The sequence below is a fragment of the Elephas maximus genome, chromosome 4 (assembly GCF_024166365.1).
Source record: "Elephas maximus indicus isolate mEleMax1 chromosome 4, mEleMax1 primary haplotype, whole genome shotgun sequence".
NCBI classification, from domain to species: domain Eukaryota; kingdom Metazoa; phylum Chordata; class Mammalia; order Proboscidea; family Elephantidae; genus Elephas; species Elephas maximus.
Genome location: NC_064822.1, coordinates 183,259,966 through 183,317,222, shown reverse-complemented (window position 1 = coordinate 183,317,222; position 57,257 = coordinate 183,259,966). Strand labels below are relative to the sequence as shown.

The 57,257-nt window shown below is 50.2% G+C and overlaps 1 protein-coding gene across 2 annotated transcripts; it reads right to left on the bottom strand.

Moving 5' to 3' along the window:
* Positions 1–2,753: 2,753 nt before the first annotated feature.
* On the bottom strand, positions 2,754–34,432 carry SYNGR1 (synaptogyrin 1). Of its 2 annotated transcripts, none has more exons than XM_049885211.1 (4): positions 33,865–34,432; positions 13,916–14,162; positions 12,094–12,239; positions 2,754–7,320 (listed from the first exon to the last, which is right to left on the bottom strand). In XM_049885211.1, exons 1-4 carry the CDS (start codon positions 33,961–33,963, stop codon positions 7,099–7,101), a joined length of 714 nt encoding a protein of 237 aa, XP_049741168.1. In that variant the 5' UTR covers positions 33,964–34,432; the 3' UTR covers positions 2,754–7,098. The 2 variants fall into 2 exon arrangements, with proteins under 2 accessions (XP_049741168.1, XP_049741169.1); XM_049885212.1 differs by lacking the exon at positions 2,754–7,320 and adding an exon at positions 7,328–10,694 and having other exon boundaries at positions 33,865–34,420.
* Between the last annotated feature and the right edge of the window lie 22,825 nt (positions 34,433–57,257).

The following is a 57,257-nucleotide window of genomic DNA, read 5'->3' as shown; positions in this document are numbered from 1 at the left end:
TTCTGAGCATGGTAGATGGGAGATGTCAATAGCTCAGTGTCGAGGTAGGTGGACATGTAAGTGGTCCAAGCTGGGGATGTACATGTGGGAACTGTTAGTGTACAGTGAGTATTTGGAGTCTTGAAACCAGATGGAGAAGACACCCAAGAATAGGCCTGGGATCCGCCATGTTGAGAAAGTGGGACACCGAGGCTCACCTGATGCCACAGCCCAAGGAATGTAATTGTTGAAAGCCTGCAGACTGTTGAAAAAGTTTGAGTGAAAAGACTTTCAGTTTTGTCCACCAGCTCTCAAATGTTTTAAGTCACATTTCTAGGACACATAATTGGGACAGAGCTTGGGAAGACACCAGAGGACAGAGAGGCAGATCTAGAAACATGCAGAGCTGGGGGAATTTCACGTTAAGAAATACAGGCTTTAAGGACATAAAAGTTACTGAAAATGTCTAAAAATAATTTAACAAAAGGCAGCAAAGTGGATGAGAGCAAGGGTTTTGAAGCTAGACACACTGTAAGCCGATTTAGGCTCTGCCATTGGGTGAGTCCAGCTGTACACTTCTCTGGCTCAGCTCCTCATCTGTGAAATGGAAGGATTGCAGGGCCCTATCACAGGTGACTGAAAGACGTGAAATAAATGATGCCTGTGACATGCTAGCATAACTCTGGCCCACAGCCAAGAGTAGGTATCTAATTGACAGGGAGATTATTAAAAAAGACAAGAAAAAAGATTCCGAATAGAACAAAGGGGAAACGGAGAGGGGGCTGGAATCAGCATTCGGAGCAGGACCAACTAATGGGTGTGCACTTGGGGGCCCCGATCTCAGGAGGGGCCTTGCACTGGTTTAATGTTCTGCTGTGCCCAACTTGAAATCCTTGAGTAATTTTATTTTGCTTTTTGTTATTCTTTTTGTTTGTCTGTTTTATATGCAAAATAATACAAGTGTTTTGTAAGTGAAGTCCCCTTGGACAATGAAGCATGTACGAAGATACACCAGGCAGCAATGAGTAGGTTCAGGCCAGGAGGCACAGCGAGCAGTGGCTGCATGGGTGCTGAGCAGTCGACCTGGTCGCCTGGGATGGTCCAAGGTGCTGTGGGGCTGCAACGGCGTGGCCAGGCCAGGATCTGGGGCCAGACTGGCAGTGGTGACTGTGGCAGCAGCAGCGACAGAAGCAGTAGTGGCGGTGGCGGCAGCTGGGCCTCCACATGGGGCAGCGTGGGGGCCCTGATGCCAGGTCAGCTTGCCTGTCCAGGCTGAGAGCTCTTGCCTGCAGTGGCTGCACAAATACGAAGTCTCCAGCCAAGTGTCAGGACAGGAGCTGCCAGCGCTGAGGCTGTCAGCTTTGTCAGTAAAGTATTACAAAACGAAAGCATACACATAGATGCTGCCATGGACCAAGGCTATCGGAATTCTTCAAGCAGTTTGGAATCTCTGGTTTTGAAAACTGCTGCAACACTGGAAAACAAATATCCACAGGCTTAGAGATAGAAAAGAAATTTAAAGATTGTCGCACTCTACAGAGAAAAATAGCATTTCCATGTGAAGTTTCATTATTAACAAGGATGACAAATTTTAAAATTAATTTTCCCTTGTGATTGAAGACACAGGGATAAAACGTATAAACAGGTGCTTTGAATTATATAGAAATTATGCAGTCACTTTCGGTTTCTTGTATGACCTCCACAAAGTACAGGGAATATCAGAGAAAACATTAAAATGTCACTGTATAAACTTATATTTAACATTAAATTCAGACTTAAGCAAAACTGACCTGTACGAAGAGTTAAATCTTTTTAGAAAAAGTGTTCCACGAGTATCCTCAGCTCTAGATGTGCTACTTGTATTTGGAAAGCATTTATCAGAAATTTCTCTGCATGTCTTGACAGCCTATAAAATATTCTTACCACCTCCCGTAACAGTTCCATCAGCAGAATGATCCTTTTCAAAATAAAAAATTACAGAAAAAAAAAATTAGTTGCAATTTTGCATTGGCCGACCCAGGTAGGTGACCTGACGTGGGGTTGATCCCGGAGCCCACCGCATAGCAGGAGTCTCCCATGTGGTGGGCGGCAGCCACAGCTTTGAGGCTTCCAGCCTGAGAGCTCTGAGTTGAGGGTGGGATCTCTTGATTGCAAGGAATCGCAGCCAATCCCTCTGCCCTATTCTGGAGGGACGCGACCTGATTGGCTTAGCTATCATTCTCTTCCGAGTGGGTAACAGTTTTGACGCCAAGACATTGGGACTCCACCAGCCTATAGAGGGCCAGGTTTTGGTTAAGGCGTTCACCTCTGTGCAATCAGAGGCCTAGTGGCCCTTCCCCTGGCTGGGCCTGGGGCAGGACTTTCAGACGGAACCGAGGTGGAAGAGAAAGCATGGTGACTGAGAGGTCCATACAGAGGCCTGAGCTCAAGCGTTCTTCCACCCGAGTCATTCTCACACCTACCTCACCCCCTTTATTCAGTCCATCAGCGAATCCAGTAGGCTTTCTTCAAATGTATCTTGGCTCTGTTCACTCATCATTGCCATGGTGAGCATCCTGTCGGAGCAATGAGCAGCAGCTTTTTAACTGCCACGTGGTCCACCAGTGGTCTATTTGAAGCAGGTGTCAGGATGGCATCCCTTCTTCAGTGGTTTCCCACATCCCTTAGAATGAACCCAAACTCCTTACAGGGTGCGACCAGACTGTCCTCTAGCCTGTTCCTCACTCTCCTCTCCCCCTAAGCCTCCACCACCCCTTGCCACTCCCAAGCTCCTCCCTGTCCAGGGACCTGTGTTCCTGCTCCTGTCCAGGACGTTCACCAGTGCACCCCTTGCTGCCTAACCCCTGCTTGATCTGAGGGTCTCGCCAGGCTCTGAGCCCACAGTCTAAATCTTGTCTTCTGACATTCTCTTACCCTACCCCAGCAGTTATCACAACTTCTATTTTTACTTGCAAGTTTCTTTAAGATCCACCTTCCCCACTAGGCAAGGGCAGGGACTGTGTCCATCTTGTTCGATATTGAACTTCCAGGGCCTAGCAGTATCTGACATTTAAAGGCTCTGGATAAATACGTCAGCCTAGAGTCACCAGCTTTAAGAACAGGTGCTGTACACATATGTGTGTAAAAACATGGAAATGGCCTGGAAGGAAACAGGCCAAGCTCCTAAACCTCGTTACCTCTGGGAATCCAGGAACATCCCAGGCCAGGGAATGGTGATTGTGTCAGTGTGTGTGTTGGGGGTTTTGGCTTCAAATGTATTGACTTTCTAAGAGTATATTTATAGGTTTTTTTTGTGTAATTAAAAACTTATTAAACAATGAGCAAATAAAATATGGTCCAGGTTACGGGAGACACTGGGGTGGGCAGTTCCATGCCACACTCACCAAGAACAGAGACACACCAGGACACACTTGCAATCCCCTGGTGGGTTTTGAGTCTTCACTTTATTACTGTGTCACCAGAAGTCACCACCTTCACTTGGTTCACCACAAATGGACAGATGTCATAAATAAGGGTGCCATGGGGCCACTGGATTCACTCTTGAGAGACTGCACTAGGTGGTGGGGGAGTCTAGAGTGGGGGTCCGGGGGGGGGACCGCCCTTCACCGCGCACACACACACACACACACACACACACACACAGATATATTTGTGGAGACTTATATTATACATCTTATATATAGAAAATATATATATTTATACTATACACAGGCAGTAACGCTGCAGGAGGGGCCAGGGCACCTGCGGATGGGGTGTCAAGTCAGGGGCATCGCTGGGAGATGGCTGGACCAGTCCATCCCCCCATAAACTCTTCGGAGGGGTGTTTCCCCTTCGTGTTCCTTGGAATCAAAGGGGTCTTGGGTCAGGGTTGGGAGGATTCCCAAGGAGTAACAAGCGGGGGCTCTTGGTTACATGGGGGAAGCCTGGAGCCCCCATGGGTCTTTGAAGATCAAGATTCACCAGGGAAGGATGGAATGGGTAACTGATACTGGTCCCCTGGGAATTAGTCCCTCAGTGGTTACACTCCCACCTGGAGCTGGACAGGGGCCACACAGGCAACACAGCCTGTGACTGAATGAGAAGAATGACAACTCGGGAGGCAGGAGACCTGGCTCCCAAACCTCCAGCTCTGTATCATGACCTTGGACAAGTCACTGTCCTCCACCCCAGACTCCACAGTCTCTAAGGGTCCTTTTTGTGTGGAACCCAGGTGTCCCAGGCCCTCTCTTGTGCTTGGTGTTGGAGGGGGTGGGACCCAAACTCTGCAGGGCCAGGGTGCAAGGGCCCTTCTCCAAGGAAAGGCTTGGGAGCAAGACAGTGGCAGGGAGGATAGTGGGAGGGAAGAGGGGATACCACTGCCCTTGAGTGTAGGCTCTGAGCTTGAGGCTCTGCGGGGTGTCCTCCATTAACCTCCCAGGACAGGAGTCAGGAACCCTGGAGCCCATCCAAACCCTGCCCTCACCTGCTGCACGCCCTCGTACATCTCTCACCCTCTCTGTGTGCTTTCACCTCCACCACAAGGCTGGGCCCTGGCAGGAGGAAGGAGGTCTTATAGACTTTTCCAGTCTGGAGGGAGGCAGGCAGAAGGGTCTGTAATATACACTCAGGGGCTGAGTGAAGTTTAACAGGTACCTGCCTCCGGCCCCATTACATCATTACCCCATTACACGGGAGAAGCAACTGAGGCCTATAGAGGGCGTGATCCACATGCAGCTGGCTGGTGCCCCAGGAGCAACAGGTGGGCAGCACGCTGGGGTCTCCTCACACCCATGGGCAGGGAAGGTTTGTGGTGGGGAGTGCGCAAGGGGGACTTGCACAGCCTCCTGTGGGTGGGCACAGACTCTCACCCTCTCAGAAACATTCATGCCCACCCACACCATCACCGGCTTCAGAAACCTCTGGTCTGGTTCAGATACCATCTGAGTCCCTTCAGGCCACTGGGGGATGGAGAACCAGGGACAGAGCTCCTTCCCCAGACTTAGGAAATGGCAGTCAGCAACAACCAGAGGTCACTCAGCTGTCTGAGGTCCTGTTCTGTCCCTGCTGTCCTTGGGCCTCCAACAGTCCTGGGTTCAGACACAAGCTCCACCGCTAACTCACGTATGCCCCCTCAGCTTCGGTTTCCCCTTCTGGGAAATGGCGACGCCGTGCTACTTCTCTGTCCAGGGTGTCCCTCCTCCCCTCACTGCTGTGTTAACTCCTGCCCACCCCTGGGGCCCTGTCCTCAAGGAAGACTTGGGACCCTGGCTAGCACATGCACCTGCAATGGACTCTTCGTATAGCTGTTTAGTGCTCATCTTCCCTCACAGACTGCAAGCTCCGTGAGGGCAGAGACCACGCCCAGCACCCAGCGCCCTGCACAGATGCCCGATAACTGTCTGCTGAACCAATAAGCAGGTATTACCTGCCTTTCAGGGTTCTTGGGCAGGGAGGACAGGGAGTGGTGGTGGAAACAGCAGCACCGTGCCCGACCCACAATCCCTTGTGATCTCCTCACAGGGAGGGCTCTGAAGAGAGGTGTGGACGCTGGGCAGACAGGATGGACCACAAGCCTCTCCTGGACCTGGTTACACTACTCCATCCCCCGCCCCTGTGCACCTGTTCCAGGTCTCCCTGCCCCCTAAGGCTCAGCTAAGTGCCCACCTGTGCAAGAATCCGTCCCATCCCTGGGGCCCCACAGTCCTCTGTGTGCCTTTGGGGACACCTGCTGCCTTCTCCCCTGCATCCATGGCCTCCCCCAAGCCTACTATGCACAGGGGCTCTCATCCATGTCATCCCAGGGGCCATGCACCCCACAGCAGCAGCTCACGCATGGGGACATAGAGGCCCGTGCCAGCCTGGCTGGTCCAAAGCCCCAGTGCTGTTCACTCTGCCCCCACCAGGAGCCGGCCCCAGAGATGGCACAGCGTCCCAGATCAGGTTCCGTTTCCTGGGCGGTCACGAAGGTGGAGAATTGGGTCACCTGCTGGGGGTGGGGCTGGGCCTCACTTGCTGTGCCCTTGGGCCAGCCCCGCCCTCCTTCTGGGCCTCCTCAGCCACCTAGGCCCTGGGCAAGCACTCAGAACGCCAGCCCAGATGCAGGGACAGTGCTCAGTCCTTCAAATGCCACAAAGTGGGGTGGGTCTCCTGAGCTCCCGGGAACGAGCTTCCATGAACACACAGAGCAAGGAGCAACACACAGGAAAAGGAGCCACGGGGCTGGCGGGGGGGCGGGGGGCGTCTCAGTTCCACCACCTCCAGAGGAAGGCCAAGGGCTGGAATGGGCTGCTGGATGTGCGACGGGGGCCCAGAGGCAGGACTGCCCCAGCTGGGGTGGAACAGGCCCCTGCTTGCAGCAGTCAGGGTGTCCTATGGGGCTGAGGCCCCCAAGGGCTCCCAGAATGACAGTAACACCGAGCTCCAGGCCGGCGAGGGGGTGGGGGTGGCGGGGTCGGCAGGGAGAGCAGGCACTCTGCAGTCCTCGGCCTGGGGTGGGCCTCGCTCCCCACTGGCTGCTGAGTGGCCCTAGGCGCGTGCCCCTGACCTCCCGGGCCTCAGTTTCCTCCCCATCATAGGGTGGGGAAGCCCCAACTCTCCTAGTAGGACTGTTGAGAATGGAGAAGGCTCTGCAGGTGACAGCCCATGTCCCGTGAGTATTTACACTTGCCCTATGGCCGAGCCAAACCTTCCCAGCATGCCTCCCCAGCCCTCCCAGGTCTATTGTTCCCCTCATTCTCATCTCTGGTGCCCACGGCCCCTCTTCCTCATCTCATTTTTCCCCATCTGGGACCACTTCTGGCTCCTTCACCACCTGTGCCAAGCACCGGCCTGACACACAGTAGGCACCCAATAAATGCTCAATGACGCAATGAATGAATGCAAGCACCCCTAGTCACCACCCTCCAGGCCCGTGCTGGGCACATGCCCTTGGACGTACTTGCACACACACGTGGACAGCCCCCCAACAGCTTGCTGCCTACATCCCACCCCAAGCCTCCCTGGAACTCAGTGGGACAACTCCGAGGCTAAAGAGGCACTGGGCAGGGTGGCCTGGGAGGGAGCAGGGGGCTGGGTGTGGAGGAAGGGGCATAGATAGGGTCGGTGGGGCAGGGGCGGGCAGGGGGAGGCGGTCACTGTGGCTCAGTAGCCCTGTGACTGGTAGCCCTGGGGCTCGGCATCGAAGGCGTTGGCCGGCTGCTGGTAGGTGCCGCCCATGCCAGTAGGATCTGGCCCAGCGGTGGGCTCCACGTAGGGGGCGTAAGGCATGCTGGAGTCCTGGCTGGGGTCCATGTAGTCCTGGGAGAACAGGGCCGAGTCGGCGCCAATCTGGTACCGCTTGAAGGCCAGCACTGCCTGGCCCACCTGGGGAAGGCCAGCAGGGACAAGGATAGGCAGGTAGGGATGGTTAGGGGAGAGACAAGAGAGACAGACAAGAGCACTGGGTTAGTGACAGTTAGTTCACAGGACAGAGGCAATAAGAGGTTAAAGGTCCTTTAGAACCAAAGAGGAAACCTAGCTGGACCAAAGGCAAGGAAGACCATCCTCACAGCACCCCCCAGGGCCCCAGACACATTGACCAGCTAGAAAGAAGCTCATCAGTCACCCCTTGATTCCCCCCAATCTCAGTAGCCACTCTGGGCCTCCACTGTTGAATGTTAAAGTGGCCCAAGAGCCTACAGTATCCTTCTTAAGCTATGTTCTCAGGGGTGTTACGTGGAATGGGGAAAAAGAATTTCTTGGTGGGGCAGAAAACTGTTGGCATCTCCTAAAAGCCACTCTTCTTCGTCTCTCTTGTAGCTAGGCATGGTCATGTGACTATGTTCTGGCCAATGGGGCATCCATGTTCTTCATTTCATCCTTCAACCTGATGCCTGGAATGTGGATGTGATGGCTGGAGCTCTAGTTGCCATACTGGACCATGAGGACACAGGGCAAATTGTAGAGATGGAGGAGGCCTGGGTCACAAAGGACTTCTGGAGCTGGTATGTCAGCCCTGGGCTGCCTCCCCAGACCAAGGCCTGGCTGAAGTCACTGTGATTTGGGATTTCCATCAATTGTGACTAAATCTAATTCTAACCAAAACATTTGGTCAAAGAAGTTTGCGAAGTTGAGTTAAACAGAGTGAAATAGCTTACAGAACCATAGGACTTGTCAGAGCCTTTGCTACTTAGTGCACGCCGGGAGTCTCCAAGGGAGAAACTATGGCAAGCAACATTCGCCAAGCCTCTGCAACCAACCGCAGATACCCTTTTTTCATAGAACTCAGTTTAGGGAAGACTCGTCTCTAGCATCCATGCATAATTAGGAAATTCTTTTTTGATAAAAGCAATTACACTGTTATTAAAGACAATGGCACTGGCCACACTGAGCTAGGGAGTAAATGACCTTCGTCAATAAGAATGATTACAGAGTTTACAGGTTCACAGTCACAGCCTTCCCCAGGAAGCGTTCCAGCCCAAGGAAACCTGCCTGTGATGAGAAAATGCTAATGCCCTACCTACGCCATTTTGGGGCTGGGGAGATTGAGGCCTAGAGAAGGCTGAGGCCTGTGGCAGTCGGGTCCAGAGTCCAGACCTGGATGTGGGGGTCCTGCTCCTTCCCAGGCCAGGGTTCTCTCTGTCTCCCTCCCTTTGATCAATCTCCTGACAAGGCACTGAGTTAACCAGGAACTCGTGGGGGTCCTGCTCCTTCCCAGGCCAGGGTTCTCTCTGTCTCCCTCCCTTTGATCAGTCTCCTGACAAGGCACTGAGTTAACCAGGAACTCCAAAGGGTCACCTGGTGAAAGCTAGGGAGAGAAGTGCGCTTGGCATTTTATTTCAGAAAGTTCCAGAAGCCCAGTGACTAGGCATTAGTTTCTGATTTGTGCTGATTTCAGAAAGAGCTGGGGGGAGGATTCCTGGGAAGTGGCTGTTTAAGGCCAAGTGCTAGGGTCTGGGAAAAGGAGACCAGGCCTAAAGAAGTTGGGCTGTGGGAAATTAGTGTGGCCCCCTTCAGTTTTTCCACTATGTTGGTATGAGGCAAACCCTGGTGGCATAGTGGTTAAGAGTTTGGTTGCTAACCAAAAGTTCGGCAGTTCGAATCCACCAGGTGCTCCTTGGAAGCCCTATGGGGCAGTTCTACACTGTCCTATAGGATCACTATGAGTCGGAATGGGGTTTGGTTTTTTTGGTTGGTATGAGGTCCTGGCTGCTAAGCGCTCAGACGCTGGAGCCTCGAGAAGCGGCGGGGGCAGTGAACTGCCCTGGGCAGGGGTCAGGTCTTAGGCAGCCTAGGCTGTTGGCAAGTCCACAACAGCAGTTAGGGAATGAATGAAAGGTCTGCAGACTCGCTTTTCCCAGAGCTCCCTGGCTTCACTGTCCAGGCTGGTTTCCTGAGGAGGCAGACCTCTGTGGACCCTTCCAGGGAAAGGCCTCTGGCTACCAGCACCTAGTGCTGTCCCTGCCATCACTCCTCTGCCTCCGCCGAATCAAGGTCCACCTTGGCCAACTAGCTCAAGGGGCCACCAGACAGGAGCAAAGGAGGAACATGGGCCCCTGGTGGGCTGGGGTGCCAAGGGAAGGCTGGGCATTCTGCTCAGAGCCCAGCAACCTGGTGGGCCCCTGGTCCTGCTTCCCACAGAGTAGGTATACTCTGCAGCATCTCCACCGTGCAGCAAGCAGCCTGCACTTGTATGCTCCCAATGCCGGGAAGCTCACTGCCTGTGCGCTCAGCCCCTAGCATGGCTGAGGAGTTGCTTGGGGGGCCTGTTGCTGCTCTACTACCTCCTCAACTCCTGCAGAGAGTGGAGGGATGGGTAGGTTCCTGCTCAGGCAGCTGATGGTCCCAAGAAAGAAACCAGTGGAGAACTGGGGGCCAGAGTCCTCTGGAAGAACAAAGATTCCCCACATGAAAATCACTCCGGAAGTAGAGATTATGGAGGCGCCCCTGACTCCCTGGAGAGAATGAATAAATGAATGAAGGAACATGAGTTTACATTTATTGAGCATTCCTGTGCCAAGCCCTGTCCTGGGCTTTCTTTCATCCTCACCATCATCACCATTATCACCCCCTCCAGGATGTGGACTGAGCCTCAGAGAGGTGCAGGGGTTTGCCCAGGGCCACACAGCCCGTGAGAGCAGAGTGGGGCCAGGGGCCCTCTGACGTCCTAAGCCAGGCCTTCCTCGGCAGCCAGTCTCCCTGGGGACTGTGAAGACCATCCTTCACGCTACCATCATGGGATGGGTGGTCAGTTTTCACAGCTCAGCACCTCGAACCTTCGACACCCCTGGCAACCCATGTGTGGAGCCACCTCCAGCCCCTTAACAGCCCATGGCAGTCCATTTTGGGAGACTTAGCACCCCAGTCTTGCCCCTCCCCAGACTGTGGGCTCCTCGGTCAGGGACCCTGTCTGATTCACCACTAGGCACAAGCCAGCTGCTCAATAAATGTTTACTAAGTGAATGAACACACGGAGAACACACAAAGGAGGTGATGAATGAATGAGTGAGTGGTCACTCCGAACTGGCTCCTCAAGCCAGCCCTCCAGCCCTGGTGTTCTGGTTGTTCGGCCCTCTGGGGATAAATGCATTCCAGGCACTAGGTGTGCCCCTGCAACCTGGCCACCGGGCATGACACAGGGCTCCTGCTCCTGCGAACCGGGAGGCCTAGGGCTGTGCCATGCTGGGGAACAGCGTGTTGTACTCTTCCTGGAAGGTAAGGTCCTTGAATCTCCGCACGGCCAGGGCTGCGGTCAGGCTCTGCCAGGAGAGAGTGGGGGTGAGGCCGGCAGGGTCCAGCAAGGAGGCTGGCTTCAGCAGTGGGGCAGGTGCCTTTCAGTCAAGGTCCTTCAGACTCACTCCTGGAAATGCTGGTATCCAATCATCCACCAACCTCTGTGAGCCAACCCCACCCCCATGTCAGTGTACACATCGCCCAAACTCCTCCCTGTTGGGCTGGGTGGTCCCCACTTTAGGCATCTTCTCTGGCCTGAGATCCCCTGGGGTCACTTGGTTTTTCCTATCCAGCCTTGAGGACATCAGGGGCTAAAGTGACCACAGCTGGCCTGCCAGGGGCTGAACCACAGGCCCCTCTATACTCTAGCTCCCAATATGATAGTGGGGGGACCAAGGAAAATGGACATACAGGGACCTTCAAAGAAAAAGAAGCCACCCCAGGGTGGGCTCAGGAGGGTGAAGGAGCAGGGGGGCGCTGGCTGTAGTGTGGCTTCACGGAGTGCCAAGGCCCCCTCCTCGTAGAAGGCTGGGCCAAGGACTGAGGGATGTCCTTGGTGAGGGGTGGGGGGGGGGGTGGAGGAGGTGGCGGGGGAGGGGGGCCTGGAATTGAGTGGCCCCAGATCTCTGAAGGCAGGAGTTTGGGTGAGAAGAAGAAAGACAACGAGATTGGCTAGAACCAGGGAAAGGGAGGGGCCAGCATTGCTGTCCGGCTGTGGGCCCTCAAAATATTTTTTTAAACTTGAATAAATGCCTGACATGTAAAGATCAGATTTCACATTACAATTCAGATTTCTGGCTTCTGTGGCCTTGGGGGTCCCCATTCCTGCTGGCACCAGGAGCCAGGCAAAGGGTGTCCTTTCTGAACAGGCAAGAACATGGCACTGGCCTGCCTCACCCATCCCCACATCCTGCCTGGCCCTGTAGGTTTCTGAGTTTGTGACCGCTCTGCATACACACCCATATCCAATCCCACCCCCCCCCCCCATTTTACAGATGGGAAGATTGAGGCCTGGAGAATTAGGCACAGCCCCAGGATGTGATCCAGGTTTCCTGACTCCAGGCCTGGCTTCTTCCCAGCCTCATATCTTTGAAGGCCTCAGCTTCCTGTCTAAGCCTTGGCTTTCTTTTCTATAAAAGGGGGTAATAAATACCAACCACCTAGAGTAGTTGAGGGTGTCCATGGCCTACAGGAAGGATGTTCTGTACCAAAGCGAGAGTCTGGTGTCACCAAGTGGCTGTCCTCCTTAGCAAATGCAGTGGTCTCCTTCCCCAGGGAGGAAGCACTGTGCTGCCCGCTCCAAAGGTAAGTGGACCGAGAAAGGAGAGGACAAACAGACGCCAATCCCTGCTATGTTGAAAGGCCACCAGCCTGGGGGCTCCACTAGGGGCAGATGAGTGTGGCTCAGTGGGTGGCTGCACTCACCCAAGTGAAGATGGAGAAGAAGGAGAAGGTGATGGCGGCCCGGGCCGCGTCCGTCCCTTCGTTCAGCGGGTTGTCCTTGGGCTTGGAGACCTGCCACTGGTTGGCTAGGAAGCAAAAGCCCACGAACCAGAGGAAGGCCCAGAAGGCTGGGGGCATCCACAGGGCCACATACGCAGAGAGGGGGTGAGTGGGGAGAGAACGGGGGGCCGAGGAATGAGGAGAAGTTCAGAGCAGGTCTCCCACATCATCCCACCCCCAAAGGAATAGGTCATGGGTGGGGTGAAGGAGAAGCAAAGAGAAGAGGCAGCGAGAACCGAGACATGAGTGAGGTGCAGAGGGGACAGACCATTGGGAAAAGACAGATGAGGGCCAGGAATCACAAGAAGGCCAGGCAGTGAGCAGGGAGGAAGGAGGGAGACACAGGGTATGAGAGAGAAGACAGAAGTCAGTCAGCTGAGGCCAGCTTTTGTCTCCCAGCTAACCCCAACTCAGGGCCCCTGTCCACACCCAGGGCCTGCGGCTCTCCAGGGAGGAGCTCCCCCTTCTCCCCCACGCTGTTCTATTGCAGTCTCCCAGGGAAGTCGGGAGACAGGGGTTATAAGGAGGCTGGATAAAGGGGTACCTCAACCTCAGTGGGTCTGAGCAATGACTTCTGACTTGCAGCCTCACCAAGTTGTCAAATTTAGTGCAGAGTCCTTTGAGAACCAAGGTGGGGATGGGTAGTAGTGAGAGCCTGTCGTCTTCCTGTGGGTGGCCAAGGCCTACGCAGCTAGGACCAGAGCTACTCAGGATGAAGTGTGCATGGGCCAAGGGTGTGGGGAGCCTAGAGCCCAGCCTACCTCCCAGAGGCACTGCCAGGGACCCCTGGGGTGTCGTGGGACCACGACTTCAGTCTAAGCCCTTTGAACTAGAAAGGAGAGACTGAGGCCCACAGAGGACGAAAGACTGAGCCCAAGAGAATAATTTTATTCCAAATATAGGAGCGTGACATACCTAACCCCAGTGTCAGGCAGGAGGGACTCAGGTCTCTGGAGTGAACAATTTTCCAGAAACAGCTTTGGGTTCTGCTCTGTCCTACTGGAAGAAGTGGGCAGAGACCCTGCCACTCCCTGCGCTTGTCCCAGCACCCGGCAACAGGGCCGCAAGAAACTCGGCGTCCCCCAGGTGCTGAGGAGCAACGTGACCTGAGGGGGAGCTCATTGGGATGGGGGATGCCTGGGCCTCAATGCCTGACCCAGACCTGGAAATGGGGGGAGGTCCCAGCTGGAGACCCAAGTCCTGGCCCTTCCACCCCGCCGAAGCATCCACCAATCAGATTCCTAGAGCTCATGGGGGCAGAGGTCAGGACGCCCAGGCAAAGACCATTTCTGGAGGGCAAAGGTTGGCAGGTCAAGTCAGCTCCCCAGCCCCAGGTTCTGACTGATCTCCTAGGTCTGGCTGTGTGCCAGGGCCATACAATCACTGCCTTGCTTAGTTCTTAGGGAACCCCACCAGGCAGGAGCATAGAAGAGGCCATGGAAACAAGAGGTGACGCCTCTGGACATGGTACAAGCCCATCCCACTGTGCACTCCCCTTCCCTCTCCAGGGGCTATTCTGGGGTCTCTGGTTTTGCCATGGTCCCATCCTTCCCTGCTGCCTGTTGCCAGGCATATGGCTCCAAGTCAGTCCCTTCACCCGCCTGGGCCTCAGTTTCCTCATCTGTAAAATGGGAAGAAGGCACTGCTGCCTAACATGTGTGAGCAAAGATTAGCAGACCACGGCCAGGTGGTCCTCTGTAGACTACCTCACGCTGAGGGGATGCCCACTGGGGCAGGGGCTCACCCGAGACACCAATGTCGGACAGGACGGCCTTCTTTCGATCCTTGACACTGCTGATCTGTGGGAAGTACACGTCCAGGGCCAGGTAGAGCAGGCAGGTGAGAAAGGCCAGCACGCCCACGGTCACACCGTAGCTGCAGGCGTTGGGGTTGCGGTTGTAGATGCAGAATTCCTTGCCCCCCTCAGCCTCGTCGGGAATGTTGAGGTAGCCCTCGTTCACGATGGAGCCGAACACCACGATGGAGAAGACCTGAGAGGTGGAAGCAGGGGTGAGACCTGGGCAGGACCCAGCCCGGCCCCAGCCCCTACCCAGTACCAGCCCTGGGGGAGCAGGAGGCATCAACACCCCCACCTGGTACCTGACCCTCTGAGTCTGTTCACCAAGGTCAGCCACAAGGCCGGCATTTCAGACGGGAGGCCCAGAGAGGGACGGCAACTTACTTGGGTCACACAGTGTCGGGGACGGGGGGGGGGTGTCAATCACTTACGCCCTCAGTCATGGGAACTGAGGCCCTCCAAACACAGATGTGCTCCCCCTCCCCCACACTCAGCTAGGTCCAGAGAGGTCTTCCAGGTCTTCTGGTCATGGGTTCTGTTCCTGAGGGGCTGGACCCGGCCTCCCAGACCAAAGGGTCCCGGGCTGTCCTGGCAAACCTGCCCCAGTCTCCCAGGCTGACCCCTCTGAATGCTGGCACATACCTAGCCCCATCTTGTGCTCCCTGTGGGCTGTCCTGGGGTCTCAGGCCCTGTCTCATTCCACCCTTCCCTGTTGCCTGGGCCACCAAGGCCTCAGAAAGTGAAAAGAATGATGAGTGAAAACGTAACACCAGTCACAACCCTGCCAATTACAGGCTACCCTGAGTGTGATACGCGCACTGCCCCATTCAACCCTCTCCACAGCCCTCTGCGGCCCCTGAGGTGATTCCCAAAGAGGCCCTGTTAGGAACTGAATTGTGTTATAGATGTGAATTGTGTCCTCCAAAAATACATGTTGTAAATCCTAACCTCAATGCCTGAGGTTATAATCCCATTTGGGGATGGGTTGTCTTTGTTATGTTAATAAGGCAGGATTAGTGCAAGGTGTGTCTTAACCTCTTTTGAGATATAAAAGAGATTAAACAAGCAAACTAGAGCAATAGAGATGGGGGAACATGGATACTAAACCACGTGGAGATCTCTAAGAAACCAGGAAACAAGCTGAAGAGACAAGGACATCTCCCCAGAGCCAACAGAAAGAGAAAGCCTTCTCCTATGGCTGGTGCCCTGAATTCGCATTTCTAGTCTCCCTAAACCGTGAGGAAATAAATTTCTGTTTGTTAAAGCCATTCACCTATGGTATTTGTTTTAGCAACACTAGATAAGAGAAATTGTATCCCCCAAAAATGTGTTGTAAATCCTAATCCCTATACTGTGGATGGAGCCCTGGTGGCGCAGTGGTTAGGAGCTCAACTACTAACCAGAAGGTCGGCAATTTGAATCCACCAGCTGCTCCCTGGAAACCCTATGGGGCAGTTCTACTCTGTCCTACAGGGTCACTGTGGGTCGTTGGAATGGACTCATGGCGATGGGTTTTTATACTGTGATGTAACCCCATTTGGGAATAGGGTTTTTCTTTATGTTAACGAGGTCATACCAGTGTAGGGTGTGTCTTAAGCCAATTGCCTCTGAAATTTTTAATGAAAAAACCAGATTAGGCATGGAGAGAAGCAAGCACAGATGGGCGAAGATAGATGCCACACCACACAAAGGTCGCCACGGAAACCAGGAACAGAAACAAAGAGACAAGGACCTTCCCCCAGAGCCAAAAGAGAGACAGAGAGACTTCCCCTGGGGCAGGTGCCCTGAATTTGGACTTCTGGCCACCTCAACGGTGAGAAATGAGGCCCTGGTAGCACAACGGTTAAGCGATCAATTGCTAACTAAAAGGTTGATGGTTCAAATTCACCAGCAGCTCTGTGAGAGAAAGTCTTGGTGGTCTGCTCCTGCAAAGATTACAGCCTAGAAAATCATACAGAGCAGTTCTCTGTCACATGGGGTTCACCATGAGTCGAAGATGGATTCGATGGCACCCAACAACAACAATAAACTGTGAGAAAATAAATTTCTGTTTGTGATATACCACCCACTTAGGGTATTTCTATTACAGCAGCACTAAAAACTAAGACACCCCACCTCCTGGTATTCACACCCTTGTGTAGATCCCTCCCCTTTAGTGAGGGCTGGATTATGACTTGCTTCTAACAAACAGAATATGGCAAAAGTGATGGGATGGCACTTAATGTTAGGTTACAAAAAAGACAGTGGCTTCCATCTTTCTCACTTTCTCTTGCCCCCTTTCGCTTGTTTGCTGTGATGGAGTTCAGTTGGTTTTGAGTCCACCCAGAGGCACTTCGAAAGAAAGCCCTGGTGACCTACTTCCAAAAAAGCAGCCATTGAAAATTCTATGTAACACAGTTCTCCTCTGACACACAAGGGGTCGCCAGGAGTCAGAATTGACTTGACGGCAACTGGTTTTTGAAGAGGCCATGTGGCAAGGAACTGAATCCTGCCAACAACCATGTAAATGAGCTTGAATGCAGATCCGCCCTCAGCTGAGCCTTCAGATGAGACCTCGGTCCCCACCAACACCTTGATAGCAGCCTATTAGAGACCCCGAGGCAGTGGTACCCTGCTAAGCTGCACCCAGACTCCGGACCCACAGAAACTACAAGATAATAAATGTGTGTTGTTTTAAGTCACAAACCAATGTCACAAAACGATACGTGTATTGTTTAATGAGAAACTAATCTGCTCTGTAAACTTTCACCTAAAGAACAATTGAAAAAAAAAAATACAAGAGGCACTATGAATACAGTGAAACCTGTGAGAGCCAGAACTCAACAAGACTGCCTTGTTTTTCCGGGTCTCACAAGTTTTCCGCCTTTGACAGGGTGCAGTCTTACCACCTTTCTACTGCTCGTTTCAGTGAAAAATATTTGAGTTTTGTTTTTTTGACAGGTTCCTGCCTTACACAGTTCTGGCTTTTGCAGGTTTTACTGCGTTATTTTTATCATACCTTTTTAAAATGCCTATACTTTATATAGGTCTTCTAGTGTATAGGATACGTTACTGCAGTAATAATACATATAAAATCAGTAGATCTACATGTAATGGGAGTTGGCTCAAAATTTGTTCCCAAAAGAACTACTCTGACACTCATGAGGTCACCATGAATCAGAATCGACTTGATGGCAAACAGAAAAAAAACCCCAGAGCGGAGCAGTGCACAGTAGGAGTTTGTTGCTGTTAGCTGCCATCAAGTCAGCCCCTGACTCGTGGCGCCATCCCCATGACTGGTTACGAATCAGACCACCGTGATCCATAGGGTTTTCACTGGCTGATTTTTGGAAGTAGATCGCCAGGCCTTTCTTCCTAGTCTGTCATAGTCTGGAAGCTCCACTGATACCTGTTTGGCATCAAAGCAATGTGCAAACCTCCACTGACAGATGGGGGGTGGCTGCACATGAGGGGCACTGACTGGTAGTCCAACCCAGGTCTCCCGCATGGAAGACAAGAATTCTGCCACTGAACCACCAGTGGCCCCAGGAGGAGCTTAACCAAACCAAACCACTGCCATCAAGTTGATTCCATTCATAGCAACCCTACAAGACAGAGTAGAGCTGCCCCACAGGGTTTCCAAGGCTGTAAATCTTTACAGAAGCAGACTGCCACATCTTTCTCCTGAGGTGGGTTTGAACAGCAGGCCTTTTGGTTAGCTGAGCTCTTAACCACTGCGCCACCAGGGCTCCAATAGGATATTAGTAAGGGTTAATTTCCATCTCCTGACAGCCCTAGGAAAGTGAGAACACTACCAGGAAGGCCCCTGTGAGCAACGCTTCCTGAACAGACACACATTCCCCGGGAGCAGCAGAGACACCGCTGCCATCAAGGTGGGAGTAAGATGTACCCCTCTTCCAAAACAGAAAAGGCCAGGAGGCCAGCACAGGAGGGAGACAGCAGGCAGAAGTCCCGGCCTCTGGGACAGCAGAGGAGGAACCATTAATACCTGGGCCCTCTTGAGGGACAGAAGCAGGGAGTCCTCAGAGAGGCTGGGAGGAAAGTGCTAGAAACAGAACAAGATCAAAACATCCTCGGAGGGACCAGGCAGCGGGGCCCCAGGGGCTGTACAAGGAAGGAGGCAGCTTCACTCCAGCTCCTGCTGCTGCTGCCTGCCCCCCTTGCCCCTACGCCGTCCCCTCCATCCCAGGCTCCAGTGGATGGGGGCCTTGGGCAGGATTCATCACAGGTCAGTCTCCTCAGCGCCTGGCACTGGGCTGGGAGGTGACTCCAACTGTGAAGACCCTGCTGTGGGGGAGCTGGCCATCTCGGGGGGAGCAGTTAGGTGGGCAGGAGCCTGGGCTTGGGGTCAGACCACCTGAGCTGGCTGAATCCCTGCTTGGCTGCTTGACCAGCTGGGTGACCTTGGGCAAGTGACTTGATCTTTCTGAACCTCAATTTCCTCATCTGTAAAGTGCAGGTAACAAGACACCTGAACTGTGAACAGCACACAGCACATAGTAAGCACCCAAAGATGCTAGGCTGACATTACAGCAAAGCAGACAATTACAGCGATGACAGACACTGTGAAACACTGTGAGGGAAGCCATGGTGGTCAGGGAAGGTGCCCTCTGAATTGACACAGGGAGGAGCCACCCACGCAAAAATCAGAGGGAACCGAGTTCCAGGCAGAGGAACAGAAAGTGCGAAGACTGAGGTGGGAATAGGTTTCGCATGGCAGGAGCAGTGACCAAGGGAACTGGGGCTGGAGAGGCATAGGGGAGGGGAAAGAAGTGGGATGGGAGACAGGACCATGTAGGGCCTGGTTGGCTGTGGTGAGGACCTTGGATTTAAGCGCAGTGCGAAGCTGTGGTGGGGGTTGGGGGGAGGGCGGTGGGCAGAGGTGTGACCAGATCTGACTCCATGGACCATGGCCCTCTTCTCCCAGTCCCATCCCCTCCCATCCGCCCCCACCCTATAGCACAACGGTCACTTCAGTGGCTCTCCACCACCTTCAGACACAGCCCAAGCTTCTAGGGAGGCCTCATCTCAGGGCCAAAGAATTGGGGAGTGACATGCAGTTACTGACTCATTTAACCATGTTTACTGAGCACCTAGTATAGGTCAGGTCCGTGCTGAGGCTGAGAACAGAGAGGAAGGCCTCTGTTCTCACAGACGGAGACAAATATGTACATATGTCGTTACAAGTATCACAAATGATAAGGTGTTGCAAGGAGAGGGGCCAGGTGGCTGGGGACATCCTGTGATGAAGTGACCTTTGAGCAGAAACCTGACTGAAGTGAGGGACCGGAGCCATGAGGACATCTGAGAGACAATGTTCCAGGGAGGAGAAGCCACTAGTGCAGAGGCCCTGGGGTGTGAATAAGCTCGGTATGATTGAGAGCATCACGGAGGCCAATGTGGCTGGTCCTGAGGCACTGGACAGTCAGGGCGAGGACCGGAATTTCACTGAGTGAGTTTGAGAGCCACTGAAGGCCTCACAGCAGTGAGTGACTTGATCCGACTTAGGTTTGGAAAGGACCATAGTGGCTGTGTGGAGAGAAAAGACTGTAGGGACAAAGGGGGAAGCAGGGAGACCAGCCAGCAGCGACCGCAGCACCCAGGTGAGGGCGCGGGGGGCCGGGGCCTGTGGTGCCATGCTGCATCTGTCAGATCCAAAATGGGGAGTCAGGGAGCCCCTGGAGGGATGGGGCTTCCTAAGACCTGGGTGTGGACAGGTTAGGTCCCCAGTGCAGGTGATGCTCAATAGGCTGATGGTAAAGGGAAGAGAGGCGTTTGCCTGAAGCTGCCATATCCACAGCAGGCCGAGGGGCTGGGCCAGCAGGAGAGCCTCACCTGGACCAGGTCTGATACTTTACAGATGGAGAAAACGAGGCTCAAAGAAAGGAAGGAGCGATGCCAAGGTCACAAAGCCACTTCCTGATGACCCCCAAACCCCCTCCAGGATACATTTAGCCCCTGTCTTCCCAGGCCAAGCAGGAGCCCCTCCAAAAGCAGGGGACAGACCTCAGGCTCCTGCACCTCATCTATTCATAGCAAGTGGTGGGTGGAAGGGGGCCCAGTCAGGACCTACTACATGCACTAAAACGCAGTAAAATCTATGTCAACCAGAACCGATGGGACTGCTTTGTTTTTCCGGGTCTCACATGTTTTCTGCCCTTGACGGGGTATCGCTCTCTTTGTTGTGGAAAATATTTGAGTTTTCCTTCTCTGACAGGTTTCTGCCTTACAGATTCTGGCTTTCATAGGTTTTACTGTATATGCTCTGAATCTCATGAGGTTGGTATTCTTATTCCCATTTTACAGTCGAGAAACCAAGGCACCGAGAGTTCCAGGAACCTGCCCCGGTCACGCAGCTGGTGAGGGATGAAGTCTGGACTCAAGCCTGCATCTCTTTGGCTCCAAAGCCAGTATGCCGCCCCAGGCGACCTCCCTGGGTGATCTGATAAGGCTAGATCTGCAGGGATAGCAAGGGACATGCACAGCAGCCGTGAGGAGCCACCCAAGAGCCGGAAATTAAATGAGAATGAAATTCTAGACTGGTCACCGAGACTGAGACAACTTGGCCAACAAGCGGGTCAGTCTGCTGTGGGAAGGGAGACTGTGAGACAGGCGAGAATGGAGGGAGGCCACCTAAGGAGGACATGTGGAGGCCACTGACCACCAGCAGGCCCAGGAACAAAACCCTCTTTCCCTCACGCTAAAAAAGTGCCAAGGTAAACAGGCCAAGCCTCTTTGTTTTCCTTGCCCTCTCCAGAATCCAATCCTGGTCTTTGTGAAAACTGATTCCAGATGGCGCTCGGTGCAGATCCACACCAAACTCAGAAAAACATTTGGGAAGGAATCTCAGGACCTCGGAGTTGTGGTATCTTGGGTTACTGGATTCAGAGACACAGAAACAGAGACCTTTGTGATCCCACCCTGCCTCACCACCCCCCACCCTACCCCACCCCTCCCAACCCTACCCTACTCGATCGCCCTGAAGGGCCTGGGGTTACACATCCACAGGCTGCTTGATGTCCCATAATTTTGCACCTGCTGATTCCATCTCCCAGAATGCCCTTCCCCACCTTCTTCATCCTTCAAATTGGAACAAACTCTTCACCCTTCGAAACCCTGCTCAGATGCGGTGGGGACACCCTCCTCCCCAGTCACTCTCTCCCACTCCGAACTTTGTTCACACACCTCACTGGGATTTATTTATGCGTCTGTCTCCCCACGAGACCAGGAACTCTGGGTGGGAAGCTGCTGCAGCCTCCTCAGGGCCTGACAGGAACAGTAGCCCTGGTCAACGTGTCCTACACACACCATCTATTGCCTCACCAAACCTCTTAAGAGAAAATAAACCTAAAAAAAGGGCTCTGTACTTTTCGTACAATTTTTAAAAATAAAACTAAAACAAAAGTCTATTAACGTCTAAGAAATTAAAATAGGAAAAAAAAAACTCACAAAACATTTTACAGAAGGACTCTGAGGCTGAGATCAGTCCTCTCTGGCCAGGCCTCCCTCCACAGGTAAGCAGAGACCCCGGGCCTCCTGCCCAGGCCTGCCCTGCTCCAGCCCCATTCCAGACCATGTGCCTTAAGAAAACTGCAGAATTCTGAATGCTAGGATCAGCATGAGACCAAAGAACGATGCCTGCTTACTCCCTATGGCACCTCAGACCAGAGGACCAGAGCCTGGGTTATCACCCGCAGTGCACGAAGGGGCCGGGCCGCTTTACTTGAGGAATTGCAGAGGGTCTCCAAATTCACGGGTGTTGCTGACTTAGGCATGCCAGGGGCTCACTGCTGGGCATTGGTTAATGAGGCGGCCTGAGACCAGGGCCCCCATCTTCAGCTGGGGTAGCGGTATGGGGCAGAGGGCACTGTCGTTCCCCTGGACCTTCCTAGATGGCTGACTTTAAATGTCTTTAGGCAAACATTAACTTTTCCCTAGATAAGCTTGTAGGGAGATGACATCTGGAGCCCTTGGCCCTCCTGCCCTCCCAGCTCCAAACTGCACCCTTTATCTCCCCTGTACAGGGGCATCTGTTCCCAAACCGGGTGGATGGCAGGAGTCCCAGGTCTCTCCCCACGTCTGCCTGTTCAACGGCTCCACTCCTTGGTTTGGCAACTGTCTATGTCCAGGGGGCCATAACCTCCTCTCCGGCCTCCTCCCAGACCTCCTGACTGCCAAGCCATCTCTAGGCAGCAGCTAGGGGGAGCCCCAAATCACCCAGTCTGTTCCCTGGCTGAGGACATTCTTCCTCCCAGGATGGCTCAGAGATCCTGCTGTTTGAGCCTCCAGCCTCTCCTGGCCTCCTCAGCGACCTCAGATTGTGGCCGCTCATTTGCCCGCTCACCGGCTCCCACCCAGCTGTTCAGGCCCCCAAACCTGAACTTGTCCCTGACTCCTCTCCTGCTTACTGCTTCCTCATCCAATTTCACAGTTGGGAGTGTTGTTTCAACCTCTCTCAAATAACTCTTCAGCCTGTCCACATCCTTCTCCCCAGTCCAGGCCACTGTCACCTCTGGCCTGGGCAGTGGTGGCCTCCTAAACAGTCTGTGTGGCCGCTCTGTCCCCTGCACTGTCCCCTTCACTGCAGCCTGAATGATCCCTTTAAACCTAAGCCAGGCTACATAACCCGCCTGCTCCAAACCCTCCAATTGCTCCTCCTGGGCTCCTAAACGCAGGGAAGCCCCCTCCCCACTGCAACCCCATGTCCTCCGCTTCCTCTCAGACTCAGCGCTCCTTCCACCACTCCTCTCATTCCTGCTGCAGGGCCTTTGCACTAGTCCAATTCCTCCTGGGAACACCACTTCTCCAAGCTGGCTCCATTTGCATGCAAGGCTCCATGTAAATGACACCTCCTCTGAGAAGCCCTCCAGACAGATTTCCAGGCCTAAAGTATTTTTCTTCCCCCACTCACTTGGTAGCCCCAAGCCCCACTGCATTTTAATTATAACATTATTATTATGGAAAACTTCTATTTATTGTTTCAGTTGTTGGATATCTGTCCTCTTCCCAGACCCAGGGGGAGGGTCAGAGAAGGCTTTGAGGGAGGGAGACAGCAAACTTGATAGGATGGGCAGAGGGACAGGCAGCATGAGCCAGTAGAAAGGAGCATTCCCTCCTCAGCATCCCTGGTTGGCACCTCTGCTTGCACACCCTGGGCCACAGAGAGCTCACTCCCTAAGGAGGGGCTGCCAAGTCCTCTCCCTTACCACCAGCTAAAGCTGCCTTCCTGCCAGCGTCCCCACCACAGTCCCTATTCCTGCTTCCTGGGCCCTGGAGAAAGCTGAGTGAAGAAAGGAGTGGCTGTGCTTTTGAGGGATGAGTCAGGCTGCCAAGGGGCCCCTCCTTCACAGGAACCAGGGACCTGCCTCTACCACCTCCCCGCCCCCACCCCCCGCAAGAGTCATGTGAGGAAAACGGCCAAAGTCAACACATGGGCGCGTGATGGTGCTAGGGCAGTGGCTCGGCTTCCGGAAGAGCCTCCCTCAGAGTGCAGGGCGAGTGGGGCTCCCAGGGCCCCTTCTTTCCTCCCTTCCCAGTGGCCCCGCTCAGTGGCCTTGGAAGTGGCCTGCTGGGGATTAGACTGTAATCTTCCTGCAAGCTGTCCCCACATCTTCTCAGCAGTGGGGGCGGGGAGGGGGCGTGGCTGGGCAGGGGCCTGGGTGAGCAGACCCCTGCCTCTGAGGTACAGAGACTCTGCCTGGGTGACTGGTAGGTGCCTGTTTCTCTCCACAGATCGTCTCCATTGTCACCATACATGGCTGCACAATCATAAAGGGGCCCTGGAGCCTCAAAGAAATGGGGAAACTGAGACCCAGGGAGGGCGACCTGACTGACCCTGGGTCACATGGTCAATGGCAGAGGTATCTGGACTCCCACCCCATGCAGCCTTCCACACCACACGTCTTTCTTCACCCCAGGTCCTGTCACCTCACCCTTCCTGAGGAGAGGGTGTGTGTGGCAGGGGCGGGGACAGCAAGGCAAGCATGGCCTGAGCCCTTCACAGGCAGGGCCTCATCTACTCTCCCAAGAGCCACATGGGTATGTACTGCTATGCCCATTTTACAGGTGGGGAAACCAAGGCTCCATGAGGTCCCTCAGCTGGTAAGAAGGGCAGGGTTAACTATCCAGTTCTGTCTGTGCTTCCTCCTTCGAGGCCTTCTTCTGCCCTGCCACTACCTACCTGCCTGACACTGTTCACTATCTCCTTCTAGAAATTCCAGCTTTTCAGAGATAAGCCAGTCCCAGGCCCTCCCTCACCTTCTAGAAGAAAGATACGAAGAGGGAAAAGCCCCCTGGTTCTGATGGTTCTTAGACCCATTCACATCAAGCCCAAGGGAGGAGAGCAACCTGGGCGGGGGGATCCAAGAAGGCTTCACAGAGGAGGTAATATTTGCATTGGCCTTGAAGGCTGTTACCGGACCAGAGGACAGAGTAGAACTGCCTCATAGGGTTTATAAGAAGTAGCTGGTGGATTCGAACTGCTGACCTTTTAGTTAGCAGCTGAGCTCTTAACCACTGCACCACCAGGGCTCAGGCTCCGTAGGAGACCTGAATGGGGATGGTGGGTGAAGGAGGGCAGAGTTGTGCAGTTCACCATCTATTCCACCCACATGTGGAGCCCTTACGAGATCCCAGGAACCGCTCCAGCACTGGGGATATGGAGTGATGCAACAGACGGAGCCCTGCCCTCCAGAGCTCACGGTCCAGGAGGGCGACAGCCACAGTCACTGCTCTCATTCCAGGAGGGCGACAGCCACAGTCACTGCTCTCATAGGCCCTTCCTTCTGCCTGGAATTCCCTCCCCTTCTCCACCTGGCTGGCTCCACCCACCCTCTCATCTCAATTCAGTGTCTTCCCTCATCCCTGAGCCTATACTGGAGTTCCCTGCCCTGCAGGCATTTGCTCACCTCCATAACTGTTTCTCCACTAGGCTGTGTGCCCTCAGGGGCCAGGCGCCCAGCATGGCTCACTGGGTGCAGCAGGCAGGGGACAAGGGGGCTGTCCAGCTCAGTGAGAAGACACGTAAACCCTCACTTCCTGCAAAATGCTGCGGAGAATTCCTAAGAATAGGCCTGGGATTTGCCAACATGAAGGTCACAGATGATCCTGACGAGGTGGCGAAGTTGGGGAGCAGTAGGGTTAGAGGTGGGGAAACGTGAGAAAACGGAGGAGAAAACTGGAGACAGTGAACACAGGTAACTCTTCTGAATAAGCAGAGAGACAGGCCAAGGGAGGGTTTTTCTAAGATGGAGAATAACACACATTTGTACACTAAAGGGGAAGAGCCAGCAGAAAGGGCAAAACTAAGGGTGGGGAAGAGAGAACCGCTGGGTCTGTGTCCTTGGGTGGGCGAGAGGCTGGCCTGGCCACCAGATAGGAGGGAGGGCCCAGGAGGCGGGAGCAGGCATGAGAGCTGGGGTTTTGCCAGGTTGAGCGTGACAACCCAGAGAAGGGCTGGGAGCTGAGATAACTGGGATGACAGACAGAAAATCCAAGCTGGAGAAGGTGGGACTCTGAGGGCCAATACACGGTGGGAGGGTCAACGGCTTGACCGCTGGAAGCCAGGTGGGAAAGGGAGAGAGCTGGAAGGACAGGAAAGGTAGGGCAAATGATACTTAAAATGACAATTACGGGAATGCGCATAGCTAAAGCAAAAGGAAGAAATGATGAAATAAAAGAGCTGAACAGAAGATTTCAAAGGGTGGCTTGAGAAGACAAAAAAAAGTATTATAATGATACATGCAAAGAGCTGGAGATGGAAAACCAAAATGGAAGAACATGCTTGGCATTTCTCAAACTGAAAGAACTGAAGAAAAAATTCAAGTCTTGAGGTACAATTTTCTACGGGGAAAATATTAAACGATGCAGGAAGCATCAAAAGAAGAAGGAAGGAATATACAGAGTCATTATACCAAAAAGAATTGGTCGACATTCAACCATTTCAGGAGGTAGCATATGATCAGGAACAGATGGTACTGAAGGAAGAAGTCCAAGCTGCACTGAAGGCACTGGCGAAAAACAAGGCTCCAGGAATTGACGGAATACCAATTGAGATATTTCAACAAACAGATGAAGCGCTGGATGTACTCACTTGTCTATGTCAAGAAATATGGACGATAGCTACCTGGCCAACCGAATAGAAGAGACCATATTTACGTCTATTGCCAAGAAAGGTGATCCCACCGAATGCAGAAATTATCGAACAACACCATTAATATCACACACAAGCAAAATTTTGCTGACGATCATTCAAAAGCGGCTACGGCAGTATATCGACAGGGAACTGCCAGAAACTCAAGCCGGATTCAGAAGAGGACATGGAATCAGGGATATCATTGCTGATGTCAGATGGATCCTGACTGAAAGCAGAGAATACCAGAAGGATGTTTACATGTGTTTTACTGACTATGCTAAGACATTCAAATATGTGGATCATAACAAATCACAGATACCATTGGGAAGAATGGGAATTCCAGAACACTTAATTGTGCTACTAGACCAAAAGGAAGTTGTTCGAACAGAACAAGTGGATACTGGGTAGTTTAAAGTCAGGAAAGGTGTGCATCAGGGTTGTATCCTTTCACCATACCTATTCAATCTGTATGCTGAGCAAATAATCTGAGAAGCTGGACTATATGAAGAAGAACGGGGCATCAGGATTGGAGGAAGACTCATTAACAACCTGTGTTATGCAGATAACACAACCTTGCTTGCTGAAAGTGAAGAGGACTTGAAGCACTTGCTAATGAAGATCAAAGACCACAGCCTTCAGGATGGATTGCACCTCAACACAAAGAAAACAAAAATCCTCACAACTGGACCAATGGGCAACGCCATGATAAACGGAGAAAAGATTGAAGTTGCCAAGGATTTCATTTTACTTGGATCCACAATCAACAGCCATGGAAGCAGCAGTCAAGAAATCAAAAGACACATTGCACTGGGCAAATCTGTTGCAAAAGACCTCTTCACAGTGTTGAACAGCAAAGATGTCACCTTGAAGACTAAGGTGTACCTGATCCAAGCCAGGGTGTTTTCAATTGTCTCATATGCACGTGAAAGCTGGATGGTGAGTAAGGAAGACAGAGCAAAAACTGATGCCTTTGGTGAAAAATATGAATTTATCATAGAGTGCGAAAAGAACAAACAAATCTGTCTTGGAAGAAGTACAAGCAGAATGCTCCTTAGAAGCAAGGATGGCGAGACTACGTCTCACATACTTTGGACATGTTGTCAGGAGGGATCAGTCCCTGGAAAAGGACATCATGCTTGGCAAAGCAGAGGGTCAGTGAAAGAGAGGAAGGCCCTCAACAAAATGGAATGACACCGTGGCTGCACAATGGGCTTAAGCACAACGATTGTGAGCATGGTACAGTGTTTTGTTCTATGGTACAAAGGGTTGCTATGAGTCAGAACCAACTCGATGGCACCTAACAACAACACACAGCTACTTGCCTTCCACGTGGGAGACCCACATTCAATTCCAGGCCAATGTACCTTATACGCAGCATCCACCCATCAGCGGTGGCTTGCGTGCCACACTTTGCTATGATGCTGAACAGATTTCAGCAGAGTTTCCAGACTAAGATGAACTAAGAAGTAAGGTTTGGTGATCTTCTTTTAAAAATCAGGCAGTGAAAACCCTGTGGATCATAACAGTCCAATCCGCAACTGATCATGGGGATGACACAGGACTAGGCACCATTCCATGCCATTGTGCATGGGGTTTCTATGAGTTGGGAAGGGGAGGTCAAGGAGCCGAGAGGTCGGGGGAGAGAAGGATCATCCAAGTGGGCACTGAAATGACCAGGAATCCTGGCAGGCGTGGTGCTGCAGGGAGCAGATGCTGGGCCAGGGGATGGCATCTTCAAGGAGCGGGGGATATGATCCAGGCTGGCCTATGATGAAAGGAAGTGGCTGGCACAGGGCTGGCATGAGGTTCAATGATGGGGAGGAATGTTCTAAAAGGAGCCAGGAGGCCCCTATCTCACCTCCAGGCCTGGCAGAAGTAAGAGTCTGAGGGAAAACCAGCCCCACTGAGAAGGCTGCAGGGAAGCAGCATCCTCGGGTGGAGGCCAATTTTCTGTGGGTTTTACAAAAAGGTGACAGGGACAGTCAGAGAAGGGACTAAAGATCGGGACACAGGCCAGGTCCTCATGGCCCTGGACCCCGAGTTCTCTGAGGAGCCCTGGCTTGTTGGGGTGAACATGGTCTAAACAGCCTGGGTCTGAACCCGAGAGCTGTTTCAGACAGTCACCCCTTCCCTCACAACCCCAAAGATGCACAGCCCATCACCCCGGCCTTCCTCCTCAGCAGAGGTGAGCGGAGTGGAGCAAAATTCCATCTCTGGAAGGAGGCTCCCCAAAACACAGCATGGCTGCCCTGTCAGGCTCTACTGACACTCTGCTCTGCTCACAGACTGGGGCCCAGGGCCCAGGGCCCAGGCACCGTCTGGTCCAGACTCTTCACAAAGCAAGGGGGGAAGGGGTAGTTCTTGGCATTACCTTCCTTAAAGATCAACTAGTCTAAACATGTCCAGTCTGGAATCTACTGGGGGCAAGAATTGGGTTCGTCGAGGGTGGAAAGGTTGGGAACCACCAGCCCAATCTGACTGTCCCTTCCTTGTCCATTTAGCAGATGGGGAAACTGAGGCCCAGAAAGCACTGGCATCGTGATCAAGTCACATGGCCAGTCAGGGCCAGAGGGGGTGCAGAACTTGGCCTCAGGCCTTCCCAGCCCTACACTCACTCTGCCTCTCCTCCCGCCCTGCCAGCTGGTTCTTCAGGTCTGGGTGCCAAGCACTCTCCTTCTGGTTGCCCAGCCATCTGCCCTCTCTCCCTTTCCTCCTGCCTCCTCCCCCTCCCTCCTCATGGCTTTGTCTCCCCTCTCCTCCCCAGCCTTTGTTCTTTCTCCCCCAGGCTCAGGCCTGCCTAACAGCTTTGCAGGAGCCAGCAGGTCGTGTAGGACTCCTCCATGTGGCTGGGGACTCCCCGAAGCAGGACCACCATGTCCTTGCAATCAGCCGCTGGCTCTGATCCCAGCAACTCCAGCGACCTCTGACCCTTGGCTTCTCATCTAAGTGGGGGTAACAAAATCCACTTCATGAGTGTCCAGGGGGGACTCGCCACCACCACAGCAGACATATGGCAGGCTTTCTTTCCACAGCATACATTTCAGAAATCTTTGAATCCTCCCCCAAAACCCTGACACTTCAATCCCATTTTACAGATGAGGAAACAGAGGCTTAGATTTTCCAAGATCCCGCTCTGGTGGTTCTGCTTTTGATGTCAAACCCCAGGTTCTCTCAGGCTCACCAAGCCCCGCAATGCCCCTGTACATACAGAAATGCCCAAGACCCATGGCAGAAATCTATTAGCCAACAACCCCTGAAGGTCTCCTGTGCAGCCGACCCCACCCTGGACCCCAGAGAGACGGACCATTGGAGAAGTCCGCCACAGGCAGGCAAGAGGCGAGGAAGATTGCAGGGGTGTCAGCAAGAAATTCCCAGTGATGTGCCAGGGAGGAGGACCATGGGCCCACCTCCATGTAAGTGACGGGCCATACCAGGTGCTGAGAGAGGACAGGCTGGATGTGGCCACACATCTCCTGCAAGGACACATACCTCCAAGCCAACACAACTTTTCCCTGTACAAAATTCCTCCCTGTAGCTCTCCACTGTGGCTCCCCACTGCCCTCAGGTAAAGTTCAGCTTATGAGTCTGTCATCCTGGGCCAAACCCTACCTGTCTCTCCACCCTCTCAACCTGTCACCTCACCCATACACCCTGGTCTCCAACGGCTCACTCTAGCCCCATGCCTCCATGTATTTGCAGATGCTGTTCCCTCTACCCAGAATGTACCACCCAATTCTTGATCAGAACCAGCTCAGGAGTCCCCCCCCACCCAACCCCGCAGGAAGCCCTCCACAGCCCTCCTGGCAGAGCCTCCTGAACTCCGGCTGCTAACTCAATTGTTCTCCTCATTGGACTATGCCTCTTCAGGTGGGACACCAAGCCTGGCACTGAGCAGGGACTTGGTAATTGGGGAATAAATGAGCAAACATCACAGACCCTCTGTCTCCTCCTGGGGTCCCCTCACCTGCTGCGGTGGGCTCCAGAACTTCTATACAGGGATGGCTCGGGGTGTGGCAGTCTGCATGGGAAGGGGGCACAAGGGGTCTTGTTTTGAACCTGCTGTGTTTGCAAGGCAAGCTCAGCTCTTATTCAGTGTGCACTTGGGGTGACAGGGGTGGAGGCTGATGAAGATGGGGTACAAAGCCACCCCTCCAAGACACCCTTGTACCACCACAGCCCAGCCAAAGAAGCCATAGGGAGTACACTAAAGGTGGTGCCCCAAAACAGGGTTCAACCTGCGGCTCTGACAGTCCTGAGCCTTGTGTCAGCAGACAAGTCACTTCTTCAGGCTAAGCCTTACTTTTGCCATCTTTAAAATGGGGGCAGTGATATCTGCCCTATTTACAGAATTGGGATATTACAGCTGAGGACCCTGGGAGATCAACTCTGAAAATGGCAAGACTTCAAACGTTTTATTTTGCCAAGACAGAGCTTTAAACAGAACCTCTCACCTACCAGCACCAAGATCTTTCCCTTAGGTTATTTCAGCCCCTAGAAGGTAAGAATGGAAACGCCAAGTAAAAGGTGGCCCTTTCTATCAAATCAACGTGTCTCATGCTGGAACTCCATCTTTCCATCTGGCTTCAGAACAAAGCAATGAGTCACCAACAGGCTGCAGTCACTGACCTGGCCCAATTTCCTCATTCAGATGGGGAGACCAAGGCACGGGGTGGGTTGGGAGACACCTGCCGAAGGTCACGGCTGGTACCTGGAGGTGCCAGGAGTGGCAGTTGATCTCCTGTATCATACCCAGCCTGCAAAGTCCCATCTCTCTCCAACCTGGGTCAGGAGGCAGCAGCCCTGAGCTTGCCCCTCCCACGCCCCTCCCTGCCAGGGGAGGAAGGGCTCAAGTTGGAACCGCCAGAGGGCTCACCAGCTCCCTTCCCACCTTTACCAATAATCACCCTGCCAGGTCTGGCCAGGCCCAGCTCAGCCTGACAGAGGCGGAGAGGAGCTGAAAAGGTCCCTGGGAGGACGCAAGTGCCCCAGCTGGGCCTAGGGGTAACCAGCAGCAGTGCTGAGAACCACCTTGGACCCTCAGCCCAGCTCAGGGGCTCAGAGTTCAGAGGGTAGCCAGGTTGGGGAGGCCCTGAGGTGTTTACCATTTGGGGCCCTCTTCAGGAAAAATAACAAAATCAGGAGCCCGTGGGCACACACTATTGGGCCCTCCAGGGCTTTGTAAGGGGCCTGGGCACAGGAGCGACCCTGGAGAAAGTGACCAGCTGCCCAGTTTGTTCAGACTGAGGAAGCCCCCAGGAGGAGCTGAGGCTTTGTTAACTCCCGGATAACCTTGCCGCAAGGCTTGCTGCAGGGAGCCTAAGGGCAAAGAGCAGGCCTCCCACTGTGTTAAACGTCTGGGCGTGCATGCCACATAGGACAGAGACTGGAAGGAGATGCGGCCCTCTCCCAGTGGTGGGATCACAGGTGACTTCTATATTTCCAGTAATTGGCAGGTATTACTTCTAAGATCAGAAAACTATATTTGCACAGGAAATCAATCAGCTGGTGCCAGGTGCCTCCACTCACACAAAGGCAGTGAGTGCTCTGTCTCCTGTGTGTGAGTGGGCTCATAAGTTGGGGAGGGGCTTTAGGCACTGGATGGGGGTGGGCCCGAATGATCCCTCTGTCCTTTCCAACCTTGAAATCCCAGGATTCCGCACTCCCCTCCCCTAGGAGAAGCACTAAGCTTCAACCGCCGAAGACTTGGATTTGAACCCTCAGCCACTCACATACTCAGTGATCTCAGGCAAGTCCATTTGCCTCTCTGAGCCTCAGTTTCCTCCAGTGTAAATCAGGCTATTGCGAGAACTAGCTGGCACCGGTGGCTGCTCCGTCACTTACCTTCCCCCCCTCCTGCCTGGAAGCCTCTCTGGCTCAGACATCCACACTCATAAACTCTCTGTACCTTCAAAGGTGCAGTCTGACATCCAAGCTTCGCTGGTTCGCACAGTGGGAGACCCCTCTCCGCACTCTCCTGGCCTCTGCCTGCCCGGCTCACCTCTGTCCCGAGCTGCCCGCCACATGGCTGTGTCTGAGTCATGCCACTTTCCCTGCCTTCCCTCAGGGCAGCCTTCCCCTGAAGCAGCAGACTCAATATCAAGCTTTGCTAAATGATGCCACCACAGGCTGAGGGCAGACACCCGCCTACGACCCCCGACAGAGCCAGCGTTCCCCCCCCTCCCCGCCACCAGTGTCCTAGGGCTGTCTGAAGGGAGCTGTGCACAGCAACAACCTACGTGATACGGCAGGTGCCCCCAGGCTCCCACCTTTGCCACGGGCTTGTTGGGGTCTCTGGGGAGCCAGAGACTGGCACAGATGATGAATTCAGTGCCACGAACTCTCATGGACGTGCCAGGGGTGCCAGTCATTCCCTGCCCTCAAAGGGCTTTCCATCTGGGGCATCTGACAAGGAAGGGTTTACACGTGGTTGCCCTGCCTGGGGCACGAGGAGGAGGTTGGAATGTTTTTTAGACAAAGGAAAGTAGCTCCTTCCCTCTCCGGGAGGCCAAAAATAAACACCCAAGTTGTCCCACTCACCCAGACCCTAATGGTCTTGACAACCGGGGAAAGGAGGGGCACTTGAGCACTCCGAGGTCGCACCTGGCCTTAGCCTTAGGTCCCTGGGTCTGTTAACAGTGCTGCCACCCAGCAGTCCTGGATCCAGGCTCCTCTGGTCTGGGCCCACCAGGAAAAGGGCCCAGGCCTGTAAAGGCGGCCCCTCTGGTGAGGATGTTGGGGTGTAATGGCCAGCAAATCCCAGGGAGCCCCAGGCACTCCTCCCCAGCTGGAATCCTTTCCCTGGGGTGCTGCCCAGGCCATCTGAACCCCTCTAGTCTGTGCCCACTATCTCTGTCCCATCTCCCTCACCCCCAGGTCTCAACAGGGACTCTACTCCACCCTCAGGGCTGGAAGGAGGCCTGCCTCCCACAAGGCTGGGGTAGGTCTAGAAGGGCCTCTCTGCTCCTGGCTGTGGGAAGGGGACCTTTCGTCTAGACATCACCCCCCATCCAGGTGTATGTTAGGAGGGGAAGGGATCATGAATTCACGAAATGTCAGACGCCGAGGGGGCCTCAAACAGGCTCCTCCCACCCTCGCTATAAATCAGAAAACTGAGGCACGAGAGGGGAGGTAAGGCTCTCCACCTCGGAAATGAACTCGTTTCCCGTGGACCTTTCTCGGGTGGTTCCCAGCCCAAGGTCACGCCGCGAAGGAGAGGCAGTTCCCGGGTGGGGGGGAGGGAGGAAGCCAGGTATTCGGCTTCCAAAGCGTAGCCCCACAGCGTCCCGGCTGAGCAACAGAACCCCTGTTCTCGGCCTCTCCTCCCCGAACGCTCAGGGCACACGCGCCGTGCCCCTCTCCCCCCCCGCCCCCGACAAGGTGATCCACGCCCCTGATCCACCTCCAAAAAAGGCCACCTGAAACCTAGGCTCTGTCCCCACGGTCGCCGGTCCCGCTCAGGCGGCCGCGCGCAACGCGAACCGCAGAGCCGCGGCCTGGAGGTCACGGCGCTGGGAGGGGGCGCTGGGAGGGGGCGTCAGGAAGCACCGGCTCCCAAAGCCGAAGCGGACGCACCCCGCGTGCTCCGAGACCCCCGCCCGGGACTCGGGAGAAAGAGGGGTGGAGGCCGGCACCAAGGCAGGACCGCGCTCCGCCCGCGACTGCCAGCCTGCCGGGGGTCCGGTGGGGTCCGAGTCGGTCCGGGCACGCCGCCCTTGCCCTTGCCCGCGCCCCCAGCCCTGGTCCGGCCACCCGCCGTCCTTACCCAAGACACGACGCGTAGGATGGTGTGCGGCTGCCGGACCAGGGTGTAGGGGTCGAAAGCGCCCCCAGCTTTGCCCGCTCCGTACGCACCCCCTTCCATCGTGGCTGCACCCGCACGGTGCCCCCCGCTCGGCGCGCGCCGCCGGCCCTTGCGCGTGCGCGGCGCCCCCGCCCCGGCTGGCGAGGCCGGTGCGGTGGAGGGCTCCCGCCAGGGGGCGTCAGCGAGCAGAGGGGGGCGGGGGTGCGTCTCTTTCGCTGGGGCGTGGGGGCTGCGGACCCGACGGAGGGTGCGCCTGTGGCGTGGTGACCTCTTTGCAAAGTCGAGGGGTGGCAGCAAATGCAGGACGCGTCCCCGCCTCGGGCGCCCTGTCCCCGTCGCAGCTCCTCGGAGCCCTTGGCTAGGGCTGAAACGATCTTCGTTATTTATTTGTTGCGTGTTTCCTGCCGCCCTGTTTCCCCCAAAATACAAGAAGAGGGCAGGGTCACGTTTGGCTTGGCATACAGTGAACACTGCATGACTATTTCTTGAACGAATGTATGGACTAGGAATGAGCTGCCTTTCTCTCGGAGTCCTCCAAAGCACAGCCCAACCGCCACCTTGCTTTCACGCTGACGTCATCCGTGTCCCTGTGTCTGCACACCCCAACCCCCAGCCTGGACGGGCCCTAGGCCTGGCACAGAGGGCAATACATTCTTGTGAGACTCCCTGCCCACCCCCCACCCAGCACACTGTCCTCCTTAATCCAATCATTAATTACATAATTATTTGTTGATTGTCTCCCCTGCTGGGCTGTGGGCTCCTGAAACCCAGGTTTTGTCTGTCTTGTTCATGGCTGGATCCCAGGGCCTGGCACACCATAGGTGTTTCATAATGACCCTAGTCCCCACCGCCCCATCATGGCTTGGACTCTAGCTCCATGGCTGGATGAAGGAGTGCTGCTGCAGTGGGAAGAACTACCTTCCAGGCCTGGCTCTTCTGATGACCTGCGGTCCTTCTGGCCTCTTTCTGTCTCCTCTTCCTCTCTTGATTCCAGGAGCAGTTTAGACAGGAATATCTGCAGAGGCCTTTTGCCACCTTCTGTCCTTCTGTGATGACCGGACACCAGTCTGTGCAGAGGAAATGGGGAGGGGGAGCATGAGGGCACCTCTAGACATTATTGTTGTTAGTTGCTGTTGAGTGAGCGCTCATTCAGGGCGACCTTATGTATAACAGAATGAAAGGTTGACAGGTCTTGCGCCATCCTCGCAATTGTTGCTATGTTTGAGTCCACTGTTTCAGCCACTGTGTCAATCCATCTCACTGAGGGTGTCCCTTGTTTTTGCTGACCCTCTCCTTTACCAACAATGATGTCCTTTTCTAGAAATCGGTCTTTCCTGATAACATGTCCAAAGCAAGCAAGCTGAAGTCTCACCTTCCTTTCTTCTCAGGTTGCATCTCTTCTAAGACTGATTTGTTGGTTCTTCTGGCTTGTTGTTGTTGTTGTTGTTAGGTGCCGTCGAGTTGGTTCCGACTCATAGCGACCCTATGCACAACAGAACGAAACACTGCCCGGTCCTGTGCCATCCTTACAATTGTTGTTATGCTTCAGCTCATTGTTGCAGCCACTGTCAATCCACCTCGTTGAGGGTCTTCCTCTTTTCCGCTGACCCTCTACTCTGCCAAACATGATGTCCTTCTCCAGGGACTGATCACATGTCCAAAGTATGTAAGACACAGTCTTGCCATCCTTGCCTCTAAGGAGCATTCTGGCTGCACTTCTTCCAAGACAGATTTGTTCATTCTTTTGGCAGTCCATGGTATATTCAATATTCTTTGCCAGCACCACAATTCAAAGGCGTCAACTCTTCCTTATTCATTGTCCAGCTTTCACATGCATATGATGCTTGGGTCAGGCGCACCTTAGTCTTCAGGGTGACATCTTTGCTCTTCAACACTGTGAAGAGGTCCTTTGCAGCAGATTTGCCCAGTGAACTGCGTCTTTTGATTTCTTGGCTGCTGCTTCCATGGTTGTTGATTGTGGATCCAAGTAAAATGAAATCCTTGACAACTTCAATCTTTTCTCCGTTTATCATGATGTTGCTCATTGGTCCAGTTGTGAGGATTTTTGATTTATGTTGAGGTGTAATCCATACTGAAGGCTGTGATCTTTGATTTTCGTTAGTAAGTGCTTCAAGTCCTCTTCACTTTCAGCAAGCAAGGTTGTGTCATCTGCATAACGCAGGTTGTTAATGAGTCTTCCTCCAATCCTGATGCCCCATTCTTCTTCATATAGTCCAGGTTCTCATATTATTTGCTCAGCATACAGATTAAATAGGTATGGTGAAAGAATACAACCCTGACACACACCTTTCCTGACTTTAAACCAATCAGTATCCCCTTGTTCTGTCCGAACAACTGCCTCTAGATCTATGTAAAGGTTCCTCATGAGCACAATTAAGTGTTCTGGAATTCCCATTCTTCACAGTGTTATCCATAGTTTGTTACGATCCACACAGTCGAATGCCTTTGCATAATCAATAAAACACAGGTAAACATCCTTCTGGTATTCTCTGCTTTTAGCCAGGATCCATCTGACATCAGCAATGATATCCCTGGTTCCACGTCCTCTTCTGAAACAGGCCTAAATTTCTGGCAGTTCCCTGTCGATATACTGCTGCAGCCATTTGGGAATGATCTTCAGCAAAATTTTGCTCGCGTGTGATATTAATGATATTGTTCTATAATTTCCACATTCAGTTGTATCACCTTTCTTGGGAATAGGCATAAATATGGATCTCTTCCAGTCAGTTGGCCAGGAAGCTGTCTTCCATATTTCTTGGCATAGACGAGTGAGCACCTCCAGTGCTGCATCTGTTTGTTGAAACATTTCAATCGATATTCCATCAATTCCTGAAGCCTTGTTTTTCACCAATGCCTTCAGAGCAGCTTGGACTTCTTCCTTCAGTACCATCGGTTCCTGATCATATGCCACCTCTTGAAATGGTTGAATATCGGCTAATTCTTTTTGGTATTATGACTTTGTGTATTCCTTCCATCTTCTTTTGATGCTTCCTGCATCATTTAATATTTTCCCCATGGAATCCTTCACTATTGCAACTCGAGGCTTGAATTTTTTCTTCAGTTCTTTCAGCTTGAGAAACGCCAAGCGTGTTCTTCCCTTTTGGTTTTCCATCTCCAGCTCTTTGCACATGTCATTATAATACTTTACTTTGTCTTCTCAAGAGGCCCTTTGAAATCTTCTGTTCAGTTCTTTTACTTCATCAATTCTTCCTTTTGCTTTAGCTGCTCGACGCTCAAGAGCAAAGTTTCAGAGTCTTCTCTGACATCCATCTTGGCCTTTTCTTTCTTTCCTGTCTTTTCAGTGACCTCTTGCTTTCTTCATGGATGATGTCCTTGATGTCATTCCACAACTCGTCTGGTCTTCGGTCACTAGTGTTCAATGCTTCAAATCTATTCTTCAGATGGTCTCTAAATTCAGGTGGGATGTACTCAAGGTCATATTTTGGCTCTTGTGGACTTGCTCTGATTTTCTTCAGTTTCAGCTTGAACTTGCATATGAGCAGTTAATGGTCTGCTCTTTACTTTCCACAGTCGGCCCCTGGCCTTGTTCTGACTGATGATATTGAGCTTTTCCATCGTCTCTTTCCACAGATGTAGTCAATATGATTTCTGTGTGTTCCATCTGGCGAGGTCCATGTGTACAGTCACCGTTCATGTTGGTGAAAGAAGGTATTTGCAATGACAAAGTCATTGATCTTGCAAAATTCTATCATTTGATCTCTGGCATTGTTTCTATCACCAAGGCCATATTTTCCAACTACTGATCCTTCTTCTTCATTTCCAACTTTCGCATTCCAATCGCCAGTAATTATCAATGCATCTTGATTGCATGTTTGATCAATTTCAGCCAGCAGCAGCTGATAAAAATCTTCTATTTCTTCATCTTTGCCCCTAGTGGTTGGTGCGTAAATTTGAATGATAGTCGTATTAACCGGTCTTCCTTTCAGGCGTATGAATATTATCTTACCACTGACAGCGACAGCGTTGCACTTCAGGATAGATCTTGAAATGTTCTTTTTTACGAAGAATGCAACACCATTCCTCTTCGAGTTGTCATTCCCAGCATAGTAGACTATATGATTGTCCGATTCAAAATGGCCAATACCAGTTCATTTCAGCTCACTAATGCCTAGGATATCGATGTTTATGCATTCCATTTCATTTTTTACAATTGCCAATTTTCCTAGATTCATACTTCATACATTCCAGGTTCTGATTATTAATGGATGTTTGCAGCTGTTTCTTCTCATTTTGAGTCGTGCCACGTCAGCAAATGAAGGTCCCAAAAGCTTTACTCCATCCACGTCATTAAGGTCGACTCTACTTTTGAGGAGGCAGCTCTTCCCCAGTCATCTTTTGAGTGCCTTCCAACCTGGGAGGCTCATCTTCCAGCACTGTATCAGACAATGTTCTGCTGCTATTCATAAGGTTTTCAGACACATGGGGGTGTTCTTCTGGCAGTCCATGGTATATCCACTCTTCTTCACCACCATAATTCTCCACCGTAATTCTAATGTGTCAATTATTATTCTGTCTTCCTTTTTCATTGTCCTGCTTTTGCATGTATAAGAGGCAATTGAAAATACCATGGCTTGGGTCATGCACACCTTATTCTTCAGAGTGACGTTATGGACATTTTGAAGGCAAATGTCCGTCTGAGGTTCAATTTACTGAGCATTTACTCTGTGTTAGGCCCTGGGCTAAGGGCTTTACATCCATTACTGCATTTAATATAATAATCTCACAAGGTAGCTACTATGATTATTTACAACTTCTAGAAGACAACGTAAGAGAAAATCTTCGTGACTTTGGGTTAGGCAAAGATTTCTTAGGTCCAAAACCAAAGCACGGTAAAAAAAAAAAATCCATAAATTGGACTATATTTAATTAAGAGCTTTTGTTCTTTGAAGGATACTTTTAAAAGAATGAATAAAAAGGCAAACCACAGTCAGGGAGAAAATATTTACATCCCAAATGTGTAAAGAACTCTTAAAGCTCAATAATAAGAAAACAATGCATTTTTTTTTTTTAATGGGCGAAAGATTTGAACAGACACACACTTCACCCAAAATGATATACAGATGGCAACTAAGCACATGAAAAGATGTTCAACATTAGTCAGTGTGATGTTAAGGTCGTGTGTCACCTTGGCTGGGCCATGCTTTTCAGTGGTTTGTTAGTTATGATGTAGTTTGGCAGTCATATAATGATGTGATCACTTCCGTGATGAATTTTGATATAATGTGATCACCTCCATGCTGGGATCTGCTGTTAGTATCCAAGCGGTTGAAATGGAGTTTCCTTGGGGGTGTGACCTGCATTGAATATAAGCGGACTTCCCTGCTTGCTCTGGATCCTGCAGCTGGCCCCTGTTCGTCTGACCTCTGGTTCTTGGAACTTGAGCAAGCAGCTTACCTGTCGTCTTACCTGCCGATCCTGGGATTCCTCAGTCTTCACAGCCTGTGAGCAAGAACCCTGTGGTCTGACCTGCCAATCTTGGGTTTGCCAGTCCCTGCAGGTCCGTGAATCAGGAGAGGCCTCTATCCTAACCCACAGACTTGGGATGTTCTAACCTCTATAATCAACCACATGAGCCATTTCCTTGATATGAATCTCTCTAGAGAACCCAGCCTAAGATAGTCAGTCACTAGGGAAATGCAAATTCATGCTACAATGAGATACTACCACATACTTATTAAAATGGCTCATATTAAAAAAATTGACTATCAAATGCTAACAAGAATGCAAGGAGCTGGAACTCTCATCATTGCTGGTGAGAGTACAAAATGATATAACCACTTTGAAAAACAATTTAGCGGTTTCTTATAAAGTTAAATATACATTTACCTTAGACTCAGCAATCCCACTTGTGGGTATTTGCTCACATGAAAGAAAACCCATGTTCACGCAAAAACCTGTGCAGGAATGTTTATAGTCATTTTTTGTGTAATAGCCAAAGCCTGGAAACAGCTAACTGCCCCTCGACTGGTGAACGTATAAGTAAACTGTAGTATGTCCATACGATGGAATACGCAGAAACAAACATTGCCATTGAGTTGATTCTGACTCATGGTTACCGCATGTGTTACAGAGTACAATTGCTCTGTAGGGTTTTCTTGGCCGTAGTCTTTATAGAGGAGCCCTGGTGGTGCACTGGTTAAGTGCTCAGCTGATGACCAAAAAATTGGCTGTTCGAACCCACCAGCTGCTACATGAAAGAAAGATAGGCAGTCAGCTTCCATAAAGATTACAGTCTTGGAAACCCTATGGGGCAGTTCTATTCTGTCCTATAGACAGAATTGACTCAATGGCAATGTGTTTGATTTGGTTTGAATAGTCTTTATGGAAGAAGTTTTGCAGGTCTTTTTTTTTTCTTTTTCGTGGCACCGCTGGGTGGGTTCAAACTGCCAACCTTTAGGTTAGCCAATCACAAATCATTTGCACCACCCGGGCATCTCAATGGAATACTACACAGGAATGAAAAGGAGTGAACTATTGATAAACTCAATAGTATGGGTGAATTTCAAATGTGTTATGCTAAGTGAAAGAAACCAGACTCAAAAGGCTACACAGTGCATGATTCCATTTACGTGATATTCTTGCAAAGGTAAACAACTATAAAAACAGAAAACAGATTAGTGGTTGCCAGGAGCTGGGGTGGGGGGTGGAGCATTAACTACAAAAGTGTATGGGGAAATATTGGGAGGTGATGGAATCATGCTATACTTTGTTTATGGTCTTGGTCGTATAACTGACTGTATCATATATTTGTCAAAACTTGCAGAACTGTCCACAAAAGGGTGAATTTGCTGTATATAAATTACATCTTAATTGTTAAAATGGAGGAAAACGTATGATGGGGCATAGATCCATCAATAATATTCATTCATTTATTTTCAACAAGTATTTATTTGAAGCCCACCTTGCATTGGGCTTTGTACTAGGAACAGGGGTATAAATGGTGAAGAATTTAGAGATTGTCCCTAGTTATTCCAACATTAAGATTTTGTATGCTAATGGATTAAATTTCAGAAAGGGTGGTATTTAGTAGCCTGACCTTCCAACTCAGCCATCCTTGGGTCGAAGTCCCTGCTGACCCACGTACTCAATGTTTGACCTTGGGTAAATGGCTTCACCTCGCTGGGCCTCTCCTCATCTGAAAAATGGAAATAAGCATAGTGTCTGCCTCCGAGGATTATTGTCAGGTTTAGATAAGAATGCACGAGGCATGCTTGGAACAGTGCCTGACACACCAAGGAGCTTGGTAAACCTCATTAGCTTCATCATCATCATTGGTTATCAAGACAGATACGTATAACAACCACCACCCATCTCTCAGTTTGTCATACTGTGCTGGCTTGTGTGTTGTTGTAATGTTGGAAGAAGCTATGCCACCAATATGTCAAATACCAGCAGGGCCACCTATGCTGGACAGGTTTTAGCAGAGCTTTCAGACTAAGACAAACTAGAAAGAAAGGCCTGGTGGTCTACTTTCAAAACTCAGCCAATGAAAACCCTATGGATCACAAAAGAATGTTGTCTAGTATAGTGTTGGAAGATTAGCCTCCTAGGTTGGATGGCACTACGCAGTAGCTGCAGCAATGAACTCAAACATACCAACGATCACGAAGATGGCGCAGACCTGAACAGCACTTCCTTCTGTTATACGTAAGTTCACCACGAGTGGAAGCTGATTCAAAGGCAGCTGTAGTGCAGTGAACTGCTTTTATATGGCCCTTCTAGCCATGGTTTTGTAACTCCCTCAAAATGATTGGGTGGAACTATGCAAATAAGGTGTGTAAAACTCTTGGGGCGGGGAGCCTCGCTACCATCAAGAAGAAAAGCCAGGAGTGGAGCACTTCGTTTGGACCGAGGATCCCCGTGCTGAGAACCTCCTAGATCCAGGAGGCAGAGTAAGATCTGTAACACTGAAGAGGGCATGAGACGACAGCAGCACAAGGCAGCAGCAGCAGGGGACTGGCAGGCTAGGCGTGCTGACCCATGGAGCAAGAGAGCTGAGTACCTTCAAGTAGGAGGCTTCCTGGTGGAGAGGAGTGCCTCTCGGCACTTATCGGCAGAACTGAAACAAGAGCTGTAACACTTGCCCAAGCAAAGCAGAGGCCAGGCCCTGGGCAGTGCCTGGTGGCAGCAAGGCCTTAAGCAAAGCCCTGCAGCAGCAGCCAAAAAGAAGCTGCCCTGATTGGAGAGCTGTCTCCTGAGTTGTCCCTGTTACTTCAAAGTTGACCTTTATCCTGAATTGTAACCTGTTACTTCCTTAATAAACCCCATAATCGTGCGTATGGTCTGTGAGTTCTGTGTGGTCATTGCAACAAATTATTGAACCCAGCAGAGAAGTAGAGAGTGCCATGAGGGGGATGGCTGGTGTCAGAATTGGTAAAAAGTTTGAAGAGCGGAGGTATGTCTGACCTCCACCTCGTAGGAATCAGCTTTGGGCTGATGCTGATGGTAATTACCTCCCCGCTCGTGAATTTGGACAAGGTCTGATGCCACGTGCCATTTTGCAGCAACCAACAACAGCAATGTACAACAAGGTATGTAGGCATTTTCTTAGAACCACAAAGCTATAAATGGTGGGTAGGTTCCCAGGTTTGCCCATGAACTTCGACTTTATATGCACCACTGCAGGTTATAGAAATACTTTCCTCTACCACCTGTATTTATGTGTTCTGTATAGTGGCAAGTCAAAGGAGGAAGTTGGGCGGTTCATTGTAGGTGGGCCTTTTGCAAACCCAGGCCTGCCTGGACCATTTCTTGTTCTGTGGGCAGTTCAAGTTCCCAGCCCAGGCTGAGCTGTAACTCACCTTTGCACCTTCTTTCCTGCCCCTTGATACTGGTTTGCTATGGAAGCTGTTAGGTCTGTGGGTGCCTGGAGATGGAGTTGATTGGGCAGTAGGGCGACACATTCATTGCACTTGAATGGATGAGCCACAGCATAATTATAACCTTACAAATTATCTGGCACAGGCACCTTTCTGCAGAACTGTTAGGCAATGTGGTTCAGTTGCCTAAAGAATGTGCTGTTTGACCCAGCAATCCCATTCTTTTCCCAAGGATGTGATGAAGGAAGTGCACACAGATGTAGTTAGCTCTATGCTTGTGTATCACAGCATGCACCTTGTCATTTGGTCAACACACACGTAACACCACTGTGTGCCAGGCCATTGAAGACCCTTGGGATCCAACAGTGACAGAGAACAGGGCCTCTGCTCTCAAGGGTCTCATAGTCCAGGGGAAAAAATAAACAAGTGTGCAGGATTGAATATGGCCACAAATTCTGCAACACTCTGCCATCGAGAGGTGGGATCTATGTCTCCTCCCCTTGAATCTGGACAAGCTTGTGACTGGTTGATCCATAGAGTGACATTGTGCTGTTTTCCTGGCTTAGGCTTTAAAAGAAAATTTCGCTTCCCATCTCTTGGAATATTCTCTCTAGGAGCCCTGAGCCATCATGTAAGAAGCCTGGCTGTCTTGAGACCACTGAACTGGAGAGGCTTCATGTAGGTACTACAGAGAAGAGTCCCAGCTGAACCCAGCCTTATAGCCATCACTACCACTATCTTGAACTCTCCAGATTAACCCATATACCAGCTGAATACCACCAAGTGACCTTGGTTGATGCCACATGGAAAAGAAGAACCACCCAGCTGAGCCCTGCCCAAATTCCTGAAGCACAAAGTCATGAGACATACTAAAATGACTGTTGTTTTGAGCTGCTACATTTTAGAGTGATTTGTTATGCAACAGTAGATAATATCCATTATAAAAAGTCAACTGAAAATAACAAGTCAACAGAAACCTTTATACCATAGAGCAATGGTACATAAAATGTAAGAAGGGAAAACTAAACAGACCAAGCCAGGCTCAAAAATAAAAGCAACTCTAGAGTAGAAATGCAAAGCAGGGAGAGTGCTGAAGCCATAGGCTCTTAGGCTCTGGGTCTAAGTAGCCGCCAACACTTTGGCTTTTGCAAGGAAATGGAGACTAAAATGCTCCACAAGAGACAGAGCCTGAACCAGGCTCCTGCCTGAAGCCAGTGGCAGGGGTGGGACTCTACAACCGGGGAAGGAGGCAAGAAAATAAAACTGCAGATGACACCTGTCTAGGACTCTGACTTAGAGAAACAGGTGGGTCCAGGGAGGGAGGACAAAGATTTAGCCTACCCACTGGCTTTGCAGCTGAGGCTGCAGTATCTCCAATATGTCCATAGGAATGAGCCCTAAAACATCATTGTAAGACCTGCACTGGATTGTGGGCCTGGGCGTGGCAGAGATAACAGCAACTCTGCTGGGCAGGGAAGATATTACTGATTGAATTTTGTCCTCCGAAAGTATGTGCTGTAAATCCTAACCCATGTATCAGTGGAAACCTTGGTGGTGTAATGGTTAAGAGCTATGGCTGCTAAACAAAAGGTCACAGTTTGAATCCACCAGGTGCTCCTTGGAAACTCTATGGGGCAGTTCTACTCTGCTCTATAAGGTTGCCATGAGTTGGAATCCACTCAACCGGCAATGGGTTTTTTGGGAGTATACCTGTGTTATAATTTAATTTGGGAACGGATTTCTTTGTTATGTTAATGAGACTGTGTAGTATAGGGTGTGTCTTGAGTCAATCTCTTTTGAGCTATAAAAGGAGCAGATTAAGCAAGGAAGCACATTTGGGGGAAGATAGATGTCACATGAAGGTCACCAAGGAGCCAAGGAATGCCAGGCCTACAGATGCTGAAAAGAGACAAGGACCTTCTCCCAGAACTGACACAGAGAGAAAGGCTTCCCCCAGAGTGAGCATCCTGAATTTGGACTTCTGGCCTCCAAACTGTGAGAAAATAAATTTCTGTTTGTGAAAGCCACCCACTTGTGGTATTTCTGTTATAGCAGCACTAGAGAACTAAGGCGGTGGGGTAAGCACACAACCCACACACTCCAAATGAGGCTGTGAACCAAAACTCCAGAAGACTTGTTGAACTCTGACAGGCAACAAATTCAACAGTCACAGCGAGCAGAAAATAAAGTCACTGCAGAAGAGATTAATTTATAGAAAGATTAAAAAAACTTTAAAATAAGTGTGCTTGTAATCCTCAAAGAAAAATCCCAAACTGAGAATTTAGTGTAAAATGGGGCTGGATTGGTAGCATCCTTTGGTGACTGGAAGATGCAAATCTTCTCTCTAGGAATGTACCCTCAATCCAAGCCTTAAAGAATTTCTGCAGGTAAAATTTCGACAAGTAAGAATGCACAATCGAAAATCACAAAACACATGAATAAACAAGGCACCGAGATTAGGTCAGCAGAAATAATGAACAGCAGAATCAGACTAGCAAAGGCTTTCAATCTCAGAGCATTAGATGCTCAAATATAAAATGGGAATAATTAATGTATTTGGAATCAAAACTACTGGCAAGGAACCACAGACTATCAAAAACAATCAGGCAGATTTGAAGAGGACCCAAACAGAATTTTTAAAAATGAAACGAAAGAAAAAGACAGACCAGGAAATACTAACCAAAAGATAGCTGATGTACCATATGCATATTAGACAAAATAGAATTTAAAGGGAAAAATATTGCTAGTGATAAATAGCATTGCTACCTAATGCTATGAAGTTCAACTCACCAGGAAAATATAATAGTTCTAGACTTGTATATAATACGTATATAAAATAAAATAGATGCAAAATATGCTCACTAAAAATTAAGAGATATTCATAAATTCTGCATCATAGTGATTGTACACACCACCCTCTGAAACTGATAAAGTTATTAACTTTGTAGAAGATGTAAACTTACAATTAACAGGCACTGTATATCAGTACTCAACAACTGGAGAAAAAAATTAACTGAAAGCACTCATGGAAGGCTCACCCAACAGCCTTCAAACACTTCTTCGGTATAATGAATTACTTCATACGGCCCTGCTAGCCGTGGTCTTTGTGACTCACACACAATGATTGAGTGGGACTATGCAAATAAGGTATATGAAACCTGTGATGGTTGGGGTTATGTGTCAACTTGACTGGGCCCTGATTCCCAATACTGTTTGGTTGTCCTCCATTTTATGTGTTGTGGATCCTGACCTCTACATGCTGATAACGTAGGACTGCTGTAGGGTGTGTCTTCTGTCGAGCCCTTGGAGGAGGGCATGAGTCAAGTCCCACACTTACTAAAGTTAAGCCCTTCCCTGGGGTGTGGCCTATATCTAAGGTATATGTGAGTATCCTGGCCTGGCTCTCTCTGCATCTGGCACCCGTGTCTGCTTCATGATCAGTTCACCTCTGGCTCTTGGGATTTGAGCCAGGGGCCAGCTGTTTGACCTGCTAATTCTAAGATTCACGGGTCTCCACAGCCCCATAGGCCATTGGGTTATCGTCTGACCTGATTAATCAGCTTCCACAGCCTTGTGAGCCAGCAGCCTGTGGTCTGAATTTCCAGTTTGAGTTTGTCAGCCCCTGTAGCCAAGCGGGTCAGGAGGAGCCTATACCTAACCCGCAGATTTGGGACTTGCCAGCCTCTACAACCAGGTGAGCCATTTCCTTCATATGGTTCATGAGTTCTGTGAGATGTTGCGGTGAATTAGGGAACCCAAAGACAGGAGAGAGAGTACTGAGGGGAAACGGAGTAGTTGATGTTAGAGATGATGGAGTGGGACAGAAGTTTGGAAACGTTGTACATTTGGGACATCCTTAACCTCCACCTCATAGGAAACAGCTTTATGCTGATCCTTATAAAAGAAATTTCTAAGAATTAGTAACGTAAAGATTACTTTTCTTGACCATAATACAATTAAGTTAGAAATAATTAACAACAATGAAAATCACTTAAAACCTCTATGTGTTAAAAATTTAAAACAGGCTACTAAATAACCTATGGATGAAAGGAAAAAAACCATAATTTAAGTTAGAAAATATTTAAGACTGCAAAATAATTAAAATAAAAAATTTGAGGGCTGTTTGCCATGTGACTGTAAGAACTGGATGCTGCCTGGCTTCCATTACTGACTGTTTTGATCAAAGATTCTATAGAAGAATCCTGATCAAAAGAGGGGAAATGCAGAACATAATTTCAAATTCTCACAGACTGCAGACTTCCTGGAGTTGTGGAGGCTGGATAAAACCCCGAAACTATTGCCCTGAGATAATCTTTAAACCGTAAACCAAAAATATCCCCTGAAGTCTTCTTAAAAACCATATAATAAAAAAAAATAATAATAGTTTAGCTTAACTAGTAAAGAATGGCTGCCTTGGCAGGTCCTGGCTGGAGGGGAGATGAGAAGGCAGAGGTGGACAGAACCTGGCTGAATGGACATGGAAATACATGATGGAGAGAAGGAGGGTGCTGTCTCATTAGGGGGAGAGCAACTAGGAGAATATAGCAAGGTGTGTATAAATTTTTGTATGAGAGACTGATTTGATTTGTAAACTTTCACTTAAAGCACAATAAAAAGTAAAAAAAAAGAATATCTGCCTTGAGCATTGTGCTTTTTTAAGATCTATCTATGGGATCTAATTAATTAATTACATAGTTCTGGGGAAATTGGCTATCCATCCCAGCTGCCTCACGAGAGAAAGATGGGACAAAATGCTTCCCTAAAGATTACAGCTTTGGAAACCCCATGGGGCAGTTCTACTCTGTCCTATAGGGTAGCTGTGAGTTGGAATTGACTCAAAGGCAACAGGTTTGAAATGAGATTGGGTTCCTACCTCACGCCATTCACAAAATCAATTGTATGTGTGGGTGGCAAGTAGTATCAGTGCCAATCAAAAGCCTCACCGATGTGAGGTATTGTTGAACACAGGTGAAGACTGACTGACCAGCTGCCCTCAGGAGTCCCTCACCCATCCTAGCTGTCCAAATCAGCAGGACTGGGGACAAACGGTGGCAGCCTGCTGCGAAACTGCTTCACTCTAAGTACTTCAAGGTGAAACCATGATTACCTGGGGCAGTGTCAGCAGGTGGGAGTGCTTGCACCTGGTTTGTGGAGTCTGGTTGGGCCAGTCTGAGACCCTCCTGAGTGAGTCATTGTTGAACAAGCATCCATAGCACCAGGGAGCTTCACAGCTGGGAGGAACCCTTCTCCAACCCTGGCATTTCACAGATGGGAAGCTGAGCCCCAGACAAGGGAGGTGACTTGCCCAAAGTCACAAATTGGGCTTGTTCGAACCCCAAGGTTCCTAACTGGAAGTCCAGAGCTCTTCCCTCAGTGTGCCTTGCCCTAGTCTTCCCCAGTAGAAGACAGCTTAGATACAGGCACCCCAGGCATGTTGACAGGAAAGAAAACTGTGACCCTGGACCCCCTGTTATGGGTCGAGTTGTGTTCCCCAGAAATAAATGTTGAAGTCCTAAGCCCTGGTACCTGCAAATGTGACCTTTTTTGGAAATAGGGTCTCTGCAAATGTAATTAGTTGAGTTGAACCCCTAAATCTAGCCACTGGTGTCCTTATTAGAAGGCCATGTGAAGACACAGAGACACACAAGGAGGAAGCCATGTCACTCCCGAGACAGAGATTGGAGTGATACAGCTGCAAGCCAAGACATCAGTCACCTAGGGCTGCCATATCAAAATATTGAAGAGTGGCTTTAAAGATCAGGAATTTATTTTCTCACAGTACGGGAGACTAAAGAACCCTAGTGGTACAGTGGTTAAGCGCTTGGCTGCTAACTGAAAGGTTGGAGGCTCGAACCCACCAGCCACTCCTTGGGAGAAAGACAGGGCGGTCTGTTTTCATAAAGATTACAGCCTTGGAAACCGTACTGGGCAGCTCTACTCTGTCCTATATGGTCACTGAGTTGGAATGGATTTGACAACAACAGTAGTGGGTTTCTGGAGGCTAGAAATCCTAATACAGGGTGTCTGAGGGACTATGCTCTCTCTCTCTGTGTTAGCTCTAGGGGAAGATCTTTCCTCATCTCTTTTAGCCTCTAGCAGCCCTGGACACTTCTTGGCATTCCTTGCCTTATGGGCGTATCCTCTCATGCTGTCTGCCCTATATGCGTGTGACCTCTTTTATAGGACGCCACTCAGAAGGGATTAGGGTAAGACCCACTCTACTCAGGTATGACCTCCTTTGATTTAACTGGTAATGAAAAAAACTCCTATTTCCCCAAACAAGGCCACATTCACAGGTATAGGGGTTAGGACTTCAACATACCTTTTGGGGGACCCAGTTCAGTCAATAACACCAAGGAACACCAGGGATTGCTGGCAACCACCAGAAGCTAGGAGAGACACATGGAGCAGATTCTCCCTCAGAGCCTCCTGAGGAACCAACCTTACCAACACCTTGGCTTTAGACTTCCGACCTTCAGAACTTGAGAGAATGATGTTATGTTTCAGACCCCCAGTTTACGGTAATTTGTTATGACAGCCCTGGTAAACTAATGCACCCCCTTTTTCTCCTTATCTTTTTCTGATGTATTTGTATTTTTTCCACTTTTTATTTTGACAAGATGTAAAGTAACAGAGAAGAAGACAGAGTAAAATGAAGACCTACGTATCCTTCTTCTAGACTTACCAAGTGTTAACATTTTGCCACGTTCGCTTTGCCTCTCTCCCCAAACACACACAAATATGTATATATGCACTGTTTGTGTGAACCATTTGAATGTTAAGTTGCAGACACCGTGACACGTTTTTCCTAAATACTGCATCTTTTAGGAAAATTCTTCTACATAGCCATAGTGCCATTCTCACACGTAAGAAATAAATAAACATCAGTCCAGTAATGTCATCTAATATATAGCCCAGAGTTAACTTTTTCCACTTGTTCCAAAAACATCTGTTAGAGTTGGTTTTATTTTCCAGGATCCCATCCAATGTCACCCACGGTATGCAGTTATGTGTCTTTACCTTTTAAAACCTAAAGTAGTATCTTCACCTTTTTTCTTTCTTTCTTTATGACATTGAATTTTTTTAAAAAAGAGTCTCGGGCATTTGCCTTGTAGAGCTCCCCACATTCCCGGTTTTCTGTCTCTTCATGAGACTTAGATCAAACATTTGGACATTAATAGTTCATAGATGATGCTGTGTTCTTTGTAGTGCACCCCATTGGTGGGGCGTGGTGTCAGGTTACCTCACTATGGGTGATGCTGTTATTTAAGGTGTGACTACCAATCTCCTCATTTTTGAAGCACATGTCCTTTGTAATTAATAAGAAATTTGCTCATAGAATCCAGACTTCCTGGAGCCATGGAAGATGGATAAACTCCCCCAAACTTTTGCAATGAGATAATCTTTAAACCTTAAACCAAAGATATCCCCTGAAGTCTTCTTAAAACCAAACAATAGTTTAGTTCAACTAGTAAAAAATGTCTGCCTTGAGCATTGTTATGGATTGAACTGTGTCCCCCCAAAATGTGTGTCAGGTTGGCTAGGCCATGATTCCCAGTATTGTGTGATTGTCCACCATTTTGTCATCTGATTTTCCTATGCATTGTAAATCCTACTTCCATGATGTTAATGAGGCAGGATTAGAGGCAGTTATGTTAATGAGGCAGGGCTCAATCTACAAGATTAGGCTGTATCTTGAGTCAATCTCTTTTGAGACGTAAAAGAGAGAAACCAAGCAGAGAGACAGGGGATCTCATGGCACCAAGAATGAAGAACCAGGAGGGGAGTGTGTCCTTTAGACCTGGGGTCCCTGTGCTGAGAAGCTCCTAGACCAGCTGAAGTTGGATAACAAGGACCTTCGCCCAGAGCTAACAGAGAGAAAGCCTTCCCGTGGAGCTAGCACCCTGAATTCGGACTTTCAGCCTCTCAGCTGTGAGAGAGTAAATTTCTCTTTGTTAAAGCCATCCACTTGTGGTATTTCTGTTACAGCCACACTAGATAACCAAGAGAAGCCTTATGCTCTTTTAAGAACTATCTATATGGGATCAAATTAACAACAGCAGCTTGAAAGATTAGATAGGAATCTGAGCCGGGCAGTGAGTTTGTGTTAATGGAGGAGGAACAACTCAGAAAATGAGGGTGAGGATGGTTGCACAACTCAAATAATGTCATCAATGTCAATGAATTGATGTATGTTTTACTGTGTATATTCTTGACAACAACAAAAATTAGATTAAAAAATTAAGGATATGTAAATCATTTTGAAGAAATAAGTAATCTGGATGATATTTTGTATGACTATCGTGTTTTCCAACTGCATTTCAAAAACAAACAAACTAGTTGCTGTCAAGTGGATTCCAACTTATGGCCACTTCATGTGTTGCAGAGTAGAACTAAGCTTCATAGGGTTTTCTTGGCTGTAATCTTTATAGGAGCAGATCGCCAGGCCTTTGTTCCATGGAGCTGCTGGGTGGGTTCAAACTTCCAAACCTTTCGGTTAGTAGTCAAGCACAAACTGTGTCACCCAGGGACACCCAATAGTTTAAACATCTCTTGGTGATCCTTGTCTGACTCAATTAAGAATTGCAAAGGGACGATTTGCTGTTTTTACTGTATATTTTGTTTTTAACAACATAGTAGCAGGCTTTTGGCTGGTTAGATTAGAAACATTTCCGACCTAGAATTGTAAAACGGAGGTGGAAGGAAGCTCAGACTACCCATGAACTAGATTCTTGTCTAAACCAATCACTTTACAGATGAGGACCTGAGTGGCCCAGAGACAGGAAGGGGCTTGCTCAAAAGCTCCCATTGTGAGCTTTTTAATGTCCTTGAGGAGGTTTCTGGTGCACAGAAAAGACTTCCACAACTACTTGGGTTTTAAGCTTGCATGATTCGCCCAAACCTAGTGGTGCTTAACTGGGTGTGCCTGTTACTATCACCTGCGGATCTCTGACAACAAGCCTGGGCCTCCCCACCCCCAGAGTCTGATTCAGCCGTCCCCAGGGTGGTATCTAGATTTGAAAATGTCCAGATTCCTTTGTTTTGTTTCTTTTCAAAAGTTCATATTAAGTTTTATCTTTAGAAATTGCACAATTAACAATGAGTACATTCTCACTGTCAACAGTACAACAGGGTACCCAGAACCATCTGGGAATGAAAACCAACTTTCACACTCACTCCTGGTGCCCTCTGTGCTCCTGAAAGGTATCCACAGTTTGAGAAGCCACCTTCGACTCTGCTGTCTGTGAATGTAATCACTCTATGAACATGGACATGCATATGATCTTTAGGTAAATGGGATCTCAGTATTTATAAGTTGTTCCATGACCTGCTGTTTTTTAACTTCATGATGTGTCTTGACAGTCTTTTCATCTCACTCTGTATTTGTTGTTAGCTGCTGTCAAGTTGGCTCTGACTCATGGTGGCCCCATGTACAGCAGAAGGAAACGCTGCCCTGTCCTGCGCCATCATCATTGGTGTGTTCTAGTCCACGGTTGCGGCCACTGTGTGTTTTGAGCACCTTTTAACCTAGGGGGCTCATCTTCAGCAGTATGTAGGACAGTGTTCAGTTGTGACTCATGAAGTTCGTATTAGCTAATTGTCAGAAGTAGACCGCTGGGCCTTTCTCCCTCTTCTCTTAGTTGGGGAGCTCTGCTGAAATCTGTCCATCATGGGTGACCCTGCTGGTGTTTGAAATACTGGTACCTAGCTTCCAGCATCACAGCAACTCACATCTACCACGGTACAACAAACTGATAAATGGTGGTGGGTAACTATATATAGATCTTCCTAACTGTACTTAATAGGCCGCAAACAATTCTATCTGAGAGGGTCCTGAGCAGTACGAAAGGGATCCTGCCCACAGAGGACTCTGAGGAAGAACCAGAGTACCTGACTGAGCAGTGACCTGGACCAGGAAAAAACACACCTGGCTTCATGGTGTCAATCAAAACTCATTAACTAGTACAAAAGCCGCCCCATTGATCATCGTTTAGGCTCCTCTGTTCTCCCTACACGTTAGTGTTCAGACAAAACGGTGTATAAGCACCCGGCCGTCACTGCCGTGTGCGGACATTTACCTGGGCGATATTAGGCGTTGTGATATCCAACGCAAGAATCTTGGTGCTGATCTCTGTATGTAAGTTCCCTAATAAAGCCTTGTTTGATCAACCTGGATTTTACTGCCTCTTTTTTTTGGAATCTGGCCTCTTAGAGCCACTCTTTCCACTGGTCTGGTGGAGTACAGAAATACCGTTAATAATTATTATTCTTTGCCCACCTCAAGTGCAAACAGTGGAGTTAATCAGTGTCCTCAGTTCACAACACATTGCAATTTTCAGGCTAGATCAAGCCCCTTTCTTGTTTTCTTTTCTTTCTTCCCTCACCCTCCCTCCTGGGCCCTCTCTACTGTAGTCTAACACAGTGGTTCTCAGACATTGGTGTGACCTGGCCTCCTCAGGAGAGCTAAGATGGTGGTGAAACTCGTCAAAGATGTGGTGAAACCTAGGTGAAATTGTGCACTACAGGTTAGTAAGTAGACACAAGTAAATCATGGGTACCTTGCTTACTGGTTAATCCACCCCGGTGTGACTCATACGTCGCAGTACCCATCTCCATGGCGATAGACACTGGGGTTGCCTCCAACTCCTGCTGCTTCCAACTCCCTCTTTCATTTGATTCCTGAATTAAAGCAAAGGGAAGAAAGGGGGCTGCAGTTCCCCCCTGAAAATGTGCCTGAGAAACCTCTACATAAGCTATCTTTCTATATAAATATATATATAGGATGACCGGGAAGGAGATGGTCAGGGAGAGCCCTTCCAGCTTAGAAATGAAAAGCCAGGTTTGGTGAAGGTGGTTGCTGTTCAGTTTAGGGTAGCCTGCCTGCCTGCTGAAAAAGAACAGGTCCAAAAATGTGTCGTGGCTGCCATGTAATAGGCATATATTTCTAGCTCATGTAAATGGCCCAAGGCAGTCAGGTTGAGCAGGGGTCTCCCTCACAGGTCACTGGGGAACCAAGAATGACATAAGCTCTGCCATCTTCAACATGTGGCTTCTGATGACACACGGAACACGCTAAACATGGAACCAGCTGGAGGGAGGAAGAAAGAGCAAGGAGATAAAAGGTGGGAGGTGACAATGACTAGGCCTAGAAATGGGGCCAAGTGGGGCCTTCCTCTCTGCCCCATTCCATTGGTCAGAACTCAGCTACATGGCTGCAGCAGCTGCGAAGGAGATGGGGAAACGAAGTCTTCCCTGTATTTTTCTTACTGATTTGTAGTTCCCTTTAGTCTGCCTACGAGCCCTGGTGGTGCAGTGGTTAAGAGATCAGCTGCTAATTAAAAGGTCCGTAGTTCAAATCCACCAGCCGCTCCTTGGAAATCCTATGGGGTGGTTCTACTCTGTCCTATAGGGTAGCTAGGAATTGCAATCGACTCAATGGCAATGGGTTATGGTTAGTCCACCTGAAGGAGCCCTGGTGGCGCCCTAGTTAAGAGCTCAGCTGCTAACCAAAAGATCAGCGGTTCGAAGTCATCAGCCTGTCCATGGGAGAAAGATGTGGCAGTCTACTTTCATAAATATTGCAGCTTTGGGAGCTCTATCAGACAGGTCTACTGGGTTGTTATCAGGTTGCTATGAGTTGGAATCAACTCCATGGCAATGCGTTTGGTTTTTTTTTTGGTTAGTTCTACCTACATATCCCTTGCTAGCAATTAACTCTTCCCAGTCTGTGATATGTATTCTTACTCTGGGTTTATCAACTCTGACCTGCTGCCAGTTTTTGTGTGGCCTGCGAGTGAAGAATAGTTCTTGTATTTTTAAATTGTTAGGTGTTGTGGAGTCAGCTCTGACTCACAGTGACCTTGTATGTAACAGAACAAAATGTTGCCCGATCCTACTTCATCCTCCCATTTGTTGTTATGTTTGAGCCCATTGTTGAAGCCGCTGTGTCAATCCATCTCACTGAGGGTCTCCCTCTTTTCCACTGACCCTCTACCAAGCATTATGTCCTTTTCTAGCAATTGGTTCCTTCTGATGACAAAGCCCAAGTAAGTGAGATGAAGTTTTGTCATCCTTGCTTCTAAGGAGCATCCTGGCTGTACTGCCTCCAAGACTGATTTGTTCCTTCTTCTGGCAGCCCATGGTATATTCAATATTCTTTGCCAGCACCACAATTTGAATGCCTCAGTTCTTCAGTCTTCTTTTTTCGTTGTCCAGCTTTCATATGTGAGGAAAAAAAAAAGAGTGACATTTTGTGACATGTAAGAATTACATGAAATACAAATAAGTAAAATTTTATGAGCTCGTCATCCATGCTCCTTTGTTTACATATTGCTGCACTACCATGGCAGAGCTGAAAAGCTGGAAAAGAGACTGGTCCACAAAGCCAAACATAGAGTCTCTCTGGGCTGTCACATAAAGCACTCACCAATCCCGGCTGTCAACATCCTTTAACAGCTGTGGCAACCTTGATCTCTTTGAGCCTCAATAATCTGGGCTGTAAAATGGGGGAAATGAATATGTATGTAGGAACTTGCTACTTAAGGTGTCATCTGTGGACGTACCACCTTGGCACCCCAGGCCTCCGGAATCAGAATCCGCCTTTTAACCAGCTGCTCTGGTGATTTATGTGCATATTAAACTTTGAGAAGCACCGTTTTAGGGGATTTTGACGACGGATTGAGATGATGAATGTTATAATTATGATTACATAATGAAGTATATGGAATGGTTATAACAGAGTCTGGCTTATAACAGGCACTCTGGATTTATTCGTTGAATGATTTCATGAATGAATGAATGAATAAATCTTCTCCCAACAGCCTCTTGCTTTAGGCTTCCCATTTTACACATGAGAAAATGAAGGTTCAGATCCCTACTAGGTGAGTGAAACTAGTAAAAGTTGGAGGCACTGGGTGCAGTGGGCGTGTGTGTTTGCGGTAAGGGCTAAAGGGGAATCCTAGAGAGGCCACTACACAAAACTGCACCAGGGATTTGTGTGTGTGTATGGGGGCTGGGGGACCTTCTCATCTTCACATTCCCCCAGGGAAGAGGAATTCCTTTAGCTCACAGAGACCGAGATCTAAACCTTAGACTCAACTGATGATATTTACGTATCCAAAGAACAAACCTGCCCACCCTTTCATTTATGCACAAACATTTACAAAGCCCTACTATGTGCTTGAGGGCAGTGACGGTTCAGGGGTAGAACTCTTGCCTTCCGCTCAGGAGACCCATGTTCCCTTATTGGCCAGTGCACCTCACATGCAGCCAGCACCTGTCTGTCAGTGGGGACTTGGTGTTGTTATGATGCTGAACAAGTTTCAGTGGAGCTTCTTGATGACTAGGAAGAAAGGCCTGGTGATCTATGTCGAAAATCAGTCACTGAAAACCCTACGGATCACAACGGTCCAAATTCTCGACTGATCATGGGGATGGTGCAGGAGTTAGGGTAATTCTTAGGGAGGGAAGAGCATTCTACAATTTACAAATAGCTCATTTTCGTACATTCTCCTCTCCCTAGAATCCTATTATCTCCATTTTGCAGAAAAGGAAACTGAAGCTGAGACGGTGAAAGAACCTCCCCCAGGACACACGGTGTCCCAGCCCAGCCTCCTTATGCATGTGGCTTGCATGTTGGGTACTACCCAGCCTTGTCTCCAGCCCAGTGAAGGTCTAAGGGGACAGGTATGACCCCGTTCAATCTCCTGCTGACAAAGCAAGCCAGGGGACACACCGGAGGCCGGCCCGTACTTGATCCCTTTAAGATCTACACAAAGAGCGACCCATCATAGATACACAGGAGAACGATGAGAACACAGGCTGCCTTGACTTGGTGTGCAAGGGCCTGCTTGGATGGGGACCTGGAGGTTGTACTGCTTGTCGTACGGCTCTGGAACCTGGTGTTGAGGAGCATGCCCATGGCCCTGAAGCCGCAGCCTCCTTCTCCCTCACTGGCTCCTCACCCCCAGCCACTAGGCACAGACTGATGCAGTCTAGCGAGAGCCTGCTCAGCAGGGCTGGCTCAGGTCCACAGGAGCGCTGCCTGAAGGGGACGGCAGTGGCTGGGAGGACAGTGATGACCGCATCCAGATCTTCAGAGGTCGTCCACTCCCAGCACGGCAGGCCACTGTGCTGCATGGCTCGGGCCACGTGCCCCATGACTACCCACAGCCTGTCCAGGCAGCGGGCCAGCAGGGACATTATCACCTGCTGCAGCGTAGCCCGCAGTAGGAGTTCCACTGCCTTGCTGTTCTTGTGATGGAAGTCAACCAGGCTGTGGTAGGCCCACTGGGCCATGGAGAGCAGGGCCAGGCTGGCCTCCCACTGCACTGCAGTGATGCAGGGTCTGCAGGGCACAACGGTGGGCTCTGTGGATCAGGGCGGCAAGCAGCTGCAGGCCCCAGGCCCACACCATGCCCAGTGCCTGCCACAATGCCTGGGCTAGGCAGAGGGCGAGCCCCTGGCCCTCCTGCAGGCTGTTGCCTCACAGGA

Bases quoted from the DNA above. Each gene is read 5' to 3' on its own strand.
- SYNGR1 (XM_049885211.1), bottom strand. From the start codon at position 33,963: ATGGAAGGGGGTGCGTACGGAGCGGGCAAAGCTGGGGGCGCTTTCGAC. The intron at 14,163-33,864 runs GTAAGGACGGCG...TCCACCTCTCAG, and splicing joins TCCTACGCGTCGTGTCTTGG to GTCTTCTCCATCGTGGTGTT. The intron at 12,240-13,915 runs GTGAGCCCCTGC...GGATGCCCCCAG, and splicing joins GTCCGACATTGGTGTCTCGG to CCTTCTGGGCCTTCCTCTGG.